This window comes from Papaver somniferum, chromosome 1 (genome assembly GCF_003573695.1).
Source record: "Papaver somniferum cultivar HN1 chromosome 1, ASM357369v1, whole genome shotgun sequence".
NCBI classification, from domain to species: Eukaryota; Viridiplantae; Streptophyta; class Magnoliopsida; order Ranunculales; family Papaveraceae; genus Papaver; species Papaver somniferum.
Window position 1 is genome coordinate 43,605,045 of NC_039358.1, and position 70,853 is coordinate 43,675,897.

At 36.9% G+C, this 70,853-nt stretch overlaps 8 protein-coding genes, 1 long non-coding RNA gene and 4 other non-coding genes across 14 annotated transcripts; 7 read left to right on the top strand and 6 right to left on the bottom strand.

The window, feature by feature from the left end:
• The first annotated feature begins 5,843 nt into the window (after positions 1-5,843).
• On the top strand, positions 5,844-5,916 carry TRNAK-CUU. Its single transcript has one exon. It is a non-coding gene; the product is annotated as a tRNA-Lys (tRNA).
• Positions 5,917-6,188: 272 nt separating this feature from the next.
• Positions 6,189-7,815, top strand: LOC113296050 (1-aminocyclopropane-1-carboxylate oxidase homolog 11-like). Its single transcript, XM_026544409.1, has 4 exons — positions 6,189-6,490; positions 6,610-6,732; positions 6,839-7,157; positions 7,274-7,815. Exons 1-4 carry the CDS (start codon positions 6,189-6,191, stop codon positions 7,532-7,534), a joined length of 1,005 nt encoding a protein of 334 aa, XP_026400194.1. The 3' UTR covers positions 7,535-7,815.
• A 690-nt stretch (positions 7,816-8,505) lies between these two features.
• LOC113296114 (pentatricopeptide repeat-containing protein At3g62890-like) lies at positions 8,506-8,829 on the bottom strand. The gene has a single exon (XM_026544475.1). The coding sequence runs from the start codon at positions 8,827-8,829 to the stop codon at positions 8,506-8,508; it is 324 nt and encodes a 107-aa protein (XP_026400260.1).
• Positions 8,830-10,515: 1,686 nt separating this feature from the next.
• TRNAP-AGG lies at positions 10,516-10,587 on the top strand. The gene has a single exon. It is a non-coding gene; the product is annotated as a tRNA-Pro (tRNA).
• Positions 10,588-12,530: 1,943 nt separating this feature from the next.
• On the top strand, positions 12,531-13,055 carry LOC113296184 (NDR1/HIN1-like protein 10). The gene has a single exon (XM_026544531.1). The coding sequence runs from the start codon at positions 12,531-12,533 to the stop codon at positions 13,053-13,055; it is 525 nt and encodes a 174-aa protein (XP_026400316.1).
• A 5,172-nt stretch (positions 13,056-18,227) lies between these two features.
• LOC113284484 (psbP domain-containing protein 4, chloroplastic-like) lies at positions 18,228-20,338 on the top strand. The gene is made up of 5 exons (XM_026533969.1): positions 18,228-18,618; positions 18,801-18,904; positions 19,395-19,506; positions 19,678-19,905; positions 19,997-20,338. Exons 1-5 carry the CDS (start codon positions 18,321-18,323, stop codon positions 20,059-20,061), a joined length of 807 nt encoding a protein of 268 aa, XP_026389754.1. The 5' UTR covers positions 18,228-18,320; the 3' UTR covers positions 20,062-20,338.
• A 918-nt stretch (positions 20,339-21,256) lies between these two features.
• On the bottom strand, positions 21,257-23,773 carry LOC113284478 (translation initiation factor eIF-2B subunit epsilon-like). The gene has a single exon (XM_026533956.1). The coding sequence runs from the start codon at positions 23,639-23,641 to the stop codon at positions 21,617-21,619; it is 2,025 nt and encodes a 674-aa protein (XP_026389741.1). The 5' UTR covers positions 23,642-23,773; the 3' UTR covers positions 21,257-21,616.
• A 106-nt stretch (positions 23,774-23,879) lies between these two features.
• TRNAT-UGU lies at positions 23,880-23,951 on the bottom strand. The gene has a single exon. It is a non-coding gene; the product is annotated as a tRNA-Thr (tRNA).
• A 137-nt stretch (positions 23,952-24,088) lies between these two features.
• Positions 24,089-28,350, top strand: LOC113284492 (pentatricopeptide repeat-containing protein At3g29230-like). 2 transcript variants are annotated; one of them, XM_026533982.1, is made up of 3 exons: positions 24,089-26,359; positions 26,485-26,707; positions 28,226-28,350. In XM_026533982.1, the coding sequence occupies exon 1, from the start codon at positions 24,089-24,091 to the stop codon at positions 25,994-25,996; it is 1,908 nt and encodes a 635-aa protein (XP_026389767.1). In that variant the 3' UTR covers positions 25,997-26,359; positions 26,485-26,707; positions 28,226-28,350. The 2 variants fall into 2 exon arrangements, with proteins under 2 accessions (XP_026389767.1, XP_026389773.1); XM_026533988.1 differs by having other exon boundaries at positions 28,196-28,311.
• Positions 26,875-28,545, bottom strand: LOC113284499 (1-aminocyclopropane-1-carboxylate oxidase homolog 1-like). Its single transcript, XM_026533991.1, has 3 exons — positions 27,853-28,545; positions 27,375-27,693; positions 26,875-27,261 (listed from the first exon to the last, which is right to left on the bottom strand). Exons 1-3 carry the CDS (start codon positions 28,395-28,397, stop codon positions 27,001-27,003), a joined length of 1,125 nt encoding a protein of 374 aa, XP_026389776.1. The 5' UTR covers positions 28,398-28,545; the 3' UTR covers positions 26,875-27,000.
• On the top strand, positions 28,391-31,337 carry LOC113284516. Its single transcript, XR_003328202.1, has 4 exons — positions 28,391-28,522; positions 29,241-29,450; positions 29,576-29,766; positions 31,202-31,337. It is a non-coding gene; the product is annotated as an uncharacterized LOC113284516 (long non-coding RNA).
• LOC113284506 (1-aminocyclopropane-1-carboxylate oxidase homolog 1-like) lies at positions 30,006-31,892 on the bottom strand. Its single transcript, XM_026533997.1, has 3 exons — positions 30,985-31,892; positions 30,507-30,825; positions 30,006-30,390 (listed from the first exon to the last, which is right to left on the bottom strand). The coding sequence occupies exons 1-3, from the start codon at positions 31,401-31,403 to the stop codon at positions 30,130-30,132; spliced, it is 999 nt and encodes a 332-aa protein (XP_026389782.1). The 5' UTR covers positions 31,404-31,892; the 3' UTR covers positions 30,006-30,129.
• Positions 31,893-32,002: 110 nt separating this feature from the next.
• TRNAK-CUU lies at positions 32,003-32,075 on the bottom strand. Its single transcript has one exon. It is a non-coding gene; the product is annotated as a tRNA-Lys (tRNA).
• Positions 32,076-70,853: the final 38,778 nt, after the last annotated feature.

Genomic DNA, 70,853 nt, shown 5'->3' on the forward strand with positions numbered 1-70,853 from the left:
ATACAAAGGAAATCTATTCAGCTTGTCAATCCGCATACTTCTGAAGTTTGCACAGAAATTTCAGCGTTCGCCGCAAAAACTTCTATTATCTCAAATTCTGATTCAGAATGCGAGTCTTACACTGAGATTTTTGAATTCTTGGATAAAAATGAAGAAATTCACCAAGAAAATCATCAACTAAAAATGAAGTTGAAGAGGCTTGAATCATCACTTCAGGTGAAAAATCTTGAGATTGACTGTTTTAATGATGAATTCACCAGAACCATATCTTTAAAATAAAAAGATATTAACACTCTTAAGTGTAACCTGCAAAGGTTATCTGGAAGCTCTGAAAATATTTCAGAAATGTCATTCGGTCAAAAATCTTTTGGAAACACAAATGGGTTAGGTTCAAAAGCAAGACTGTGAGCACAAATAATTCCTTTGTTCTGTCCGGTTTTGGAACTATGGATATTAAAAGTTGTGATAAACATGAGTCAAATCTGCAAAACGAAAATTCATATATGAAGTGTATGTTTTGTGGATTTGTAAATCTTGTTCAAACTAAGTATTGGAAATTCAATAGGAAAAACAAACGAATTGAAAAACTTCATAATGACATGAAAAAGATGAATCTGGCCTTGGGCAATCAATAGGGAACTCCTGGAGACAAGAAGAAGTCTAAGAGAACCAGAGTCAGACGAGGTAAGAAATCTGTTTATGCAACAAACCTTGATAAGTCACCAGGTGACACAAGATGTGAGCATTTTTCTCACTCCATCACTATTTAATTATAGTGATGTTTGCATCCTCATTATTAACTTGAGAATATGAGGATTGCATCAAGGTTGCTCAAGTCTTGTGTAGTTGTTAGTTTCTTATCCTTGGCAGTTTAAGATTATTTAAGTTAAGATTTGCAATTGAATATTTTCTTATCAAAAATAGATAATGGATCGTGAACCGTGAAGTCTTTTTCAAAGTTTTTGTTAGGGTTTACTTATCAGGTACTCTATTTATATTCATTTGTGATCAAAAGGCTCTTCAATCATTTATCTTTGAAAGATACAGTTTCATGGCTCCTGTAACTAGAGGTACCACAAAAAGAGATGCAATAGAAGCAGTTAATGCGTATCTTTGTGAAGGAATCCAATTCTCAATGAAGGAAAATGAGAAATCAACAAATGATGAAAAAAGTTCTTCCTCTAACTGTCTTTTGTCTATTTGTCTAGATGATAATAACTTTAGGGCTATGGTGAAGGATTTCATCAACAAAAGAAATGATTTAAAATCTCAAATCATGATCTCTTTGGAAAGGATAAATCACTATGAATAAATGTTATCTCTGACTAATAACACCTTGTGTGAACTGAAAAGAGAACTTAGTGAGTTAACTGATATTTCTGAAGATCTGGAAGAATTAAATGATCCCATAATCAATGAGTTCTTCAATAATGAGAAGGAATTCTCAGTAGATGCCCTGAGAAATCTCTACAATGTCTAGGAAACTTCTTATAAGAATTTATTCTTGTGTTTTAAGGAGGATAACTAGGGTTTGGAACAACAAATATTGTGATTACACATTGCTATTGCCAACGATTTTCATCTTGCAGTTTTTTATATTTAATTATTTAAATTCTAAAGTTTATTTGGAAGATGATTTTGCAGTATTAATCTTTATTGGTTTCATATATTGCAAATAATGTTATGGGATATGTGTGTTTACGTCCGTGAACTATGATTGCCCCGTACGTCTCAAAATTTTAAGTTTATTGTGTCGTTATGCAAATATTGATGGAAAGTAGAATGCATTTTTGATGTGCAAAGATTAAGTCTATGATATCGTTATGCAAATATTGATGAAAAATAGAATGAATCTTTGATTATTCCGCAGTATTGATCTTTCCATGATCCACTTCTTTGTGAAAGTACTTACGACTCCGTAAGTTATCTTATAATGAGCATTTCCGATTAGATTAATCATTAAGGTTCCCTTGTGATTAATTTAATTGAGTTTTATGGATACAAATTCATGTTTTCATGTAATTTGTTAATGTCCAAATAAATCCTTCTTTTCGTGCAAAAGTAATGCCACTCTTGTTGTTCTTTCGGTAATGACATTTTATGGGGGAGAGTTCTTAATTGAATTTGTGCTCAATTGACAAATCTTTGTGGGGAGTGCTGCTGTGGAATATTGTAGGAGTTTTCTTGTATCTTTATAAACTCCTTGATGAATACACTAAGTTTCGAATATGTGAAATCATCGAAATAAAGTTGATATGTTTTCTTTTAGTCATGAAGTATCTCTATGAGAATTTCATTATGATCCCATAAGTTTTCGTACCTTTCCCAATTTATATTGACAAAGAGGGGGAAAATTATTGTGTAGTTCACACTACAAATACATATGGTTTACGGATCATTATGTAAGGGGGAGTGGTTTTCATTGTGAGATGAAGTATTGACTAAGGGGCAGCGATACATATCACCGTAGTATTATTATCAAAGTTGTGATACAATTGAACTTTGATGCTGTGTAATAATACTATTACAGTGTATAACATTAATTGAGAACAATGGTTTTCTTATTGTTATGGTTATGGATCTTCAACAACTATGATGCTGAGTTGAACACGTTCAGAATCACTTGAGTACTTGGAAGTGACGAAGATTTCGAGTAATGTTGAAGAACCAACGAAATCAAGTATTTGGATGAGAATCTACAAAGTTTATTTATTTTGTAATCCATATGTAAAATTGACAAAAGGGGAGATTGTTAGAGCACTGCTCGGTCGAACTCGCAAACGTTACTATCTGCAGCTTGTTTGTCAAGTTTAGTTGCCAAAACTATAAGTCTTGATTTCTAGTCTACTTATAGCTATGTCTCAGATTAGGATAGAATGTGTAGTTGAGCTTTAGACTTCACGATGTTCATCGATTGAGACGAAGAACTACTAAAGGGAGCTTGTGGAACTTCATCAACAAAAGGTATGCGGAGACTTGAACTCATCTATCACTCAAAAGTCTATTTCTATTCTATCTCTTATTGAGACAAAAGTCGTATAGCTATATAGACTTTATTTTATACACATTTGATATTTCGAGCCGAGTTTAACTCGCTTACATATTTCTCGGAATATGTGTTGGTAAGCTTTCGCTTTAACCAAGTTGATCTTTTATTCTTGACGAAAGTCTAAAGATGATCATGTGAAAATCGCCTGGTAATATCTTACATGATTTGTGTGAGACAGTCATTTGATGTAGACTCGGAATGTTTCGTATTGATCTATTGATCACTTGAAAATTGCTTTGAAGCTATAGTTTGTGTGAGACAGCTATTCTCGTCTTGTAAGAATGTTTCAGTGATTAAAATGGAGTTTACAACAATTAACCATTGATTTAATATAACACAGTATGCGTACTTGTATGCTAACTGTTACATGTTACTCCAAGTCCAGGAACCATAGTATGCATACCCATATGCATACTGGTTTAACAGTTGAAGTTTGGGGACTTAGTATGCATACCAGTATGCGTACTGGCTTAACAGCTCAAGTCCGAGAATTTAGTATGCGTACCTTTTTGCATACTGGCGGACAGACCAAGTCCGGAACTCTAAGTATGCGTACCCGTTTGCATACTTGAGTGGGTTATGTTCTAAAATCGGTTCATTCGTGAACAAATAAATTTATATAATAAGGAATGCAATCTTTTTTCAAATTGTGGCTATAGTGTTCATGAATTGGTTCGAGTGAATCAAAATCGATTTTGCTTCAAATGTGTCTTGTATACTTCTATGAGAGTATAAAAAATTGAAAAACTCTATAACTAGTTTCATTCGAGTCATTTGAACTAGTTGTGATAAAGATGAACAAGGTTGATATGAAAGTGTTCTTATGGCTAACTTCGATTAACTATTGTTGAGCCAACCAAGTTTACACGTTTAGATACGGCTACCCATATCTAAATGAAGGCACATTTCGTTTGTGTATAACAAGATAAGTTCAACTCAACAGTTGAAAGATATTAGCTTGAATCTAATCAAGTTTTCATCTAATGGTGGTTGAATCTCATGCTTCAGATCTTCATCGTCAAAGTTAGTCCAGTCCTTATGGCGACGGGTTTCCTGAATTACCATGTTATGGAGAATTATGCAAGTGAGTATAATCTTGTGCATTTCACGAGGACTCAAACCACGATATGGACCACAAATGATAGCGGAATTCTTCTACAAAGTTATAAAAGTGCGTTCCATATCCTTCCTCAATGCCCTTTGGTGTTCGTTAAAATACCGTTATGAATGACCAAATGCATCAGAAGGGGGATGACGGTAATATTAAACCAAGGTTGACCATTTTGGATAGATACCATCCAAGTGCGTTCCATATCCTTCCTCAATGCCCTTTGGTGTTCGTTAAAATACCGCTATGAATGACCAAATGTATCAGAAGGGGGCTGACGGTAATATTGAATCAAGGTTGACCATTTTGGATAGATACCACCCGCAAGATAATACCCATGAGTGTAATGATAACCATTGATTGTAAAACGGACTTGGGGAGAAATTCCATACTTTATATCTTCAAACAGATGCGACTTGTGCAAAACATTGATATCATTTTGTGAACCCGGAAGACCAAAAAAAGCGTGACATATCCAAAAATTATAAGAAGCAGCAGTTTCAATGATAACATTTGGTTTCAGATAATGACCCTTATATTGACCGGCTCAATAAACATGGATCCCTGCCATACCCAATGCATACAATCAAGACTATATAGCATTCCTGGGAATCCCCTATCTCCATTCTCCCTCAAAATTTGTCTAACATCTTCCTCGGTTGGTTTTCGTAAATGAGTTGGACCAAAATGATTAATTATTACTTTGCAAAACGATGAAAGGTATATGAATGAAGTTGTTTTATCCATACAAAGGTACTTATCGTTCGCATCTGCTGATTTACCATAACCTAGAATCCTTAGAGCCGAAGTAGCTTTTTGTTCAGGACTATGACCTCTAATATTCAGTGCATCAAACTGATAGTTAAATTGAGGTTCTACTCGACGCAACTCATCAATAATCTTTTTCACCATGTGCCAAGGAATGCAAAATCGATATTGGAAATCTTGATCAAAGTACACACAATTGGGAAGAAAATAATCATGCATCAGCTTCTGGTGGTAAATTCCCTCCGTCGACACGTATATCTTCCTGAGAATATGTGGCTCTGGAACTAGGTATTTGTCCCGAATTTACAAGCATCATAGTGTCGATTAATTGTTTATCTTCAGCTTCCTCATCATAAAGTTGTTGCAACCCCCGTTGATGCATTTCTTGTTGTAATCTAAACCGATTCATAATAACATTCCTCTTTTCATTGGATCTCGCCATTGATGATTATAAAGTTTAAAATTGAGAATACAAATAGAGAAAATGGTGAAGTATACGTAAGAGTAGGTGCGAATAATTTGAAGAAGTACAAAAGCGTATATATAGGAACCATCGGTGGGGAAATAACCGTTACAAAAAAGCTGTTGATCGATATTCATTATATCGCCAACAATATTAATTAGGTCGCGCAATGGGGTCTGTGACGCCAACGATATTCATAATATCGCCAACGCTGTTGATAATAACTGTCAATAGTAACTCTATCACTCAGTGGTTTTCTCATAATAGCGCAGCTCATTTGCCATGCCACCTGGTATGTCAAACATTTTTTTTTACCCTTTTTCATAGGAAAAGAGCTTCTTACCATTTTTCATAGGAATAAGCCTTTTTACCCTTGTGCATAGGAATAGGCCTTCTAGTTAAAGTGTCTAACAATATCTTGGGAGAGTTCGTTGATATCAATCATAAGAAAACAAGCCCGTCTAGCTCAGTTGGTAGAGCGCAAGGCTCTTAACCTTGTGGTCGTGGGTTCGAGCCCCACGGTGGGCGTTTTTTTTTGTTTTTAAATTTTTAATTTTTTTAATTCTTTGACAGATCAGTCAAAGACTAACCAATAAGAAATTCATTTTTCAAGTAATTCTTTGAGGCAGATCAGTCAAGCCGGTGGTGACTGGTGAGTTCAGTTTGCATCTTATATGTACCTGTGTGCAAATCAGATACTAATAAAGCCAGAAGTCTCTCCCTTATCAACCACTCCGAGAACTAAATTTTTTTGTTGATACGGTGAGATAAGGAGGTAAAGATCAGTTAATTATCAAATTATGGAGATTACTGGAGCTGGAGAACAGCATCCTACCTATGACCGTCTCAAAGAACTGAAGGCCTTTGAAGAATCAAAAGCTGGTGTGAAAGGAGTAGTTGACTCTGGAATTGTAAAGATCCCTCGAATGTTCGTTCGACCACTGGATGAGCTCACTGAAGAGTTGGATCATATTGAAATTGAAAACAGCAATTTTGAGATTCCTGTGATTGATATGGAAAGCCTGGATCAAGATGGCCATCGCCGACGCAAGGAAATTGTCGATGAAGTTCGACGTGCATCGGGGACTTGGGGTTTCTTCCGGTTGGTGAATCATGGAATTCCGTTAACTGTAATGAATGATATTATTAAAGGTATGAAAAGATTTCATGAGCAAGATACAGAGATTAAGAAACAATATCATTCGGATGATCCCGAAACAGGGTGCATGTTTTATACTTATTCGATCTCTATGTATCAAAATATGCTAACTGGAGAGACACTCTAAGATGTAACCTATTATCTCCAGATCCTCTTGATCCTCAAGAACTGCCAGACACTAGCAGGTAATAATTAGTATACACTCTACTTTTAGTTCTAATTAGTCTACACTCTACTTTTAGTTCTACTTTTGTTCTTCGCAAGCTGATCTATCATCCATCTTAAAATCAGAGATATAATAGTTGAGTATTGGAAGCATATTACGAAGTTGGCAGATACAGTTTCCGGGTTGTTATCAGAGGCTCTAGGATTAGAAAAAGACCACCTTAAAAGGATTTTTACTGATTTCTTGATACTTAGTGGTCATTACTATCCAGCATGCCCTGAACCTGAACTAACCTTAGGGGCAAGTAAGCATTCAGACGCGAGTTTTTTTACACTTCTTCTCCAAGATCATATTGGTGGACTACAAATTCTTCATCAGAATCAGTGGGTCACTGTAAAACCCATCCCTGCAACTCTAATAGTAAACATCGGAGATCTTCTTCAGGTAAATACATGTTTCTCACTCAGAAGTTAGAACTAATACGAGTTAATTTATGTTCTGCAACCCTCATTATCAGCTGCATAATTGCTTAAGTAGACTTAACTTTCCATTTCAAACAGCTTATTAGCACTGACAAGTTCAAAAGCGCTGAACACAGGGTACTAGCCAATTGCAATGGACCTAGAGTATCAGTGGCATGTTTTCTGAATACAAAATTCAGTGATAACACAAAGATTATTGGTCCTTTGAAAGAGATACTATCAGAGGAGAATCCCCCTATTTACAAATATATTACGATGAAAGAATACACTGAGCATTACGCTAAGAAAGGACTTGACGGTGTTTCCGCCCTTGATCACTTTCAGCTGTCAAGTTATTAGTTGATACAGCCTATGGGTGTCTATGGTTTTCTTTCTTGGGGTTTGTTTGTAAGTGTTTATGCAATTATGCTATGAAAACAAAACAGCAATACCACCGACACAGTAATCTACAACTTTAGAGATTTTACAATTGCAGCTAACCTTCAAATCAAACAAGCATATAAATAAGGATAGATAAAATTGGATGACCAGTAAACAGTTGGGACACAAATCATAGTACGCAGACATTAGGGAAACGAAGAACTGTAAACGGAAAATGAAATCATATCCTAGCAGCGAGTCTCATTTAGTTCACATACCTTCAAAGTGTCATGTAGCAATTGATTTTGATAATTACTCCTTTGCTTCGGATCACATCCTCGAACAAACAGTTCACAGTTGACACATTTTAAAGGCAGGATTTCAGAATTTCACTCCTTAGCAGAGCATCTCCTAGAAGACGTTAAAGAAGATAGGTCAACATTTGAAATGGACCTAGACGAAATCAGATATCACAAGTCAGAAACTGAATAGCTATCAATAAGTTTTAGAGCCTCAACTGGACTCTATGGAACCACACATATTACAAATTTCTGTTTACTTACCATCCTAGAATCATCAAACATTGACATTTTTGACGTAAAGAAGTCCCTGCTGGTTATGATTGAAATAAATTGCTGAAGGCCTTCGTTAGAATTATATAGTGTACAGGCCAACATGTCAACAACCTCGGCCAGCTGTGTGGCAGTCTTTTTGTTCTTTTAGGTATACCTTGAAGTTTCCACGTCTTTATTAAACTTGTATACTACACCATGGAGCACTCTTGGTTACCATTCGTGAATTATGTTTCTGGGGAAATCTCAACGGAAATTTCTTTAACCACTTATAGCCCTGTATGCTGTTTCAAGATCACACAGAAAGACTTCTTTCCAGTTGAACAGTAACTTTTGGCACCATCTATCCGCTCAAGTAATCCTCATATGAACCCTGAATTAAGCCATACCAAGAAGCACCATTTCTCTCTTTTCCATAATTCCAACTGTTTTCAACTGATCATAGAGAGAATCTAAAGTTATAAAGATCTCCATCCTATTTTGATGTTTGGTGTCCTTAGCCAGAAACTCATGAACTTTATTTTCCACTTGAATCGAGCTGCTACCGGGAACTTTCTCGACACCTTCCTTCTTCATTGCTGCTCTAACACTTAAAACATCCTCCCACCGGCCGATCGATGCATTCAAATTTGAAATCATCATTAAATAAGCAGGATTTGATGGATCCAGTTCGAGGATCTTCTTTGTCACAACCTCTAACATATTTCTTTATCCATACAACTTGCAAAAACCAAGTAAAGTATCCCAAAGAACGGCATTTGGCTTCATTGACATACTCGTAATTGACGTGTATGCTTCCTAAAATGTCCCTGCTCGACTAAGAAGATCGAGCATGCATCCATAATGCTCAATTCGAGGAACAATGTTGAGCTGCTTCACCATTTGACTAACAACCAGTCTTCCTTCTTCAACCAGTCCCCCATGAGTGCAAGCGGAGAGAACAACAATGGAGATGACATCATCTGGTTGTATTCTTTCCACACCCATCTCATCGAAGAGGCCCATAGCTTCTCTACATTTCCCATTAAAGGCTAAGCCTGCAACCATTGACGTGCAGGTGATAATGCACCTCTTTTTCATCTGATTGAAGATTAATATTGCAAACATGTCTATCAAGGCATTACCTAATGAAGTAGAAATTTCAATATCCTGCTTTTGAATAAAAGACTTGATCCATTTTCCTTGTTCGTGAGCACCTAGGTGAGTACAGGCAGAGAGAACACTCAAAAGAGTAGTCTCATCAGGCTTACACTCACCATACATCAACATTATATGAAAAACTTCGAATGCTTGATCAAATTTATGACTCGGACAGAACCCACAATCATGTCTTTCCAAGTAATGACATTCTTAACTGGATTGAACAGAAAAGGTTGTTCATTTCTCCAGCATCACCAACTTCAGGATATCCTGAAATCATAGGGGTACAAGTAACTACAGATTTCACCCGCATTTGATTAAAAATCAGCCTTGCATTCTTCACCATCGCTGTTCCTCATATAACCAGAAATCATAGCATTCCAGGATACTTCATTACCAAGAACCAACCTTGCATTCTTCATCGCAGCATTCCAATTTATCATCTCTTCAAACAACAACCTCGCTGACTCCGTTTCTCCTCTATTCCAAATTCCATGAAACAGCATTTCTCTCTTCCATAGACTTAAACAATTCAATTGCCATCTTCATCTCACCATGACTCATATAAGCATAAACCACAGAATTCCAAGAAACAACATCTCTTTCAGCCGTTTCTTCAAACACCTTTAATGCAGAACCCACATTCTCACTACCCTTAGAGTAGAAATCCAAAACATTGTTCTGAACAAAAACATGACCCCAAAATCCAAATTTCACAACATGGGTATATAAATCTCTCCCAGTATCAAAATCATCATAAGACTGACATGACTTGAAAAGAAATGTAAATGTGAAATAATTAGGTGTAGCTCTCATGAAATTGTAAACAAAAAATGCATATTTTGTTATGGTTTTTCTGTAAGAAGCATTCGACCATTGTATCATAAACAAATACATTTGGAAAATGAGAGTTCTTAAATACTTACAGAAGCATTCAACCATTGTATCATAAACAAATACATTTGGAGAATGAGAGCTTGAACTGAACAATCTAATGAATTGAATTTAGTAGAGAAATTTATAAGTTTTGGTAGAATGAAATTACTTTGTTGAAACCCGTGAATCAAAACTTGGAGATGGGTTTGTTTTAATTCACTCATATTTCTACATTTTTGTAGAATTTGGAGTAGTTTCTGTTCCATTCCTTCTCTTCTGTTGCCAATTCAGAGTACAGGTGTTATTTGGACACATCCTCCAGCTTTCCAGACATTAATAAAATAGATGTTTTCTACTTTCAGCCCAACAACAGGGCATTTGGTCTAGTGGTATGATTCTCGCTTAGGGTGCGAGAGGTCCCGAGTTCAATTCTCGGAATGCCCCTTATAGTTTTTTTCTTTTCTTTTTGTAGTCTAGATTATAGCACGTTCCATAAATGCAGGATTTTTTTAGGGCAACCACCAGACTAAATATAGGATCTTTTTTTGTCTTCTCTCTATTGATCATTAGTTGATTGATCTTTCGCGGAAATGAGTAAATCCAGCAATGTTGTTGCAGCTATTTCGCATGCCTTTGTTAGTTCAGGAGAAGGTAACAACAACAAGAGGGATGCTGAGGAAAAAGAAATCGCGCAAAAGTTGGACCTAAAGAAGATGAAGAAGTTTTATGAGCCTGAAAGCCGAGATTGTTCCCTAAAAGCGTTTCATGATATCTCTTGCGATGAGTTTATAACACAGACCAATATTAAGCAGCACCGGAGCATCAAAAACACTTATTGCCTGCAACCTATCAGTTTCCATTGATAAATCTCATGTGATTGACTTCTTTAAACAGATTGGGGATGATATTGTTGATGTGCATCTCCATTATATTAACGGTAAGGACGGAGAGCGCAGAGCGCACTTGGCCGATATTGAGTTTGCAACTGAAGAAGCTGCAAACAAGGCAACAAAGTTTCATCGCCTAGACTTGTTCAGATACACCATTCACCGTCAACTGGAAGGCACTACTGGAGCAGCATCGAAAACTCGACTTGTCATGAAGGACATGCCATATTACACTGAAAAACCTGATGTGATCAAGTTCTTCAAACAGGCCGGGGAAGTTGTTGATGTGCGCTTCTCTTATAACGAGGATGGAGAGTTCCGCGGATCTGGTTACATTGAGTTAGCAACTGAAGAAGGTGCAAAGAAGGCAGTAAAGCTAAATGGGGTAGAGTTATTGGGAAGTCCTATTGATCTTCGGCGTGAAGCCAAAGGCACGGGAGCATCAAGAACAGTTTGTCTCAAGAACGTACAGCTTTCCATTGATAAATCTCATGTGATTGACTTCTTTGAAAATGTTGGGGATATTGCTGACGTGCGTTTCTCTTATGACGAGCATGGAACTTTCAGGCGAATTGTCCATGTTGAGTTTGCAACCGAAGAAGCTGCAGAGCAGGCAGTAAAGTGGAATGGCAGAGACTTGAAGGGCTGTCCTGTTGAACTTGGCATTGCTCGCGAAATCCTTTGTGTCCAAGGTTTTGATACTTCTTCTGGAATTGACCAGATATGGAGCTTTCTAAAAAAGCATTTCCGAACTATCAGATGCATCGTTCACATGGACATTCCAACGGATCGCACCCCTGGCGTCCCCTTGGGGACTGCTTTAATTGAGTTCTCCAAGCTTTCCACAGAGCTCTTGATATGGATGGACAAGAAGTTGATGGTACCTCCTTGACAATTAAAGATCATGTGCCAAGTAAAAGCTTTAGACGAACGTTTGCAGGAAAGAAAATTAAACTTGACGATGTTTAGGCTGAATGGGGAGGAGAGCAAGTTATGGATTGCTATCCGCGGTTGGGTATGTGCTGGAGGCTGAGCTGTTGATGACCCTAACACTTAGTTGTGAATTATCATCACAGGAGTATTATTTTGCTGCGAAACAACAACGATCTAACTAGTTGGTAATAATTTGACCATAATCTGTTATTCCATCGTGCGAAGCACAATGGGGCATACATGTTTGGAATGGTTGAAACCACCAAGTCAAATTTTGTGACTTCGAACGCGTTTTAGCTTTCTTCAAATTACGTATACATCATAATTTTTGATTCTTAACATCTCAAAGTTCTGTGTCTAACAATTTTCCAAAGACAGCAGCTAGCATCTCTTTTAAGTATTTTTTTGGCATGAAATTAAATCTATCTCGTTATATACGTGCATATGGGGTTTTGGTGTTTTGATCGTTATTGTTTGATAATATGTCTTTCAATTTCCTGCGTTCTCATCTTTACGGGAGGAATTACATGTCTAATCGCATTTTTAGATCTGGTCCCATATGATAACATGAAGTTTCACGTCGTTGATGCTTCATTAACAAAGTTCTACTTAACCAACGATGATATACTTCATTACAATCTTGCAGTAAAGATTTCAGTCAGGAACGGTAACAAGTTGGAGGGTATCTCTTATCCTCGTATTCGCTCTAACCCTTCCTGTTACGGTAAGGATTTGCCTTGGGTTCCTTTGCCGTCTTTTCGGCAAGGCACTAAGAATACAACAATGCTTTATTCTGTATTTCAGGGAAAAACCTCGTTCAAGCTGCGGGGTTCTAATCTTAAAGATATCAATAATGATCAGAGGGATGGAAGTTATAGCATTTCTCTATATCTCTACATTACGACCCAGTTGAAGTTTGCTGGTGGTGGAAAGAGTGTCCTACGCGATTTCGTAGTTAACTGTGGATTATTCAGACTTCATTTGTTGGGTTCCTCTTCTTCAAATAATCAAACAGGAAGTGGTGGCTTATTTAAAACTAAGAGATGCGAAAACCATCCCAGAGACCAGACCTATGATGACACTTTCTATTGAGATCTCTATCTTCCAGGATTTGTCTAAAAAACAAGTCATCTACAGGCATCAAACTCAAGCGGTATCAAAAGCAAGTTTTTGTTTTCCTTGGTACTTTTGGTTGTTGGTTCCTTAAATGGTGAATGCTGTTGCTTGGAATGTTGGTGGTGCTGCTGGTTGCTCCCGTCAGGCTGCACAGTTTCAATTTAATTATCCTCTGTGGGCGAATAATAGATTATTTCTACTCAACGACACTCTCAGTTTTTTCTATGATCCCAACACAAGTAATGTCTTAGAAGTAAGTTTCGAGTTTATGTAATTCCAAGTCCCCACTCGCTATTTACACCGCAGGGAATGACTCAACCTGACAGAACCTGGTTACCGGCATTTCATTAGTGGTAATTCTGTTGATTGCCACAATGGTCTCAAGGTTGATATTCAGGTTTCCAATATATCAAGGGATGATTTCAATGAGTGGGCATATGAATCAAGAATACCAATCCGCATTTCGTATTTGATTCCATCCTCTACGATGTACCCACTTCCCATCTACAACGCGACGAACGACTCACGGAATGAAGTAATGGTAGTCAATGTCTTAGCGGTGGCTATAGTCGTCAACATGTTTTTCTTTAGTTTTTTAGTGTTCGAACTAGAACTTAATCTTTGTAAGAAATTCTTAATGAGGATTATATTTTCTTTTTTAGATCGTTTATTTTTTCACCAACGATATTTCATTAGTGGTAATTCTGTTGATTTCCACAATGGTCTCGAGGTTGATATTCGGGTTATAAGTATAACAAGGGAGTATCTAGACCAAAAAGACCAATCCCCATTTAGAGTCTCCAATCTGTGCATATTTAGAGGTCTAGTTGAGAATTGTAAAGTTTGACCCATGTCAAGGAAAACACCCTATTTTGCAAAGAAAACAGCAGAGAAATTTATTTCTCTGTATACATGGTTAAAATGAATGGATGTTACCTTGTTGCATATAAGTTTCCATCTGCTGAAGAAAAACCATGGGAGATTGTGTTTCATGAAAGCATTTATAGCAGAAGTAGAATCAGAGTTAATAGTCAGTTTGTCTTTGGGATTTATTACTTCCCATTCCAAAGCACTGATAGTCCCCATGATCTCTGCCACAAAGTTTGTAGTAATGCCCAGGCGTCTAGATTCAGCTGTAAGAAAATTTTCAGTACTGTCTCTAGCTACAAAGCCATATCCAGCACATCCAGGATTTCCTCTTGAAGCTCAATCAAAACAAATGGAAACTTCACATTGTTCTGGCAGATTTCACCTTCAGGAAGAGAGAAAGTGCATTCAATTGTTATGGGAGATTTCACATGTCTACATTTTCTATCAAAAGTCTTGAGAATCTATAGATCATATGCAGAGTTAAACATAAAGCCCCTGAGTCTAGCTTCACATTCATGGATCATATTGGATATCTTTTTCTTAGTTATATCCATGTCAGGTTTCAGATTCTCAAAAAACACCTTGTTCCTAGCAAACCAGATATTTACCATGATGTTAGAAGCAACAATGTACCAAAATTCCCATGTGGGTACAAAATACCGCACACTCGTTTAGTATGCGAAGTAACTCGTTTAATTTCCTGATTTTGCTTTAATATTTCTCTAACATCTGCGTCAGTTGGTTTTCGTAAGTAAGTTGGACCAAAATGATTAATCATTGTTTCACAAAACAACGAAAGATACTTGTATGCGGTTGTTTTGCCAATGCGAAGGTACTCATCATTAGAATTTGGAGGTTTGCCATATCCTAGAATCTTTAAGGCCGAAGTAACCTTTTTTTCAGGGCTATGACCCCTAATATTCAATGCATCATACTGATAATTAAATTGAGGTTCTACCTGAAAAGGTTTACCAATAATCTTTAGCACCAAATGTCGGGGCATGCGGAATCAACCTTGGAAATTTTCATCAGAGAACATACAGTCGGGAAGAAAATAATCGTGCATCAGCTTCTCGTGCCATTCATCCCGACCCCGGTACGTATATCTTCTCGTGAACACTTCTTTTGGCTCTGGATCTCTAGGTATTTGCCCAGATGAATTAATCATTGTTTCACAAAACAACGAAAGATACTTGTATGTGGTTGTTTTGCCAATGCGAAGGTACTCATCATTAGAATTTGGAGGTCTGCCATATCCTAGAATCTTTAAGGCCGAAGTAACCTTTTTTTCATGGCTATGACCCCTAATATTCAGTGCATCATACTGATAATTAAATTGAGGTTCTACCTGAACCAATAATCTTTAGCACCAAATGTCGGGGCATGCGGAATCGACCTTGGAAATTTTCATCAGAGAACATACAGTCGGGAAGAAAATAATCGTGCATCAGCTTCTCGTGCCATTCATCCCGACCCCGGTACGTATATCTTCTTGTGAACACTTCTTTTGGCTCTGGATATCTAGGTATTTCCCAGATGAATTAATCATTGTTTCACAAAACAACGAAAGATACTTGTATGCGGTTGTTTTGCCAATGCGAAGGTACTCATCATTAGAATTTGGAGGTCTGCCATATCCTAGAATCTTTAAGGCCGAAGTAACCTTTTTTTCAGGGCTATGACCCCTAATATTCAGTGCATCATACTGATAATTAAATTGAGGTTCTACCTGAAAAAGTTTACCAATAATCTTTAGCACCAAATGTCGGGGCATGCAGAATCGACCTTGGAAATTTTCATCAGAGAACATACAGTCGGGAAGAAAATAATCGTGCATCAGCTTCTCGTGCCATTCATCCCGACCCTGGTACGTATATCTTCTTGTGAACACTTCTTTTGGCTCTGGATCTCTAGGTATTTGCCCAGATGAATTAATCATTGTTTCACAAAACAACGAAAGATACTTGTATGCGGTTGTTTTGCCAATGCGAAGGTACTCATAATTAGAATTTGGAGGTCTGCCATATCCTAGAATCTTTAAGGCCGAAGTAACATTTTTTTCAGGGCTATGACCCCTAATATTCAGTGCATCATACTGATAATTAAATTGAGGTTCTACCTGAAAAAGTTTACCAATAATCTTTAGCACCAAATGTCGGGGCATGCGGAATCGACCTTGGAAATTTTCATCAGAGAACATACAGTCGGGAAGAAAATAATCGTGCATCAGCTTCTCGTGCCATTCATCCCGACCCCGGTACGTATATCTTCTTGTGAACACTTCTTTTGGATCTGGATCTCTAGGTATTTGCCCAGATGAATTAATCATTGTTTCACAAAACAACGAAAGATACTTGTATGCGGTTGTTTTGCCAATGAGAAGGTACTCATCATTAGAATTTGGAGGTCTGCCATATCCTAGAATCTTTAAGGCCGAAGTAACATTTTTTTCAGAGCTATGACCCCTAATATTCAGTGCATCATACTGATAATTAAATTGAGGTTCTACCTGAAAAAGTTTACCAATAATCTTTAGCACCAAATGTCGGGGCATGCAGAATCGACCTTGGAAATTTTCATCAGAGAACATACAGTCGGGAAGAAAATAATCGTGCATCAGCTTCTCGTGCCATTCATCCCGACCCTGGTACGTATATCTTCTTGTGAACACTTCTTTTGGCTCTGGATCTTTAGGTATTTGCCCAGATGAATTAATCTTTGTTTCACAAAACAACGAAAGATACTTGTATGCGGTTGTTTTGCCAATGCGAAGGTACTCATCATTAGAATTTGGAGGTCTTCCATAACCTAGAATCTTTAAGGCCGAAGTAACCTTTTTTTCAGGGCTATGACCCCTAATATTCAGTGCATCATACTGATAATTAAATTGAGGTTCTACCTGAAAAAGTTTACCAATAATCTTTAGCACCAAATGTCGGGGCATGCGGAATCGACCTTGGAAATTTTCATCAGAGAACATACAGCCGGGAAGAAAATAATCGTGCATCAGCTTCTCGTGCCATTCATCCCGACCCCGGTAAGTATATCTTCTTGTGAATACTTCTTTTGGCTCTGGATCTGTAAGTATTTGCCCCGATGAATATAGCTGCAACAAGTTTTTGGTTAGATCTTTATCTTCATCTGACTCATCATCAATTTGTTTCAACGCCTGAACGAATATTCGTTGTTGTTCTTCAAATCGATCCATATGAATAAGCACTTCTTCGTCGGAAGAATCCATTGAGTTGAAAATAAAAATTAAACAGATGATTAAAGGTACAAAAGAGTAAGATGATAGAGTTAATGAGAAAATGAGGTGTGATTAAATTGAATTGAATGGGGTGAATTTATAGGGAAGCGCGTGGGGATAGCCGTTACTTCACTATTTAATAAGCGACGACTATTAGACCGATCGGTTTTATGAAGACCGCTAGGTCAGTCTAGTCTCAACTTTTCGGAGGAGACTCGATCGCTTAAAGCCATAGTGGCGCGGCCAGTTTGCCAGGCCAGCTGGCATGGCAAATGGAGGGTTTAGCCAACCCTCATAGGAACCAGCCTAATCTTCTTATTTTTATTAGATTGAGTATTAGATTGAGACATATTAATGAAGTTATACAACACGAGTGAATGAAAAAGTTGGATGATGAAATTTGTATTAGATTAACAAATACGAAGAGTGGAGAAGAGAAGGTGTGAGTTAAAATGGAAGAGGAATTTTGTATTTATAGGGGAAGATTTATGGCCGTTGGATCAGATTCTAGGTAGCGGTGTAGACTAGACCGTCTGGTCTTATAAAAGCCGCTAACGATGTAGTCTTGACCGAGCGGTCGAGTCTCGACCGCTCGGTGAAACTTTGCCACCTAACCAGACCAGTTTGTCAGCTCCATTATGGTACAAAAATGGCAAACTTGAACGTCTGCCATGCCCATAAGAACCGGCGTAATCTGTATAATGGATTATGGGATGATAAACCATTAACATAATGGTTACCAAACATCCCCTATGTGTTTTATAAGATTTTTTTAATGAGAATTATATTTTCTTTTGTTTATTATACCAGGTATTTAGAATATTTCATCTAAGCTCTGTTGCAGATTTCGCAATGAGCCATGATGGCTCACCATCCAAAAGCAAACACTTGTCTAGATTAAGCATCATTGGCTCTTTTGTTGCGTAGCTAATAAACACACATACATTATCTCTCACAATGCAGACCACAATCCCCCACGTCCACAGAATTCTCTTCCAAAAGAGATGTGACACTCTATAGGATTCATAATACCATTCAAGAAGTCACATTAAAAAACTGAACAATTTTTTTCATCATCAGATTTCTATCTAAAAGATAAAAGACATTGAAGCTCACTGAAAATGAACACTGCTATAACCCTTTTAACTAGCTCTTCAGTACTAAAAAATGGGTATTGCTGTTGTTCTTCTTCATTATCAAGAACAAAAGCTAGTTTAGACTCTAATGAAGATAGATATTGTGTTAATGTTAATGAGAAGAATAATGGGTTTTTAAAGAGAAGAGAAGCTTTGGTTTCTGGGATTTCTTTGGTTTCTTCATCAGTTCTTATGGGGAGTTTTCCAGGAGATGGATTAGCTGTTATAAAACAAGGACTTTTAGCTGGAAGAGTTCCTGGTTTATCCGATCCTGACGAACAAGGTTGGTTTTCAATAAGCTTAATTGGTTCTGTCACTTTTTTTATATTAGAGGGATTGTTCTGTAATGCACATAAACATTAGCCGGAGGAATTGCAACATGGAACACTAAAATTAGTTAAAGAGTCACATTTTTGTGAATGTTATGTAGCTTCCACTTAATATAGAAAGAAATTGCTCAGACAGGTTGGAGGACATATAGAAGGCCAGATGCGAAATCAGGAGGGCATGGTGTGGGGTGGAGTCCAATCATCCCATACACATTTTCAGTTCCTCAAGGTTGGGAGGAGGTAAGAAACTCAGTAACATTCAGTTTCAATTGTAATTTTTACTCTATGATTTCAGTATGTGTAGTCAAGTGCATAGGTTCTTGTTCGATCGTTACTAGTTACCGCTCCAACATTTGTCCTCGTTTCTCGAACAAGTTGAACCCGCCACCGGACAATTGGATATTTAAATCCAGTTCGTTTCCAAGTAATATGGATTCATTAACTTATAAACACAATTTGGGTTAGTATTCTACCAAATGAAGTTTCCAGCCCTCAGCTAGTACATTTACAGACATTCATAATGGTTTTGTTTTGGTTCACACCCGAACTACTACTATGAAGTTTTGTTCGATTAACTGGCTGCCTAGCTATGATGCATTCTTGGGCAATTGTGACGCTGCAGTAGCATAGTTTGGAGAAAATGATATTAAAAGTTGTAAGCATCAAGGAAATTTGTACTCAATAGTGCAAAATTTATTTGGGTCTCATATTGGGAGATTTGGAAATGTAGGTTCCAGTGTCAATTGCAGATCTTGGGGGGACAGAAATTGATTTGAGATTTGCAAGTTCTCAGGCAGGGCGCTTATTTGTCATTGTTGCACCTGTTCTTAGATTCTCAAGTAGTAAGTCTCCGAGAGCAAATTCCCTTTTTGATTTTCTGGTTTTTATCAATGAAATTGGAGTTGTCTAGAGTATTGCTGTCATAAGTTGTGATTCTTACAGCATTCGGCTTTAGAAACTTTTTAAAGCTTAATGTAACATGGTAATCAAATTTTCTTATTATGCGTACGTAGGTCTTGGAGATGACGTTAACATTGAAATGGTCGGGACGCCTGATAAAGTGATTAGTGCATTTGGACCAGAAGTCACTGGGGAGAATGTAGAAGGGAAAGTCTTAACTACAGAAGTAGCAGAACACTCGGGAAGAAAGTACTATCAGTACGAGCTGGAGACTCCCCATGTCCTAATGTCCACAACTGCTGCAGGAAATCGGCTCTACATATTCGCTGTAACAGCAAACGGTAAAAGCTTATATGGTTTCTCTCTCTCTCTCTTGTTTGCATATTTTCCTCATACGTTCTTAATTTCTTTGTGATCTGTATCACTTTGCAGGTCTCCAGTGGAGAAAACATTATCAAGACTTGAAAAGGATATCCACTTCTTTCCGTGTTGTCTGACAACTTCATAGTTCAAATCTTGCATAGCTCTTTGTTACTCCAATTTTGAGAAGGCCCTCCGTGCATGGAAAAATACAGGTGAGCTCATCTGAGAGATTACACAAATCTTGTGTTAATGTAGCATGTTTATATACACACAAATGGACTGGCCGTGCTCCAGATTAATACATACTATCAACTCTGAATGCATGTTGCATATGGATATGCATCAATTGCTGTATAAAGAAATGAATGTTTGTCTATCATTGTTGTATAAAAGCACCAACGTTTTTCTGACATAAATCCTCGAAGTTCCCGGTCTAATATTCTGGATGGTATCCTCATGAAGTGCTCAGTCCAGTTTGAAATTCATTGCATATATCTACTGCAACAGTTGTAACAATAAATGTTTAACTTAATGAATTAGACCTTTTTGCAAACAAATGAATAAAGACGGAGTTCATAGATCACAATCCGAGAAACAGGAATTCAAGAAACAAGACCATGAAAACACACAGGAACACCACTCCCATTACGTTACACTTGTTATTACAGTACATAAATATGGTGATTATTGATTGACCACACCTGATCTAGAGTAGTACTGTTACTAGCTACTTAGTTGTGTCAGAAGAGTTTCAATATCAAGGAACTTAACTGGTTTTTCTATAAACTTAAGTGCCCCGGCCTTTAAGCATTCATCTGAAAATTTCTTCTCAGAAGACATTACCACGACAGGAATGTTTCTCAGTGATGGCGTTTCTTTGATTGTTTTCAGTAACTCGTACCCCGTCATTGACGGCATTTCAAAATCCGTAATAACGAGTTGTTTTCAGAGCCTTGTCTCCAGACTCAACAGTAACAAATCTGAAAACTAATGTGGACGAGGATGACGATGTTGAAGATGATGATGACATTTTGGAAACATATTTCTCCAAAATGTTTCTGTTAGTGGAATCGTCATCAACTACTAACACATTGAAGTAACCGGATTTCTTATCATCACCCATATCTCAGTTTCGTCACTCTCTTTTGTCACTCTCTACAATGGAATGCTGATAGCAGTCAGGAGTTCTGCCAATTTATACGCAAATGGCTAAGCTGAAAAACACTTCACATGGCAAATAAATTTGGTTTAAAGATCTGGAATTAATATTTTTTGCAGCATACCATGAGACTGGAATTAATGTCTTTGTAGGGAAGTTTGGTAAGAAATCTCAACTTTATTCTGTTTCAACTTTTTTAACATCAAATAAAACCTTGTGCCCGATAAAATCGTTGCACTGAACAGGCTAAAAACTATTTTTTGATGCACCCTGGAAATCATTCATGCAAGATAATGTCATGCCCCGTAAAATCATAGGCACAGCATGCTACAACCAGCATCAGAACAGGATATGTAACAGGGACAAACTGCAGCATAGGATATAATTACTAGCACAAAATCAATGACTATTTGCTTAAAATATTGTGGATGTAATTACTAGCACAGAGTTAACAAGTTATCTGATTTTGAAACAGAAAATAAAAGGAGAATTAGAACACAAAGTTACAAACTTTCATCTTGTTCAGCATATCACTGTTCTTCGTCTTCTACTTCTGCCTCTTTCAACCACTTTATAAAGTTTTGCGCCTTATTAACAAATACTTTGTCAGATGCATCCGCGCCGTCTTTTTCAGATGCCCATGAGAGAATAGTCTCTTCGTCCAGAACGTCCTTGTCGTACAGTTCAAGCAAAATGGGCTCAAACAATGGAGCAAAATCTCTGGCAGAATCTGAGCACATCTCTTCGAACTTCATTATGCTTTCAAACTGCTCATCTATAGAGTATATGTAATGTTTCAAAAGATCCCGCCATGTTGTGATGATGATGACAACACTTTTAAGCAGTTCACCTTTGGTACCATATGGAGTCTGTAATGCCAATTTCATCACTGCTGAAAAAACTGCCCCAGCACAATTCAATGGTGTCATATTGTACGATAACCTTAGTGCAGTCACTTCTGTTTTTAAATCATCCAGGGCCTCACTTTCAAGAGCTGCCCTTAGGATAGTTTCTGCCACCTCTAAATCAAAATAATGATCTTTATCGGAATCAAAGCTTTCATCATCACTTATTATTTCAGCAGCTGGGAGCATTTCTGGTTCTGGACTGGGGGTATCTGACCAAAAATAATAACCATCTCCAGAAACACCAACCTCAGCAATGTCAGAAAATCTTGATGTCAACTGCTCAAGCTCCTCATCACTGTCTTGGTTTGTTGGCTGGGGATGTAAAGATACCTTTGAGTAAGCGGGTATTATCGGAGATTTTGCTCCAACAACGACCTTGAATGATAAAACCACACCAGGTTCTAAAGCCACTCCTGATTTTATCACCACCCCATCACAAACAAAAGCATTGTTAAGCTGACAACCATTTTGAACCGTGACATTGTCCCAAATATAGGAATTTTCAATTTTGACGTTAGATCCGATACAACAACCTTTTCCAATTACTGAATTAGAGACCTTAGAAAAATCCCCAATGCTTGTCCCATTTCCAACGTAGGTGTCAGGACCAACATGTGCAGAACTCGATATCTGTACATCCGATCCTTTAAAAATCCCGTCACTTCCTTGTTCGACTGCACATTTTATAGAAAACTGAATATCTGGCACAAACGGGTATGTCCACCGCTGAATTACGTCCTTGCTAATGGTGTCATAGCTCTTGAAATCATCCACTCTAGCAGCATATCTACTTGGGTGAATTTCATAAGTGAAAAGCTTGTAGCCCATGACATCATCATCCAGCAATCCTTTGACAAGATGGCGCCTCAAATGTTGGTAGTGAAAATTGTCAGCAAAAAGACTAAGCACCACAGGAGAGCAAATATCAATATGGCAATCCTCTTGCTCACTGTGCACTTCAAAGTTAGGATTGTCAAGGAGCAATTCCTTATCAGGAATATACGTCTCCGTAAAAATATTCACACCGTAATGCAGAAGCTTTTTCGTTTTACAATCAATTCCCATAACCAACCCATCCATACTGGTTTCGCTATTACGATCAGCACCCAGAACCAACTTATCCTTGCTAGTTTGCTCAGTCCTCAACGGTTTCGGTTTCTTAATGACCATAGTCATTATAGCATTACTGTCCTTCTTCTTCCTATCTCTATGAACTTTTATTGCGTTTGTCAGATTCATATTAGTCACAATATCACCACTAACAAGCACGAAATCGCCATGAATAACTTCAGCTTGGTAAACAAATCTAAGAGCATCACCAACACTAGCACAACCACGGTTTTCCAGAATTGTAACAGTGAATCCAGGTACAGACAACCATTCAGATTTTTTTAAATACTCAATTACTTGTTTGGAATGTGAACAGCAAACTACATATACTTCTCTAACACCTTCTTCTCTAAGCCAAGCTAGCGTGTAATCAATCATTGGGTTATGTACTAATGGGAAAAGTACCTTTGGTCGTTCCAGAGAAATTGGTTGGAATTTCTCTGCTGCGAAATCATCTGCTAGCAGAACAGCTTGTAATCGAGGGTGATATTCAGCTTCATCTGCATCAATTTTAGTAACTTGTTTCTTCTTTCCCATGTTGAGATCCAGTAAAAGCTATCTATCGGTTCAGTTGGAGAAGAACGTTAGTAAAAAACTGTGATTTTTTTCTTCTTGTGTCTTAAATAATGGTGGTGTTCTTCTATTTATAAGGAACAACAAGCTAGAGATAATTTGGAAATCGCATAGGATTCCTATTTCTAGGGCAAACGAAAAAAAATATATAAACGGAAACAGGATTCAGAATACTCTTCGGAAAAAAAAACCTACAAAGTAATGCCCTCACGCAGGATTGAACTGCGGACCTCCAGTTTACAAGACTGGCGCTCTACCACTGAGCTATAAGGGCAACTTTGTTTTATGGGGAGATCTAAAAATCCTCAATGTTAGAAGCAGCAGCTTTTATTCATACTCTGGAAAACCGAGGGAGTGGGGTGTCTAAATAACACCTGTAATCTGTATTGGCAACACAACACAAGAGAAAGAATGGAACAGAAATTACTACAAATTCTACAGAAATGTAGAAATATGAGTGAATTAAAACAGATCCATCTCCAAATTTTGATTCATGGGTGTCAACAAAGTAATTTCATTATACCAAAACTTATAAGTTTCTCTACTAAATTCAATTCATTGGGCTATTCAGTACCAGTATTTAAGAACTCTCATTTTCCAAATGTATTTGTTTATAATACAATGATTGAGTGTTTCTTACAGAAAAACTATAAGAAAGATGCTTTTTTTGTTTATAATTCTATGAGGGTTTCGCCCAATAATTTCACATTTACATTTCTTTTTAAGTCATGTCAGTCTTGTGATGATTTTGATACTGGGAGAGAATTACATACCCATGTTGTGAAATTTGGGTTTGGGGCTAATGTTTTTGTACAGAATACTGTTTTGGATTTCTACTCCAAGTGTAGTGAGAATGTGGGTAGTGCATTCAAGGTGTTTGAAGAAATGGATGAGAGAGATGTTGTTTCGTGGAATTCTATGGTTTGTGCTTATATTAATCATGGTGAGATGAGGTTGTCAATTGAGTTGTTTAAGTCTATGGAAGAGAGAAATGCTGTTTCATGGAATTTGGTTATTAGCGGTTTGGCCAAGAGAGGAGAAATGGAGTCGGCAAGGTTGTTGTTTGATGAGATGATAACTTGGAATGCTGTGATGAAGAATGCAAGGTTGGGTCTTGATAATGAAGTAGCTTGGAATGCTATGATTTCTGGTTATACGAGGAATGGTGATGTGGAGAATGCGAGATTGATTTTTAATCAAATGCCAGTGAAATCTGTAGTTTCTACGACTGCTATGATTTCAGGATACGCTAAAGTTGGTGATGTTGTAGAGATGAACAACCTTTTCAATTCAATGCCAGTTAAGAATGTCATTACTTGGAATGCCATGATTGCAGGTTTTGTTCAGAATCATAAATTTGATCAAGCATTGGAAGTTTTCCATAGAATGTTGATGTGTGGTGAATGTAAGCCGGACGAGACTACTCTTTTGAGTGTTCTCTCTGCCTGTACTCACCTAGGTGCTCATGAGCAAGGAAAATGGATCCAGTCTTATATTCAAAAGCGGGATATTGAAATTTCTACTCCATTAGGGAATGCCTTGATAGATATGTTTGCAAAATGTGGTGATCTTGAAAGCGCAATGTCAATATTCAATCAGATGAGCAAGAAGTGCATTATCACATGCACATCAATGGTTGCAGGCTTAGCCTTTAATGGGCAGTGTAAAGAAGCTTTAGCTCTCTTCGATGAGATGTGTATGGAAAGAATACAACCAGATGATGTCATCTTCATTGCTGCTCTCTCCGCTTGTACTCATGGGGGACTGGTTGAAGAAGGAAAACGGGTTTTTAGTCAAATGGTGAAACAATTCAATATTGTTCCTCGAATTGAGCATTATGGATGCATGATCGATCTTCTTAGTCGAGCAGGGAAATTAGAGGAAGCATTCACGTTAATTACGAGTATGTCAATGAAGCCAAATGCCGTTATTTGGGCTACTTTACTTGGTTCTTGTAAGCTGTATGGACAAAGAGAGATGTTAGAGGTTTTGACAAAAAAGATCCTCAAACTGGAGCCTTCCAATCCTGCTTATTTAATGCTGATTTCAAATTTGAATGCATCGATCGGCCAGTGGGAGGATGTTTTAAGTGTTAGAGCAGCAATGAAGAAGGAAGGGATCGAGAAAGTTCCCGGTAGTAGCTCAATTCAAGTGGAAAATAAAGTTCATGAGTTTCTGGTTAGGGACACCAAACATGAAAACAGGATGGAGATCTTTGAAACTTTAGATTCTCTCTATGATCAGTTAAAAACAATTGGAATTATGGAAAAGAGAGACTATGTGCATCTTGGTATGCCAAAATTTGCAGGGTTCATATGAGGATTTCTGGAGCATATAGATGGTATTAAAAGTTGTTGTTCAGCTGGAAAGAAATCTTTTGTTTGATCTCGAAACAGCTACTTCATACTGCAGAGGCAAAGAAATTTGTCACGAAAAAAACAGCATATGGGGTAAAATTGGAAATTCTTTTATGAAATTTTCCTCAGAAACATCAATCACGAATGCTAATCAAGAGTTTAGAAGACAAGTTTACTGAAGACGTGGGAACTTCAAGGTAGACCCTAAAAGAATTTAAAAACTGCCAGTCTCACTACATACTTCTAATGAAGGCCTTCAGCTCTTTCTTTCGTCGTAACCAGCGGGCACTTTTCTACGTCAAACAATGTCCTTGATTCTTGAATGGTACGTAATAAGTTACAAATAAACAGCAGAACTTGTAATATATATGGTTCCATAGAATCCAGTTGAGGCTCTAAAACTGTTTGAGAGATGCAGTTTCTAACTTGTAAATATGTGATTTCATCTAGGTCCATGACAGATGTTTGCTTATCATCTTCGACGTTTTCAACAAGATGCTCTGCCAAGGAGTGAAACTTTGTAACACCAATCGGGCCTTTAAACTGTGTCAAAATGAGACCCAACTGTGTTTGGCTTATTTGAGGATGTGATCCAAAGCACCGGGAGTAATAGTCAGAATCAATTGCTACATGGGCACAGTTTGAAGCTATGTCAACTAAATGAGACTCACCGGTAAGACATGGTTTAATTTTGCATTCAGTTCTTCATTTCCTCAAAATGTCTACGCATCATGATTTGTATGCATGTCTGAAGGTTAGCTGCAATGTCTAAATTTCTAATGTTTTAGAATACTGAGTTCGTGGTTTTGCTGTTTTATCTTCATAGTATAGCACATTGGATTCTGGAAAAGGAAAGTTCTACTTTATAATTGCATAATATGAGACTAAACTGTTTACTTGAACAAACATAGACACTTACAGCAAACCCCAGAAAAGAAAACCATAGACACCTATAGGCTGTAGCAACTAGTTACTTGACAATTTAAATTGATTAAGGGCAAAAACACCGTCAAGTCCTTTCCTAAAGTAATAGTCAGTGTATTCTTTCATCGTAATATTTTTGTAAATAGGGGGATTCACCTCTGATAGTATCTCTTTCATAGGACCATAAATCTTTGTGTCGTCACTAAATTTTGTATTCAGGAAACATGCTACTGATACTCTTGGTCCATCTCGATTGGCTAGTACCCTGTGTTCAGCGCTTTTGAACTTGCCATTGCTGATAAGCTGTTTGAAATGGAAGGCAAGTCTGTTTAGGTAATTATGCAGGGGATAATAAGGTTCCAGAACATAAATCAACTCCCATTAGTTCTAACTTTTGAGAGAGAACATTTATTTACCTGAAGAAGATCTCCAATGTTTACTATTAGAGTTCCAGAGATTGGTTTTACAGTAACCCACTGATTTTGATGAAGAAATTGTAGTCCGCCAATATGATCTTGTAGAAGAAGGGTAAAGAAACTCGGGTCTGAATGCTTACTTGTCCCTAAGGTTAGTTCAGGTTCAGGGCATGCTGGATAATAATGACCACTAAGTACCAAGAAATCAGTAAAAATCCTTTTAAGGTGGTCTTGTTCTAATCCTAGAGCCTCCGATAACAACCCAGTAACTGTATCTGCTAACTTCGTAATATGCTTCCAATACTCAACTATTATATCTCTGAAATTAAGATGGGTGATAGATCAGCTTGCGAAGAACAAAAACAGGAGTAGAGAAAAATATCGGATTCGATTACAGAGGATAAGATTCTAATCCCATATGTGAGTCAACATATAGTACTAAAAGTAAACTGTTAGTAGAGTGTAGACTAATAATTACCTGCAAGTGTCTGGCAATTCTTGAGGATCAAGAGGATCAGGAGATAATAGGTTACATCTTAGACTGTCTCTCCAGTTAGCATATTTTGATACATAGAGATCGAAATTAGTATAAAACATGCAACCTGTTTTGGGATCATTCGAATGATATTGTTTCTTAATCGCTGTATCTTGCTCATGAAATCTTTTCATACCTTTAATAATCTCATTCATTACGGTTAAAGGAATTCCATGGTTCACCAATCGAAAGAAACCCCATGTTCCCGCTGCACGTCGAATGTCATCAATAACTTCATTGTGTCGCTGATGTTCATTTTGATCCACGCTTTTCATATCAATCACAGGAATCTCAAAATTGCTGTTTTCCTGTTCAGTATGATTTAACTCTTCAGCGAGCTCATCCAGTGGTCGTACGAACATGCGAGGGATCTTTACAATTCCAGCATCAACTATTCCTTTCACACCAGCTTTTGATTCTTCAAAGGCCTTCAGTTCTTTGAGACGATCATAGGAAGGCTGCTGTTCTCCAGCTCCGGTAATCTCCATAGTTAGATGGCCGATTCTTGTCCTCCGTATCGAGCTAGCCGTATCAACCAACAAGATCAGTTCTCTGGGAGTTGATTGATAAGAAAGAGGAAAGGCTTCTGACTTAAATATCTGATTGCACACAGGTACATATAAGATGCACACTGAACTCTCTCCGTCTGGACTGATCTACCTCAAAGTCTTTATGTTGCTAGTTATTTAAGATTATTTGCTTGAAAAATGAATTTTCTTGTAAAATATTTTTACTTTGATGGACCTAGCTACACAAATAGGTGATGCAAGTCTTCCCACGTTTTTTTCCCTTTACCTACTACTTTCAATAGACTAGACAAGTTACTCCACATCACCCACTTATTAAGTGTCTGAAAGCAGAGATGTATTGGACAATGGAAAGAAGAAGCACATGTCTAGCAAGTACAATAAGCTAGAACATAACTAGACTCTATAGGGATAAAATTTAAAAAAGCGTCCTCCATGGGGCTCGAACCACGACCACAAGGTTAAGATCCTTGCGCCATCTGAGATAAACGGCTTCACTCATAGCTCACTCAATAAGAACTTGATTTCTAGTGCCCAAGCTGCAATAGCAAGGCCTATAAATGGATATCTGTTTTTTTTTTGGTTTTGACTAAGATATTTTTATTATCTGTTTAATAGCTTTATTAGGAAACTTGCAATATCACTCTAAGTCTAATTAACACCTGTAGTCTGAGACTCTGAATTGCAACTTAAAAGAATGAATAGAACAGAAATTACTACAAATTTTGATTCATGGGTGTCAACAAAGTAAATCATTTTATCAAAACAGCTACTTCATTGAAATTTTCATTGAAATTTACCCAGAAACATAATTCATAAATGCTAATCAAGAGTGCTCCATGGTTCACTGAAGACGTGGAAACTTCAAAGTGACACACAGAAGAAAAAGTCTGCCACACAGCTGAGCTGACCGGGTTGTTGACATGCTGGCCCGTACACTACATACTTCTAACGAAGGCCTTCAGCTCTTTCTTTCGGTCATAACTAGCAGGGACTTCTTTACATCAAACTATGGTAAGTAAGAAGTTACAGATAAACAGAATCTTGTAATATGTACGGTTCCTTAAGAGTCCAGTTCAGGTTCTAAAACTGATTGAGAGTGATTCAGTTTCTGACTTGTAATATCTGATGTCATCTAGGTACATCTCAAATGTTGACTCATCATCTTCAACGTCTTCAGGGAGATGCTCTGCTAAGCAGGGAAATTTGGTAATCCCACCTTTTAAATGTGTCAAAATGACACTCAAGTATGAATGGTTTGTTTGAAGATGTGATCCGAAGCATAAGGAGTGATTATCAAAATAAATTGCTACACGGACGCACTTTGAAGGTATGTGAACTTGATGAGACTCGCTGCTAGAATATGGTTTCATTTTGCATTTACTGTTGTTCATTTCCATATTGCTATGTATCATGATTTGTATCCCAACTGTTTACTGGTCATCCAATTGAATCTATCCTGATTTATATGCTTGTTTGAAGGTTTGCTGCAATTATTAAAATTTTAAGGTTAATAGACTACTGTGTCAGTGGTTTTGCTATTCTGTTTTCATAGTATAGCACATTAGATTCTGGAAAAAGAAAAATGCTACTTTATAATTGCATAACACGAAACTAAACGTTCACTTGAACAAACGTGGACACTTACAACAAACCCCAAGAAAGAAAACCAGACACCCATAAGCTGCATCAACTAATTACTAGACAACTTAAAGTGATCCAGGGCGGAAACACCGCCAAGTCCTTTCTTAACGTAATGCTCAATGTATTCTTTCATCGTAATATTTTTGTAAATAGGGGGATTCTCCTCTGATAGTATCTCTTTCAAAGGACCATAAATCTTTGTGTTGTCACTGGATTTTGTATTCAGAAAACATGCCACTGATACTCTTGGTCCATTGCGATTGGCTAGTACCCTGTGTTCAGCGCTTTTGAACTTGTTATTGCTGATAAGCTGTTTGAAATGGAAAGGTAAGTCTACTTAGGAAATCATGCAGCAGATAATGAGGGATGCAGAACATAAATTAATTCGTATCAGTTCTAGCTTCTGAGTGAGAAAGGTTTATGTACCTGAAGAAGATCTCCAATGTTTACTATTAGAGTTCCCGGGATGGGTTTTACAGTAACCCACTGATTCTGATGCAGAATTTGTAGTCCGCCGATATGATCTTGTAGAAGAAGGGTAAAGAAACTCGGGTCTGAATGCTTACTTGTCCCTAAGGTTAGTTCAGGTTCAGGGCATGCTGGATAGTAATGACCACTAAGTACCAAGAAATCAGTAAAAATCCTTTTAAGGTGGTCTTGTTCTAATCCTAGAGCTTCCGATAACAACCCAGTAACTGTATTTGCCAACTTCATAATATGCTTCCAATACTCGACTATTATATCTCTGAAATTTAAATGGGTGATAGATCAGCTTGGGAATAACAAAAATAGGAGTAAAGAACAAAATTGGATTTGATGACAGTGGATAAGATTCGAATCCCATATATGGGTCAACGAATAGTACTAGAAGTAAACTGTTAATAAAGTGTAGATTATTTATTACCTGCAAGTGTCTGGCAATTTTTGATGATCAAGAGGATCTGGAGATAATAGGTTACATCTTAGACTGTCTCTCCAGTTAGCATATTTTGATACATAGAGATCGAAATTCGTATGAAACGTGCATCCTGTTTTGGGATCATTTGAGTAAATTTTTTTCTTAATCTCTGTATCTTGCTCATGAAATCTTTTGATACCTTTAATTATCTCATCTGTTACAGTTAAAGGAATTCCATGATTCACCAATCGAAAGAAACCCCAAGTCCCCGATGCACGTCGAACTTGATCAGTAATTTCCTTGCGTTGGTGATGGTCATCTGAATCCACGTTTTTCATATCAATCACAGGAATCTCAAAATTGCTGTGTTCATCTTCAATATGATCCAACTCTTCAGTGAGCTCATCCAGTGGTCGAACGAACATTGAGGGATCTTTACAATTCCAGCATCCACTATTCCTTTCACACCAGCTTTTGATTCTTCAAAAGCCTTCAGTTCTTTCGGCCGATTATAGGAAGGATGCTGTTCTTCAGGTCCAGTAATTTCCATAACCTGATGGCCGGTTCTTGTCCTTTGTATCAACCAACAAGATCAGTTCTGTCTGAGTGATTGATAAGGGAGAGGCTTCTGACTGTATTATCTGATTGCACACAGGTACATATAAGATCCAAACTGAACTCACCACCGGCTTGACTGATCAAAGTCTTTATGTTGCTAGTTATTTTGATGGACTATTGAAAATTGATTTATTTTTTTTTTTGTAATTTTTTCTTCTTCTTTTGATGGACTTTAGCGGTGATGTTAGTCTTCCCACGTTTTCTTTCCCCTTTCTTTACCTACTACTTTCAGTAGACTACAAATTAGACCAGATCACCCACTTAAGTTTCTGAAAGTAGAGGTAAAGTTAGAAAAAGAAGATGCAAAAAATAAAAAAAGGATGGGATTTTTGTTGGAAAATGCAAAAAGAAGAAGCATATATCAAATGGAAGGAACGGATAATAAAATGATAAAAAACTTAAAGGCCGCCCACCGTGGGGATCGAACCCACGACCACAAGGTTAAGAGCCTTGCGCTCTACCAACTGAGCTAGACGGGCTTCTTGTGATGAAACGTTTCCCTGACTACCTTAACATCACAAAGTCAACATCATCATTGAATAAGATCTTGATTCCTCGTGCCCCAAGCTATGGTAGACACATCAATCCTATAAATGGATATCTGTTTCTTATTCAAAAAAATTATTTAATAGCTATATATTGTAGAGAAATAACTAATTCCATTTATAATTACGATTTCAATACTGATAATAGAATAAGTTTATTACAAAAAGAGATTTTTAGAGGTAAGGGTAACGGTTGGAAGTCGAGCAACAATTTGGGTTCCAACCCCCTCTGAATAGCAACTCCTAACATGAAACAAAAATTACCTTGGAAATAGAATCATGCCTAGCAAAAAATTCTTAAGCTGTTTCAAGAAAACAATAGTTTCCTCCCCAAGCTCTCCCAAAGTCGTGAGCCAAAATACCGAAGCTATATCCATGAGAGGAACAAATATCAAGATATTTATTACGCTTACGTTCCATAACACGAGAAATAGCCTCACCAGACACAAATTTTTGCACCCCATTGCCAGTGAAAGGTGAAATACCGGTTACATCAAAACATGTATCATACCGGTTACATCAAAGCTATATTGGTTGTGATTTTTTTTTTTGAATTCTGAAAATTTCAAGATAAGAATCGATATACCAAATCCAATCGAGGGTTTGGTAAACAAATCCAATCATGGGTTTAGTAAACTTGCAATATCGGGTTTAGGAAACTTGCGGTATCATTCTAAGTCTAAGTATATAGCTCTAAGGTTTAGTGAACTTGCAATATCACTCTAAGTCTAAGTAGCTAGCTCTAAGGTTTAGTGAACTTGCAATATTATTTTAAGTCCAAGTAGTTGAAGTTAATAACTCCCGAAGTCGAGCAACGATATGGGTTTAATATACTAAAAACAATTGTTGCTCTGCAAGTAACTTGTATTAACTTCAGCGTAAAAGTGGCGTGATAACTAATTGGCAGCAGTCTAATGCATCCAACAGAACATTCAACTTGCGGCTCATTCTCCAACACGTTAATTTCACTTAATGTTGTAAACAAAAACATAATTGAGAAACATGGCAACCATCTATTATGTATAACTAGAATGTCTTTTTACTCACAAAAACAGGGAATAACCTGCAAGAGAGCGTTAATACCATGAGAAAAATAATAATAACATGATACTGGTTACAAGAGAGGGATTGGTACATACCTGACAATACAAGACTTTAGTAAATGCCAGATGACTAGACATTGACTTACAATAATACTCAAACTGTGAAGATGCTTCAAGTGTTAAATGAGGTTACTGAGAAAGTTGCTTGCCCTGTTGAAGCTTAAACTCAAGTGGGGAATAAAGTTCACGAGTTTCTGGTTAAGGAAAGTTGGATGGAGATTTTTGATAATTCAGATTTTCTCCATGATCAATTGGAAATATGTAAGAGATAGAAAATGCGCTTCTTGGTATAAGGTGTAATATTTGTTTTCCTCCCCACGCAAGATTAAAATCGATTGAAAAAGGCTCACAGTGTTACAAGCAATAAGCAAAGTGAGCCACCAAAATTAAACATGACACACCCAAGTAGTCCAAACTCCAAAAGGAGCCAATTGATGATGTTAATAATTTTTTTTCAAATTGATATGTTTGATCTCAAAAAGACATTTTTCGCGAAAAACACAGTAGAACTATGCAACACAATACGTGTTACCTTGATTTTGTTCACACAGTAAACAGATTGAAAATACTAGTTCATGTCATTGGTTTCAACTTCTATAATGGCTCATTGGCTTGACAAAGACAAATGAAATTTCCAAGAAACCAAGCATTCATTATTTAACCTTTTTTTTTCTTGTTTCCAGAATTCCAGGGTCCTTTTAGATTTAGGCGCCCATCTCAGCCACTGTTTGTCTTATGTTTATTGGAAGAAAAACCTGCGAGACTTACTTATAGGCTATATACCAATGCAACTTTGAAATATTTACTAGTTTGAAATATCAATTATGTTGCACTTATTTGAGTTAATGTGAATTTTTATTGCAATATTGTTCATAACAAGAGCGATTCATCCAACTACGTCTGTGTATATAAATTATAAGAGATCGACAAGATATATATATATAAATAGCACAAAGTATAAAACAAAAAATTCCAAAACTTACTTTGCCCATTACACCTATTCTTCTCCCATTAGCAAATATGTTTTGGAAGGCGACTAATACGATCGTAAAAGATATTTATAGCATAATAAAGATAATTGAAGCAATCAACATCTTACCCTTAACCAAAGTTTTGATCTTTAAAATTCTTTATGTCCATAACTATCTTCCAATCCGATACCACACTAGCCAAGTGACATACATTATGCATGTAAACGAATCCGATCACATATATTAGAATGGTTATAACACGAACAAACGCGGCATTTGATAATCCAACTGACTAGCAAAATACTATTAGAACTGAAACAAAGTTGTATACAAACATGATTCCAAAGGTCCATAAGAAAGTGATAATTTCACTAAGAGTGATTTCGTTGGTGTTTAGCTACACCTCTTCACCTGGATGCACACATAGTGGGAAGGTTGGCTTATCGATAATCCAAGAGCTTATATAGTAGAACTTATCTATAAGAATATCCTAGGGATTGCAAGAATTCTACCTTGAAACGATGTATCTAGGAGAAAACATAATTATGCACAACAAACATCACAATGAACCTAGTCAATACAAATATTAGTTAAATTTTGTTTAGTTTCACATGTATATATGATACGTAAGTTAAATATAGGAAGTTTTCAATGCAATACAATGTACCTAGGAAAACATAAATTTTGTTTAGTTTCACATGTGAAATTTGTTTAGTTTCATATGTATTAGTTAAATATACGAAGTTTGTTGTGTAACACAATCAACGCAAAATTCAACAATGATACGGAAAATTAACAAATGAAATCATATGATCAAAGATATTTAAATGAGTCGTACAAAAAAAAAAGATCACACCCGTTAAAAAGTGAAAAGATTTTTCAAATTTATTAAAAGAATCTGTACGTCTTAAACTTTGATGTACGATACGATCTATATACAATTATGAATTGTTCTTATACTTTCCTTAAGACGGGACCGGAAAAAATTACGATTCGTGGCCACAAGTGACCACAAGAGTTGATACATTCCGTATCTTATAACATACCCACTGATAGAATCACTGAAGGTGCGTAAGTATGAGGTATGTGTCTTTCAGACGTGAAAAGTTTGAAGACTAAACAAAGTTGAAGACACCTCCTCACAGGGATATTTGCGAATAGCTGAATACACACTCCTTTCTTTTTCTTTTACGTCTGTCTATGGGAATACCAATTCTTTGGTCACCTTGATTTTCTTTTATACAAACTCGATTTATGTATTCTCATGTGGCATGTTTTAATCAACTACCTATTCCTATGGAAGAAATTTTGCTCTAGCAGCATCAATGCCTAGCAACGATCAAAGTCATCATCAAGTGTCAGTTTGCATGATCCAGACCGCGGGTCAATTTTATCTAGCCCACTTCACTGGTCCAATTCTTCCAACCCGACTCACCCAAATCGGTTCGTTTTATTTATACTTAAAGTCAATATTTAATGCATGCTGCAAGCCAGCCTAGTGTCTAGTTGTAAGGACCGTTAACACTATTTAACCGGTTAAGAGACGAGTTGGTGATGGAATTAAACTAGAAGTGGTGATACAATGAATAAAGTGATAGTAGTCAGATTGGTCAGAGAAATGAAGTTGCAAATAAGTACCTAGCGCAACATAAGTTGCCACGCGCAATGGCTCAACTGACTCAGATATGTGACTGGATAAACTCGGAGTGACACAAATGACTCAGTCAACCTAGTCAACTAACTGATTCATTTGACTGAGTCGACTCAGTTAAACCAAACTTAGACTCACCAATTCTCGTGACTTGACCATACTTTAACCCGGTTTTACCTTATCCCATTAACCAGACATTGGCCGTTAGTTGGACCATTACTTAGTGACTGTTAGTTGATCATCATTAAGTTCGTTGACATTTACGACCACTTAAGATAGTCCCTGGTCACCTTTCCGAACCTTTTCGGGCATTATTCATGGTTTACGATGACCAATTTTGACATGAAACCTTCAACTAAAAATTTAGTAAAGAAAGAGGTATTGGAATGTTAGAAAGAAGATTGAGAAGATTCTAATGAGATTTTTGTGGGTTTTCCCCAGATGGTGGTGGTAATCAATTTTATGGACTTGTAGATTGAAGGATCTTGAAGTATGAGTCATTTGCTATCTATACAGGTGGAAACTCTTTTAACCTTCTGGTAATCATTAAGTTTTATAATCTGCAAGCATGTTCAATTGTTCGTATATCTTTGAGTATGATGTATATGTTGTATCCGTATGTACGATGTCTGATAAGTCCTTAATTCTTACATATTTACTACTCAAATTTATATTTACTAGTTCTCCATTTTGTACATATTTGATAATTTTGGATGTTTTTGCAGTTTTTAGGAAATAAATGTCGAACGGATAAAATGCAAAATTCTACTGGTAAAATGGAAGAAATCAAATGATTTAATGGGCTAGGCCCGAAAGTAAAAATATGGATAATTATTTCATTTGACCAAATATTTGGGAATGGGTGGAGACCTTTTGAAAGATATACTAATTATGATAAAGGATATTTGAAGATATTTTCCTTAATGAAGAAAATAATCAAAATAAAGATGGTGGAAAAATATGATTCTTTATGATTGGAATTAATAAAGAATGGGTATTCCTTTATATACCCCCATAAAACACTAATGATACCCCCAATTGGTAGGTAAAGCAGTTAGGATTCTGTTGATAGAAAAATCAACGTAACACTAAGATTTTCTTATACATCTACCCCTAAACCTAATTCAATACAATCAAGTTAATCATTGTGCTTAAAATAAAATCAAGTTAATCACTAAATCAGATTAAAAGTAACTGTTCGTTTACCAATAAAATTAAAAAAAAAAAGAATTGTTTATCAAACTATTGATTAATTACCTTACAATATACCTCGATCAATTTCCTAAAGATTCATAATCGTTAGAATCAAACAAAGCCCTACTGCAGCTAGTCAACACAAATAGTGATAAGGGAAATCCATCGCAAAATTAATCAATATAACACCATTAAACAATGCACCTAATGACCCAATCAGAGAGCAATGGATTTGAATGTAAGTGCGAAGGACATCAAATGATCGAAGAACAAGGATTGATGGAACAACAGAGCATCATTATGCCCCTCTATTGTATTATTATAATATGTTGGAAACAAAAGAAATTCCCATTGAATGGGTGGGAAAGAACAATAAGTAAATCTTGAATAATCCCAGTTCAATGGATGATGAGTTTTATTTTTAAAAAATATTGATCCATTGAACAACATTATTTGTCTTACTAAATAATTGAATTTAATGTCTTTTTATCTTTTCGTTATCCTTGATTTTAATGTTTTCATTTGTGTGGAGTAATGCATTTAAGGTGTTGGTATCTTGGTAGAACGTACGATGATCATGACCCATTACTGGGTAATATGAAGATGATGGTGGATATTTGGGGGTATGAGAAATTTCTAGATCAGATGGGGTAGGAAGATATATTTTGTGGGTACATAGATAAAGGGGTACCATTAGTGATTTATGGGGGTATATAAAGGAATGCCCTAAAGAATAGGGTCATTTAACGTTTGGTATCCCGCAAGTATCCAAGACCTAATTTTGGTACCCAATATTTGAAATATTAAGGGTTGGTACCTTGATTAGCCGCTAACTGTTAAAGTCCAAGTTTGACTTTTTTATTTTTCTATTTTTTTAAATTCATATCAAAAAATAATCTGAACTTGCATATTTTACCCCAAACATTATCTTCTTCTTCTTCCATGTTCTTCCATCTCATCCCGTGTAGAAACCTGCCTTAAACCTAATTTGTCTTAATGATAAGCACGTAAACGCTACATTTTATACCCATATTTATATCAGCTGTGACTCGATATTTTGGCTAATAACACTATTTTAGTGCTTTTGTAGAAAGTACAAGCAAATCCATTCATCCGAAAATAAATGACTAAATGTGAAGCTAAAATATCGTTTGCGGCAAAAATCATCAGATGGCTCATAATATCAATATGAGACGGAGCTTAATTAAACGCAATTGTCATGTTATTTCTCCGTGTCAGCACCACTTAGGTCAACTAATGGAGAAAAGAGTATGATGGTAACAACAAAAGTGTTAGATTTACCGAAGTTTTACACGTCGATTTATCTCAGGCTCTAATAGCAGTGGCACACCCCTTCGGGAGAAAACGAAATACAAACTTCGGTCAATCTAGAGCTGCTCTGGTAACAAACATAGTTATCTGTTTAAGAACGTCAACTCCACCTGTGGTTAAAGAAGAAGTGGGAAAAGTCATATGTCCTTCTAATCTATCATATAGATCGGAAGCTAGAATAACCTCCTAAGTCCTACGACAGTTCTAATCTAGCATATAGATGCGCTAAATGGAACAGCGGAAAGTAGACGCGTTGAATGGGAACAACGAAAAGTAGATATAGGTTGCGTTGAATGGAACAACGAAACCATCTCAACCGTCGGATAAAACAAAATCTGCGCTGAACCAAACAGCGAAAAGTTGATTTTCTCTATCCTGAACCATTCAGCAAAACTGTCTCGCTACTAGTTGGAATGCAAGATATATCTGGAAAGAGAAGTAGTATTAAAGAACATGAAAAACTTTTTGTATAATCTGCAACGCTTTTTGTCTAATCTAGAAGCCAAATCTAGCCCGTAGGACTTAGTCTTAGACACAAGAAAATAAGCATAAACAATATACCATCAAACCCTAAATAAAAACAGAAAAATTATATAAGTATTATCATCATCAATAAAACATCTCTCCCTACGAGGATTCGTTCGTGGATGTAGGTACAACTCACTGAACCACGTTAAATTTGTGTCTCTTTTATTTATGCTTGTTTCGTGTTATTAATCTTATTTTACATCATCATTATCAAATCAATCGTGTTCCCTGCCTGAAAATAATTTTTGGTACAAATAATAAGAGTTAATCAATTCCTAATTTTCTATAACAAAGCCATCAAAAATATAATGCTTGGTTCAGTACTCAACAGTCTACACACATAAAACTTCTATTAGAGTCAAAGATTTTTTGTTGACCTCGGTGAGAGAATGTGAGACCCTTACTTACTGTTCAACGGTTGTATCATTGGTGTTTACGGTTGGTTATTGCCACATAATTCTATTGGTTCCTTAAGCCTGGAGAATTTTGCATTAGTCACCTATTATTCACCGTACAGGGTATCGGTCCTCACAGATATTGATACAATACGGAAGAATCGATGATACTGATCGATACCGATAATTTATGTCTAATTAAGGTATAGTCGTCCTGTAACATATAGATTCACATTCGTTAGATGTCCAAAAAATAAATAAATAAGTTAAATGAATGTGATTGAACCATTGAATCCAAAAAATATTGTAATTCAAATGCTTGAGCATATTTGATTGTCTCCATTGGTCAATACAATTTATATAAAAGATGATAAATTTCGAGTTAACTTATTCAAAATTTGAATAACTAATTGATGGTTGACTTTGCTCTTCCAGATGATATTGTATCTCATTTGTAGAGCATATGTGTAAAAATTAGATGAAATCTCCAAAGAATCCTACTCGTTTATCATGATACTCATGAGTTGGACATTGAGATTATCTGATCTATTCATAGATTTTCCAGATGAAAAAGGATTGAGCATGCCTCAACGTTTATTTGTCTTTGATATGTCATTTTCCAGTTCATTCATGTTTACAACAATAATAATCAATATTTTTATTTTCAAATTGGTATGAAAGTTTGAGCATGCCTTGACGTTTATATATCTTTTATATTTAGTTTCCGTCACACGGGTATCAACAGATACATATAGAACTCCTGGGGATACAGATAATTGAGGATCATTGGCCAGTCATAATAGGTATATATATATATATATGACACGAACCTGTATCGATGAATGTGGAAACCCATGATTCCACTTTAACCTTTAAACCCGACCATCATAAAAATGTGTAGACATCGATATGAGACTTGGGAGAGATGAAACTAATATAACTCTTTTTTAAAGAAATTTTGACATATTCAACATGGATTAAGCGCCCCCAACCCGAATGAATAACACAAAAAAGAAACATAAAACAATCTAGAGAAGACTACGTTGAACCATAACTACAGACTCAAATACACCTTCTGACTACTAATAGCTATGAGGAAACTAGTAAACTCATCCTCTAACCTTACTCAACCAAGACCTGACTTCAACTTCCTTGATAGGGTCAACCATCTCCCTTATGTACCAACAATCTAAATTAAGCATCATGAATAATTAGAGGTTTTGACTTCTTACCTCTAACAGACTTCTTCAAATCTGCATCTCTTTGGTGAATGCTTTTAATCGTAACATGATTCTTCTTAGTAAAATGTGCCCTTATACTACTCCCGCTAATCATGGAGACATAATGTTGATCTTGATCCTCCCAATTAGGATTCAAATTCTCAGTTGAGGAAATATTAACCTTAGACTTATCACCCTCATTTACCACTTTATCGATAGCTTTAGTGACTTGCATGAGAACATCTAAGGCATTCTTGGTAGGTACCTCATAAATACTACCAGGTTCTATATTTAACTTACTAGCAACAGAAACATTCCCTCTCTCATCAAAAAGTATAAAGTCTATTGAACCATCCCCTTTAGAGGAGCTTTATCCAAAACAATATCAACAGTATCACTCTCCTCCTCAGTGTGTTCATCCATAACATCCTCAACAAGAACTTGATAATTTTCTAGAGAAATACCAACCCCTTTATCCTTCTTATTATTTTTTTCAACTCATTGGCTCCTCTGTGATTTTGTGCCACACTGCACCTTCTTGCTACCATCCTTAATGTGATGAAATTGACACTTAGCATCTGAATGTCCAAAGGTGTTGAATCCCACAAACTTAGGAGGTTTCTAATAGAACTCAACAACAACATTGAGATCCTCTTTCCCATCAATAACAATTGGAATCTCACTAGGGAAATCACAAGTAGTATCTTAAAATATTTTTATCAGTCATTAAAGGAATTTCTAGATAAATGGCAATAATTCTAATACCCCTCTGATTCCACATGAACATGGGGATTTTTCTAAGAGTAAACCAAACAAGAAGAGTTTTAAGTCCTCAACCATTTTGTCCACCAGAGGAAACCAATACCATGTATGTCTCAGCGTTACTGAACTCAAATACAAAAGTAGAATCACTATGTAAATTCATACAAACTTCCTCTTTCAATCTTCAGATACGCAACAAATAATTATTCACAAATGAAAAGGTAAACGACGACCAAAAAAATCACCCACCACTAGTTCCTCAATTTAATTTCTTAATGTCCTCCTCAAAATCAGAAAGAGAAGCAACATAAGCTTTCTTGCCATTAATAATCTGAGGAGCATGATTGAACCTTCAGTTTGGAATAATCTTTGGAGATGTAGTGTTCCCCATACAATAAAGCTCTTCGCATGAAAATGCATCAGAGAACTAAACACTACCAGATGCAAGCTTTCTTTCTACAATAGTAATATTGATACTCAATGTAGCATATGTGGAAGCAGTGAAAAAATCATAAGGCATTTAATATTCGAACGTAAATACGCAAGAGAAGTTTGAAGAGGTATTAGTATTGACATCAACTCATTTAAAAACAATTGGAGTAATGTCTCTGAATGGCCAGGTCACTAGGTGGTTATCCTCAATAAATACCAGTTATGATGAAAGATGGTTAAACACTCTATGAAAGGTGCTTGGGTATTATGGAGGGACATACTGTGTTACATGGATTATATCTCTTAAGATTCATTATCAGCTAACATCCCACTTGCATGACACATAAATCATATCCACAAGCACTAGTCCAACATAATACATGTGGTTTTGTCAACCCCTTTATCATTCTTATCCAACATGGAATCTGCTCCATCTGGAAGCATAATTTTACCGGAGTCAATTTTCTTCTTTTTTATCTTTTATTTACTTCCACAAAAATTTTCGTTTTTGTCCCTTTTTACTTTGGTTCTTACAAAATTGACAATCTATTTTTTTAGATATTGAATTAATAAGTGAAACCATTTTTTTGTTTTGAAAGTATGTAAGGTAGATATATTAGAACATAAAACGGAGTCCATTAATCTTTTGATTCAGTCTCGTTTGAGACAGACTCCAGATGAGTTGTCCTTAAAATGGTTGAATCTGTCGGATTAGCTTCTTCATATATTATAATAACATTGTTATTTAAACTACAAGCATCATATGATTTGACAGATTTATAAGTAATTCCAAGAATTAGAAAAAATGGTTTTGATTCTTCCCAAGATAGATATATATGTAGTTGAACTTCTTCATTTTTTTCGTCAATACATCAGCTACCCCATTTGCTTTTCTGTCTGCAAATGGAAACCCTAAAAAGTATACTAATTGATCCGCTAATTTCCTTGCTTCACTTAAAATTGATGTGGGATGCCACTGGATCGAGTTACTCTTCCCTTGAATATACAAAATTATTGATAATTTATCCCCTCCAATGACCAAATTAATTTGTTAGTTTTCTTGTTAGCAGAGCTACACTGATGTTGTTATGAAACTCCAAATTTCTGCTCCTTTAAACTTTTTTGTACAGTTGCGCATAATAATACCAAAACCAGCAATAGTATCTACATAAATCCATGAAGCCTCACAGTTAACTTTATAAGTGTTTATATCTGGTGTCTTCCGAATAGTATCCCTTTAAATAGTTCTTTTTACAAATTATTCTTTTGAAAAGATAGTTTCAGGATGCCAGTATGCTGAATGTCTAGCTACAAACATAACTAATTGAGAAAGAGAATTTTGTTTATCCTCAATTTTTTTAAAGAATCTTTCTTTCCATATAAACCAACATCCGGTAAGATCCGGAGACATTAAATATAACCCTCTTTTCCTTTCCCCCATTTATTGTAGTGATCTAAGAAAGAATTATTAATAGTAGAAGTTAGGTTAGAAATTACTCCCTAAGAGTCCGTCAGGGAAGACTCCAACCTTCTTTGCAAAACCATAATCAGATGATGGAAAGAGGAGACCTAGGATGTAAAAGATCATAACATGAGTGATTCGGCATATTCAGATTCCTATATATCCACTCATATGGTACTTCATAATACTATTCAAATAAGATCCATTTGGCTAGATATTGTTATGTACATCCATAAATCCATATGCTTTGGAAAAAAGATGTTATGTTGTTTCGACAACATGCTGACAAAAAACACACTTGGTTTAACACCAAGTACATATCTTAGCTTCTGTCTTGTTGGTAATGCATCCTGAATGCACTTCCAAATAAACATTTTTATCCTTTGTGAGGTGCCCATATTAAATAGAGATTTTCTGAACCTTCAGTTTCCGCAGGTACAAAGTTATAAGGATTCTGGAGTTTTGCGTACAAAGATTTTTACTAAGAATTCACCGTTTTTAGTCAGTGTTCATCATAGCTTATCCTTTTTTAGAGGACCATCCTTTGTTGTGCGTAGTTTTATTTTTGAAATTTCTGTAACTATTGTATTGCTAATGGTTTCCTGTAACACAACTTGATTTCACTTTTTTGTGTTAGGGTTTATCAACTCTAATACAATTGTTATATTGTAGTTGGTTCGAGAAAGAGTTACGTTTCAAACAAAATTTATCTCTTCCTTGAAATCACTTATCATCCCAAATGTTTATGGACTGTCCATCCCCTACTTCCCGTATACTGTATTTCTTGTATGCTCTATATCTTGAAGGATACACTTCCAAATCCAAGAGGATTTAGCTTTTTCTTAGAATGAAGAGCATCGAACTTATTAAAGTACTTTCTTTTAAGAATTTTGGCTCATATGTCGTTAGGGTTATTCAGTAGCTAGATTCCAAGCAATTATACTAATCATAGCTTGGTTAACCTTGTTTTCTTCTTTAAAACCTAATCCTCCCTGATCTATAAGTTTACACATATAGTCGAAAGATTTTATTTGGAGTTAGAGTATTTGGAATTCAATCACTTAACTCTCTTACCATAGTAATGTAACTGGTTGGTCTTGCCATCTGGTATGGCAAATTTTTTTTTTTGACATAATGCATATAAATATGCCTTATCGACAGAATTATGTCAAAGATTCCGACAAAAACGATTGCATGAACCTAATTTTACACATTCTTAAGAGATAGCACTATGGTTAAGTCATCAGGAAAGTGACCTCCCGCGACATTTCTTCTTCTTCCTTCTTCTTCTCTATTTTTCTCCTCTCCACAACCCCTTTCGATTTGAAGACCCTTTGGTGCGATTCAGAAGCTAAAATTCAGTGGGTTTGTTTCTTAGTAGCCAGTGAAACATTTGCTTTTAATTCTTATATATTTTAGTTATGAAAAAATATAAACTCATGTCGGTGTTTACTGTATACAGGAAATGTGGTGTCAGGCATATCAGGATTCACAACAATAACTCATGGCTGAACAACAATTCTATTTCGACCACAGAAAGGAACTGCAACACCAAATCAAATACGGTGCAAAATCCCATCAGAGATTTGTTAGAGAGTATGAACCACCATATACATGTGAGTCATTTACCCCAGGCCAATCTCGTGATTCGGGACCGTCGACGGGTTCTTTTGTTCCAAACAGTCAAGAAGAGTCTTACCATCCTTATAATTTATCTGAACAACTCAATCAAAGTACAACCACGTACCAATATCAGGGTAATGAAAATAATCCATGGTTCTAAATGTAAACGGCAAGTTTTTTAACTTTTTAAGGGATATCTTTATAACTCTATGTACTGCTCATTTTCACTGTATAACGACTACTTTTTTGGTTTTATTTCTACTGGTAGTATTTACCGTATAACGGCATTTTTATTTTAATTTTATATCCTCTCATTATATCTCTATATATAGCAAATCACTTTCCAAAGTGAAGCTATCCATACATTCAATCATATTTGTGTTTTATAAAAATGAGATTCAGCAAAGAAGAAGATGTTGCTCTTACGCAAGCATGGATTGAAGCAAAAAACAATATTCTGAACGTAGTTCATAACACTAGCAACCAATTCTGGAAGAGTGTATTTGAATTTTTTGATAACATATCCGGAAATCCAAATGCGAGAGTCCAAGGAGGTCTTAGAGAAAGGTGGAACAAGATCCACAAGTACATATCCTACGGTAATCACAGTTGTCATGTGTTGTGGAGCGTAACCATGAATCTTTCTTTGTACTTGCGAACCTTTATTTGAATTTGAAAAATCCGTTATTGAAGTTGTCGTCTGGTTCGGTTATTAAGATTTCCAAACGCTTGTACAAAGCCGTCAAACACCAACGTCCATTTTTCATGGCCGGAGAGTTCTTCAACATATTCAATAGGCAGAGTAGCAACATTTATAAACGCTGTGGTGAGTGCAACATCTTCTTCTACGGTATACCCAACCATTACCATGTTATATATTGAAACCAAAAACATATGAGACACTGAGGATATTAATGCCGACTATTTTGGATTGTTTGTGTTGATGAACTTTTTGACCATTTATAATAGGTATTGGAAGTGGTCGTTGGAAACTATCCGTTACTAAAGATCCGTTGGTATAACAAAATATAATTCAAATTATCGTAATTAGAAATATATAAATTAATGTTACTGAGAAAAAAGAAACTACATTACCGGAACTAAAACACGGCTTTACTTAAAAAATATAAACACTTAAACTAAGCTATTAAAAATAGAAATTATTTTGTTGTTGCCTCTCCAACTGCCTGGCCAATATGGCATTCTGTTTTAATTCAAAGTACTTTTTTGCATTTGGAGCCAGCTTTTCGAGATCGATTTGCATTATTTCCCTTTCTTCTTTCTCTCGAGCAGCTTCAATTTGTTGTTGTGTTGTCTCTAGCAACTTTTCCATAATTTGGTTTTGTTGTTGCTGATGAGGTGCGACTGTCGTTCGGGATCCCTTTAGATAATCAAAAAGTTTACTGCCCGCGTCGCTCATCTGGGAATCTTGTGAGGATGGTGTGGCGGGTTTTCTTGTCCCAGCGACCTTTTTATTAATTTGGGCTTTTTTCGCTGCTCTGGACTTGCGTTTATCTTCTGTAAATCCACCTGACGACGTTCCAGGTATTGAACTTGGGTTCGTACTAGGGGTATATCCTAATGGAAAAGGGATGCCGCTAGCGTTTGGAATTTGATTTGCAAATGGAGTCTCGACGAATTGTCTTGTAAGTGGATTTTGAGAAGATGGGGTTGGAGTACTAAACATATTAGAGAAATTTCCATGAATTTGAGATGACGGAGGATTAGAATCTCGGTCCATATCTTCAGATAAATTACCTACATGTACATTTGGTACATTTGGAACATCTTTAAGCAGTTCATACTCAACATCTCGAGTAAAGTGTTTTTTTGTGTATTTCAACATGAATGCTTCTCGCAATTAACACCTACATCAATGTAAAACACACCATAAATAAGATACGCATAAATTAAACTATTTACAAACAACATATACAACAACTATAATTGTTAGAGCATTGCTCGGTCAAACTCGCATGCGTTGCTATCTCAAGTATGTTTGTCAATGTTAGTGATCAAAACTATAAGTCTTGATTTCTAGCCTATTTGTAGATGTCTCGGACTAGGACATATATAGTGTAGTTGAGCTTAAATTTCTCGACATTCATCTCTTGAAGATGAAAAACTACTAAGGGGAGCTTGTGGAACTTCTTCGACAAAAAGTATGTGGAGACTTGAACTTATCTATCACTTGGAAAGTCTATTTCTACTATCTCCTATATTGAGACATAAGTCGTGTTACGACATAGTTTTCTCTATACACATTTGAGATTTCGAGTTGAGTATATCTCGCTTACATATTTCTCGAAATATGTGTTGGTAAGCTTTCGCTTCGACCAAGTTCATCTTATATCATGAAAATATTTCCGAGTAACATCTTACATGGTTTGTGTGATACAATCATTTGGTGTAAGACTTGGAAGGTTTCAATAATGATTATTTCAATATCTTGAAAATTGCTTTGATGCTAGTAGTGTGTGAAAACGGCTATTGACATTATAGAAGAATGTTTCAATGATTGAAATAAAGAGTTGATGATGTAACCATATTTGGATATAAGCATATATAGTGTGGTTGCAGATTAGTGTATAAGTCCATAAACCGGAAGCCAAGAGTATGCTTATGTGTGTATACGGAATTGGTGAAGGAGACATGTTAAGTATGCGTACCCGTACGCATACTGGCGGAAGTTCTCAAACCGAGAATTTCTGCTGAGTTTGGTTTTGGAAAAACTCTTAACTAGTCACCTTAAGTATGCGTACCCGTACGCATACCGGCGGAAGTTTTTGAACCGAAAATTTCTGCTAAGTTTCGAAACTTTACAAACTCAAAACCGGTTGCTTAAGTACGCATACCCGTACACATACTTAAGATGGTTACTTTGTCAAATCGGTCAAGTCCATGAACATAAAAATTTAATTCATAAGGAATGCAATCTTCGCAAACCGTGGCTATAATGTTCATGATTGATTCAAGTGAATCAAACCAATTTGATTTCAATTGTGTTTTCTAAACAATTGAACAACTCTTTAACTAGTTTCATTTGAGTCATTTGAACTAGTTATGGTTAAGATGAACAAGGTTGATATGAGAGTAATCATATGGCTAACCTCGGTTAACTATTTGTGAACCAACCTGGTGTACACGTTTAGGTACGGCTACATAAACCTAAATGAGGGTCCATTTCATTTGTGTGTAACAAGCTAAGTTCGATCTAACGGTTGAAAGATATTAGCTTGGTTGAATAAGGTTTTTCATCTAACGGTGAATATTGAATGCTTTGTTACCAAGGTAATTTGGATTGCAAACCCTGATTTGAAAAATATATAAAGGATAACTCTAGCAACTGGGAAACCTAATACCCATACCTCATGTGTGTTACTAGTTGAATAACTAGAGTCGATTCTCCTTTAACCTTAGGTTTCTTCTCGAGACCCCGTTAACGACTTGAAGACTTCATTGGGATTGTGAAAGTAGACCCAAATATTATCTTTGTAGTTGCATGGTCTGATCTTGCTGTTTCTGTCATGTTGAGTGCAATTGAAATAATTGTCTCGAGATTTTATATCCCCAATAGGAAAGATAGAAAATTAATCACAAACAAACTTCGTCTCATCATTTGTGATTCCACAATAACTTGTTTTGCTAGTCGATTAAGTTTATTGTGAGGTGATTGATAATACTATGCTGTTCTTTGGGAATATAAGTCTGGTTTACCAATTGGTTCATGTTCACCTTGATTTATCAAAAGACGAAACAAAAACTCTTGGGTATTTATGTGGGAGACAGATTTATTCAAGCCTATAGACTTTTCTATGTGAGACAGATTTGTCTATCAAGTCTTCGACTTTGGGTCGTAGCAACTCTTAGTTGTGGGTGAGATCAGCTAAGGGAATCAAGTGCGTAGTATCTTGATGGGATCAGAGACGTAAGTAGCGCAACTGTACCTTGAATCAGTGTGAGATTGATTAGGGTTCAACTACAGTCCAGTCCGAAGTTAATTGGTAGTAGGCTAGTGTCTGTAGCGGCTTAATACAGTGTGGTGTTCAATCTGGACTAGGTCTCAGGGGTTTTCTGCATTTGCGGTTTCCTTGTTAACAAAATTCTGGTGTCTGTGTTATTTCTTCCGCATTATATTTTGTTATATAATTGAAATATCACAGGTTGTGCGTTAAGATCAATCAATTAGAATATCCAACCTTTGGTTGTTTTTACATTGATTGACACTTGAACATTGGTCTTTGGAACCGTTCAAGTAACTCCTCTTATATTCAATCAGGCTCGCAGATTTCTATTTGCTGATTGCTGATTGAATTAAGAGTATGAGATATTAAACTCTTAGATATACTTTAATCTTGATTGAGGCTGACTGTCTAGTTGATTCTCTAGAAAGTGTATTGGAGTAAGTCCTCTCAGATTGCCAAACGAATTGTTGGGTGTGGTTGTTAGACCCCCCGCATTTTCAATTGGTATCAGAGTAGGAAAACACATTAAAGACCTCATAAGTCTGTGTTTGTAACGATCTGATGATGGAATATATTTTCTTTAAAAACGCTTCACCAAAAATGGATAAATTCAACATCGAGTGTGTTCTAGAAGCCGTCGAAAAGGTTGAGAATCCTGATTTTAAAAAACTTATCAAGTTCATGTGTCTCGAAAAATTTCGATGGATAAAAGAAATTGATAATCCTCATTGCGAAGGTTATATCAAAAAACCTATTGCTCAAGATTGCTCTGAAGAGGTTGTTGAGCTTCAGAAAAAGTTAGATAAACAAATCCCGATCAATTCTGATCTTGCTGCAGAAATTGCAAAGCTTAAGGATTTGAAGTCCGCAAAAACTTTTTCAAAGGATTGAATACCAACTATAATTCTTCCTTGAAGAATTGTCGTTTGTCAGGTGATAAACAAGGTCTAGGCTTTGTGAAATCTGGTAGCACTCAGAACTCTTCGAACAAGGTTAATGATGTTGGTACATGTTTGTTTTGTGGTTCTCACAATCACTTTCAACATGTGTTCTTGTCCTTCAAGAGAAGACTAAAGGTTGCTAGTGATTTTTATAAAAAAACTACTCAACTTGTGTCATCTCTTAAAAGACCTTTAATACTAACAAGAAATCCCAAAATGGCTAGTAGTGCTAGTATGGGAGCTTTTGCTCTGAAGTCAACATCACCCTTTCAATGGTTCCTTGATAGTGGATGTAGCAGGCACATGACTGGTGATCTCTCATGGTTCATCAATTCAAGCGATTTTGATGGTGGACCGGTAACTTTTGGAGATGGAAGTTGTTGCCACATAAGCAAGAGGCGTTCCTGAAATTCATGATGTCGTATACGTTAAAGGTATGACTGCTAATCTTCTTTCGATAAGTCAAATCTGCGACAAGGGCTATAAGGTTGTCTTCAATGATAAAGGATGTGACATTCTCGACAAATATGGAAAAGTGATTTTTCAAGGATCACGTGGAAAAAATAACTGTTATCTTCTTGATACTCAGTAAAGTAACTGTTGTAATTTGACTAAGGTTGAATCTACACACCTTTGGCATGAACGTTTTGGTCACATCAATTATCGTCTTCTAACTAAGATCATTAATAAAGAACTTGTTAGAGGCGTTCCCAAAATCAGTGCCAAGGTTGAAGGTGTATGTGGTGCCTGTCAAAAGGGGAAACAAACGAAAGTTCCACACAAATCATCCCGGAATATTCTCACCAAAGATCCACTTGATTTAATTCATATTGATCTTTTTGGCCCAATTCAACAATCTACAGTGGCTGAGAAAAAGTATGCTTTGGTTATGGTAGATGATTACACTAGATTCACCTGGGTGGCATTCTTGGCCCACAAGAATGAAACTCTCAGTGAGTTCAAGATTATTGTTAATAGAATCCTGAATGAGAAAGGTCGAAAACTAAAGAAAATTAGAAGCGATCGTGGCACAAAATTCAAAGACACCAAGGTATTTGAATACTGTGACTCTCTCGGAATTATTCAACAATACTCACAACCAATTACTCCACAAGAAAATGGAGTTGCAGAAAGGAAGAATAGAAATATTCAGGAAATGTCCAGGGTAATGCTCCATAACAAAAACCTACCATTAAGGTTTTGGGGTGAGGCTGTTTTTACAGCTTGCTATTTAATTTGATCAATCGTGTTTACTTACGGTCAAAGACCTTAAACACTCTCTATGAGTTGTGGTACGGTAGAAAACCCAACTTACACTATCTCAGAGTTTTCGGCAGTAAGTGCTACATTTTAAAGGATCGAGAACAAAAAGGGAAGTTTGATTCGAAAAGCGATGAGGGAATTTTTCTTGGCTATGCATCTGACAGTCGTGGTTTCCGAGTCTTTAATCTCAGAATCCAAGTCATGATGGAATCAACTAATGTTATCATTGATGATATAAGTAACTTTCATCATGATGACTCTCCTATTGAATTGCCTCCAACTGAGATAATTGATAATGTCAAAGAAACGTCAGAATCAGAAGAAGTTGTTCCAACGGTTGCTGATCCTGATATCTCTAGTGATGAGGATAAAAATTCTAGTTAGGCTGTTCCTCTTGAACAAGAGCGTGTCTCCGCACGACACCTATGGGTTCAAAGGAATCATGATACTAATAATATTATTGGTGGCAAGGACTCTACTGCTAAGACGAGAGGTCAACTTCAAAATATTTGCAATTTTGGTTGTTATCTATCGCAAGTGGAACCTAGAAACATTGATGAAGCTCTTAGTGATCCCTTTTGGGTGAACGCAATGCATGAAGAGTTAAATCAATTTGAAAGACAATACGTATGGAAACTCGTACCTTGTCCCCCCAATATAAATATTGTTGGTACTAAATGGATATTCAAGAACAAGTCTGATGAATTTGACACCATTTTCAGAAACAAATCTAGACTTGTCGCTCAGGGTTATTCACAGATTGAAGGAATTAATTTTGACGAAACCTTTGCTCTTGTGGCACATCTTGAGTCTATTCGTTTGTTGTTAGCTCATGCTTGTTTTCTTAAGGTTAAGCTGTTTCAGATGGACACTAAATCCGCCTTCCTAAATGGAAACTTAAAGGAAGAAGTCTATGTCGCTCAACCTAAAGGGTTTGAAAACCCGGATTTCCCTGATCATGTCCTTAAACTCAATAAGGAATTATACGGGTTAAAACAAGCACCTCGTGCCTGGTTTGAAAAACTAACCACTTCTCTTCTCAGGAAAGGTTTTTCAAGAGGTGGAGCTGACAAAACTTTGTTTTCCAAATGGATTGGAAAAGATGTTGTTATTTCTCAAGTGTATGTAGATGATATCATCTATGGATCAACATCAGAGAAACTTACAAAAGAATTTCGAGTCTCTCTTAGTAAGGAGTTTGAGATGAGCAATGTTGGTGAATTAAAATTATTTTTGCGTTTACAAATTAAACAACACAAGGATGGAATTTACTTATCTCAAGAAAAATATGCAAAAAATCTTGTCTCAAGATTTGGTCTTGATAAGTCAACTCTAAGACTCACTCTTATGCCTACCATGGGTAAACTACATAGAGATGAGAAAGGTGTAAATGTGGATCAAAAACTTTATCGATCTATTATTGGAAGTCTTTTGTATCTCACTGCTACGAGACCTGATATTGCTTTTAGTGTTGGTTGTTGTGCTCGATTTCAGGAAAATCCAAAGGAATCTCATCTTGTTGCCACAAAGAGGATCATACGTTACATCAGTCACACTGCCGGGTATGGTCTTTCTTACACTTTTGATACTCACACTGATCTTACTGCCTATTCAGATGCCGATTGGGAAGGATGTGTGAAAGACAGAAAGAGTACATCAGGAGGATTCTACTATGTATGAATGAATATTTTAGCTTGGCATAGTAAGAAACAAAATTCACAATCTCTTTCAACATGTGAAGTAGAATATATTGCTGCTGGGTCATGTTATACTCAACTTCTATGGATGAAACAAATGCTTGCTGATTATGGAATTGATTCTGGAATAATGAAGATTTTTTTGTGATATCTCAAGTGAGATTCGCATCACTGAGAATCCTGTTGAGCACTCAAGAACTAAGCACATAGACATCAGGTACCATTTTATTCGAGATCTTTATGAAGATGGTATTATCTCTATGGAATTTGTGCCTTCTGAACAACAATTGGCTGACATTCTCACTAAACCATTAGACACTGCCATGTTTCAGCTTTTGCGGCAGTCTATTGGTGTTGTGCTAGTTCATTAGCTCCTCATAACTCTTGCCCCTGCTATTATCTCGATCTTTTGGACAATTGAGTTTGGAACTCCATAATAGTGTTAAGTTCTGTTTGCATTTGTTTCTAGTTGATATGTTTCTGTCCCGTATCCTAGTGTTTGTAAGAATTCCTTCTTTTCTTGTGAAAGTAAGGTCGCCTTTGTTGTTCCCTCGGGGATGATATTTTATGGGGGAGAGTTCTTTTGAACTTGTGCTTAGTTGCCATATCTTTGTGGGGAGTGCGGATGTGGAATTTTTAGGGGTTAACTTGTATCTTCATAACTCCTTGATGAATGCATTTAGCTTCGGATTTATGATTGCATCTAAATTTGTTGGTATGTTAATACACCTTTTGGTCATGATGTATCTCCGTGGAAATTTCATTAGGATCCCACTAATTTTCGTACCTTTGCCAATTTTTATAGAAAAAAGGGGGAGAATTAATGTGTAGTTCACACTACAAATACATATGGTTTACAGATCATTATGTAAGGGGGATCGTGATTTTCATGTTGAGATATGTATTGACTAAGAGGGATTGATGCATATCACCATAGTGTTATTGTAAGAGTTGTGATACAATTGAACTTTCATGCTGTGTAATAATACTATGACACTGTATAACAATGATTGAGAGCATTCTGTTTTCTCATTGTTATAGATACGGATCTTCAACCACTGTGATGCTGAACTTACAACCTTTAGGATCACGGAGTACTTGGAAGTGACGAAGATTTCGAGTCGCGTTGAAGATTCAAAGGAGATCAAGCATGTGGATAAGAAGCTTATTTTTTTTATCTTTTTTTGTAATCCATATGTATTGATAGTTTTGTCACTAAAATTGACAAAGGGGGAGATTGTTAGAGCATTGCTCGGTCAAACTCGCATGCGTTGCTATCTCAAGCATGTTTGTCAATGTTAGTGATCAAAACTATAAGTCTTGATTTCTAGCCTATTTGTAGATGTTTCAGACTAGGACATAGATAGTGTAGTTGAGCTTAAATCTCTCGACGTTCATCTCTTGAAGACGAAGAACTACTAAGGGGAGCTTGTGGAACTTCTTCGACAAAAGGTATGTGGAGACTTGGACTTATCTATCACTTGGAAAGTCTATTTATACTATATCCTATGTTGAGACATAAATCGTGTTACGATATAGTGTTCTCTATACACATTTGAGATTTCGAGCTGAGTATATCTCGCTTACATATTTCTCGAAATATGTGTTGGTAAGATTTCGCTTCGACCAAGTTCATCTTATATCATGAGAAAATTTCCGAGTAACATCTTACATGGTTTGTGTGATACAATCATTTGGTGTAAGACTTGGAAGGTTCCAATAATGATTATTTCAATATCTTGAAAATTGCTTTGATGCTAGTAATGTGTGAAAATGGCTATTGACATTATAGAAGAATGTTTCAATGATTGAAATAAAGAGTTGATGATGTAACCATCTTTGGATATAAGCATATATAGTGTGGTCGCACATTAGTGTATAAGTCCATAAACCGGAAGCCAAGAGTATGCATATGTGTGTATACGAAATTGGTAAAGGAGACAGGTTAAGTATGCGTACCCGTACGCATACTGGCGTAAGTTCTCAAACCGAAAATTTCTGCTGAGTTTGGTTTTGGAAAAACTCTTATCTAGTCACCTTAAGTATGCGTACCCGTATGCATACTGGCGGAAGTTTCTGAACCGAAAATTTCTACTGAGTTTGGAAACTTTACAAACTCAAAACCGGTTGCTTAAGTACGCATACCAGTACGCATACTTAAGCCGGTTACTTTGTCAAATCGGTCAAGTCCATGAACTTAAACATTTAATTCATAAGGAATGCAATCTTTGCAAACCGTGGCTATAATGTTCATGATTGATTCAAGTGAATCAAGTCGATTTGATTTCAATTGTGTTTTCTAAACAATTGAACAACTCTTTAACTAGTTTCATTTGAGTCATTTGAACTAGTTATGGTTAAAATGAATAAGGTTGATATGAGAGTAATCATATGTCTAACCTCGGTTAACTATTTGTGAACCAACTTGGTGTACACGTTTAGGTACGGCTACATAAACCTAAATGAGGGTACATTTCATTTGTGTGTAACAATATAAGTTCGATCTAACGGTTGAAAGATATTAGCTTGGTTGAATCAGGTTTTTCATCTAGCGGTGAATATTGAATACTTTGTTGCCAAGGTAACTTGGATAGCAAACCCTGATTTGAAAACTATATAAAGGAGAACTCTAGCAACTGGGAAACCTAATCCCCTCACCTCCTGTGTGTTACTAGTTGCATAACTAGAGTCGATTCTCCTTTAACCTTAGGTTTCTTCTCGAGACCCCGTAGGTTAACGACTTGAAGACTTCATTGGGATTGTGAAGCCAGGCCCAACTATTATGTTTGTAGTTGCATGATCTGATCTTGCCGTTTCTATCGTGTTGAGTGCAATTGAAACAATTGGCTCGAGATTTTATATCTCCGATAGGCAGGATAAAAAAGTAATCACAAACAAACTTCATCTCATCGTTTGTGATTCCACAATAACTTGTTTCGCTAGTCGATTAAGTTTATTGTGAGGTGATTGATAATACTAGGTTTTTCTTCGGGAATATAAGTCCAATTTATCAATTGATTCATGTTCACCTTGATTTATCAAAAGATAGAACAAAAACTCTTGGGTATTTCTGTGGGAGAAAGATTTATTCAATCCTATAGACTTTTCTGTCTGAGACAGATTTGTCTATCAAGTCTTCGACTTTGGGTTGTTGCAACTCTTAGTTGTGGGTGAGATCAGCTAAGGGAATCGAGTGCATAGTATCCTGCTGGGATCAGAGACTTAAGGAGCGCAACTGTACCTTGAATCAGTGTGAGATTGATTAGGGTTCAACTACAGTACAGTCCGAAGTTAATTGGTAGTAGGCTAGTGTCTGTAACGGCTTAATACAGTATGGTGTTCAATCTGGACTAGGTCCCGGGGTTTTTCTGCATTTGCGGTTTCCTCGTTAACAAAATTCTGGTGTCTGTGTTATTTCTTTTCCGCATTATATTTTGTTATATAATTGAAATATCACAAGTTGTGCGTTAAGATCAATCAATTAGAATATCCAACTTTTGGTTGTTGATTTACATTGATTGACACTTGAACATTGGTCTTTGGTACCGTTCAGGTAACTCCTCTTGTATTCAATCAGGCTTGCAGATTTCTATTTGATGATTGTGGATTGAATTAAGAGTTAGAGATATTAAACTCTTTGATATACTTTAATTTATATTGAGTCTGACTGTCTAGTTGATTCTCTAGAAAGTGTATTGGAGTAAGTTCTCTCAGATTGCCAACCGAATTGTTGGGTGCGGTTGTTAGACCCCCGCATTTTCAATAATGAACATATTTAGATAACATACCCGGTTAATAGAGTCCAAGGCCGAATTATTGCAACGGCTCTTGAAACACAATCGGAAAAGTTATCCACTTCATTATTGATTATGCTAAACTGATTACGAACGCTTTTTGTAGTACGCTCTTGTTTATTCCCACCACAAGCTTCCACAAATTTTTGAAAAAGGATTTCCCAAAACTCTTCCTTATCTTCATCACTGCTATAACCAAGAGCAGAGTACTGAGTAACAATGTGAAAATTTTCCAAAGTACTAAATATCGCTATATGTTTCCTTTTTGGCTTTTGAGTCTCTGACATTGATGAGCAAATTAAAATTTAAATCTCTTACTTAAATAAGAAATAAATTTGAGAAATTTTAGTGAAGAAATCAATTGATGTAAGAAGAATAAACTGATTTAGTGTGATTTGAGTAGATAATTAGAGTGTTATTTATAGAGGATTTTAATGGTGGATGGTTAGGATAGGGTGTGAGAGAGGTGTAAACGAAAAAAAGTCAAACAAATATTTTTTTCCGAAACGACTTCTCAGTAGCCGTGTAAAAAGCTACGGCTACTCAGTAGTCGTATCAATGGTAATACGGCTACTCAGTATCCGTAAAGCGTAATTTCATACGGCTATTGAGTAGCCGTGTGATTTCCCTTCCCTACAAGAGGGATCAGATGTGATCCTCCAAGTAGGAAAAGGGAGGGATATGTATGGAAGACCATAGTACTTGGTTTTTTGAGTTTTTGAGGGATATTGAGGGATAGGGAAGGGGCACCATAGTGTTAGCTCTAAAGGAGATGCTACACCAATCGAGCTTTCTAGGGAACTTTACACATTCCTAAAGGAGATGCTACCCTAACCTAGTGATAGACACATTTTTGTGTCTAATTTGATCTCAATACTATATATTGTTGGCACTCGATTTTGTACTAATTTTGTTATTTTATGTATTTGTAGGTATTTTTTTGGAAATAAATATTTTTGGAAAATTCGGCTCGAAAAGTTGATTTTGTCACCCGGAGGACAAGTGTTATTCGGACTCTCGCTTTTGGATAAGGGGTAACCTAATTACTAAGGGGAACCCCCCAGGTCACCCCCAAGACAGCTGCTATTCACACCCCAGTTCTGGTTAGGGGAAGGACATCTTCTTCCCAAATTCAAAAACCAAAAATTGGCGGGAAAAAAATATATCAACTGACAGATGTTTGTTGGAATCTTTGAACGTGTTCTAGGGCGATTCAATGGCTGATTTTTGGTAGGAAGTTGTGTTATGTCCTATCAAACACGTTTTGGGCTTTTGGTTCGATCAAGTTTGGCCATAATTAGCTGGACAATTCACGGAAGCAAAACAGGGAAACACGGGTTGGACACGGGATTGGAGAAGATTTGAGCGTGTTCTGATCATGCATGAGGGCTCTAGAAACGTTGTGGGTCGTGTGTAAACACTTCTAGAGTGACCAGGATGTAAATCTATGCGTACCAGAGCAAGAATGGAAAGAAAATATTCCCAAGAATATTTTTCTTTACTGCCGAGTTAAAGAGAATTATATGGAGTGAATGAGCGAGATTCGATGGGTCTGTTGGCTGTAAATATGTTTCTATGGTTGCCTAGAAGGGTTGTCGAGAGTTGGGAGGAGAGAAGGAACGCTGCAGAATCGAGAACCATGATTTCTCTCTGCTGCTGCTGCTGCCATTGATGAAGATGAAGAACACGAAGAACGGACTCGCAGCAGCAGTCATTTATCAACAGTGTCTAAGACGCACACTCGTGGGTCGTAGTTCGTCGTACAACAACAGTTATCATTTATCGTTCTTCTTGTAACAGCTGAACAGCGCCTTTGCAACAGTTATTTCTGTTGCGATTTTTCTGTTCAATTGTTTTACACCTTTTCATCATTTGTAAACCACTTTTTGAGCAATAAATAATTATTTTGAGAGCATTTTTACTATGATGAGCTAAAACCCAACACTGGGACGACGGAGGAGGCCAAACTTCATACTTGGGGTAATTTCATTTAATTATTTTTTATGACTTTTGCATTAATTTAAAATTGAAATATGATTTTGGCGCCGCCGATGCGGACCTGTGCTTAGGTAGAATTTTTTTAGGTTTATTATTATTTTTTTTCCTTTTTACGTTTCTTTTTGTCTTTGATTTGCAGGTTCGAAGTGGAGTACTAAGGACCATGGAAGGAAAAGCTTAAAGCGAAAGGAGCGAAAGAGGAATTTTCTTTTTTTTTGTTTTATATATAGAAAAGAAAGGAAAAAAAAAGAGAGATTTTTATATATATTTTTTTTTAGGTTTTTTCTTTTTCTTTTGCACTTTACTTTATTTGGACTTTGGACTTTAAACAATTGGACTTTATTTTTTTTAACCCTACGGAAGGGTATTATTATTAAAAAAAAAATATATATAAACTGTGTGCAGGGAAGGACGACGATTACTATCGTCTCGGCCCATCGGGTTCGCACACGGCATAGGAGTCGTGTCCCGAGTCGACGACAACGGTTCATCGCCCGTCTGGTACGGGAGGTAAGTCCAATCGAAACACCCGCGAATCTCCTGCAAGCGGGTTACTGTCTGCCTTAAGGTGATAATTGTTTGAGGACGAACCAGACTGTCTTTATTTTCCTAGTAAAGGGCAAGGCCTGGCCTAAACAAGATAAGGGTTCGGATTTCATCACCGTTCCTTTCTTGCCCGCCTTAGGAACAAAACCTAACGCGAACCCAAGCTTAAAATTTGGAATAGAACGAGACCGATAGGATAACGAGCTTAATAGGAAACTCGTTCGAAAAATATTGGTTGCTCTTTAAGCACACTCCAAAGTTCATGATGGTTTCTGTGAGTTGAATGCGTGACTGCGCTGCCTTGTGATAGCGGTGAGGCCTTGGGTATCAAAGCTCCACTGAGCTTCCCTCGCCTCAATTCAACTTACTTTGACTCGGATTGATTCCAGAGGGGTTTGCTCAAATTGCAACGAATTCTCTTTCGAAAGATAGAAGCTGGTCTAGAAACAATCTAAGTGGAGCCATCATGCTTTTTGTTTGCTAGAAATCTTTAGGTTTGCTTTGGTGGAGTCGAGTCGGCCTTGTTTGTGATTGTATAGAATCCCTCTGTAGTTTATATTTCTTCGGTGATGAATCCTTTTGAGGAGACGCCACCTGCGATGACGTTGCGAGAATATATGTCTAGAAATTCTCGTTATCAAGAGACGTCTTCGGAAATGACTCTTGGTGAATATATGCGTGGGCAGCGATATATGGATACTCCAACTTTTATTGAGGAATCACCTCTAACGATCTATGAGAAATATTATAAACATAGACCATGTAGTTGGAACAAAGATTGAGAATTCTTGAATTTCAAAAATTGTATCATGATGATGAGGATAGTGATGATGAAGAATCTGAAATATGTGGGAATAGTGATCAGGAATTTGTTACCCCAGTTGAGCCTTATAATGATTATATTATTTCTGGTTCAGATCCTAATAATTTTAAAAATTTTTCACCTATTCAAAAGGACGAGGATTTGACTAGAGATACCCCCGTTTCAGACGATGTAGTATATCCTGTTTACGAAACCGATGATGGTTTAGAGGAACCAGTTTATCTTGAGATCGAGTCAAACGATTTAAAAACAATAGTCTTAGATGAACTCGTAGAGATTAGCGAGGATGAACCCAACTTAGAAGAATCTATTGACCATTTCCAGGAATCTGATGACCTAAAAATTAGGGAAATTGTGACTAGTCTTCCTAGAGACACAGAAAACTCTAAGTTTGGGGGTGTTATCATTCTGTGTGCTTTAACTCTTAGAAAGTACCCTCCTGTAGGACTTGACATTTGTGCCTCAACCATCTTACAAGATTATCTTCGTACACGTTTTCCTGAACCTAATGATGTCCAGAAAGAAGCTCAGTTGTTAGAAACCCATCCTATGGTTGATGTGGTTAACCCAGGCTATGATACCAAGATTGACTTTGTTTTCCCACCAAAACTTTTCAACCAATTGTGGGAACTTTTGATTTTAATATGTGTCGGTTATTAAGTTTTGAGACTAAACCTAATCACTTTAGGATATTAGGGTCGACACATTTTCTTAAGGAAGACCACTCTTTCATTGTGGTCAGCTGTGTGAGTCAAATCTGATTGACTTAGAGGATCCCCAGTTATTCAGTTTGTTGTTATGTGCTTATAAGTTCTTAGTTGAGTTTTTCCAGACTCTAAATACCTGAACCGGATCTTAGCTTTGAGGAAATCCAACCGATGAAAACCCGTTATCTAGACCCAGTTATAGAACCTGAACCTGAGCCACAACTAGATGTAGTTGTCTTAAACAAGGGTATGTTCGGCATCTTTTTGGTCCGTTGCAGTTTCCTCTTCTTGTGGGGTGATCCAGATGACCCACAGTTATTCCGACTACTTCTATATGATTCTATGAGGTGACTAATTCCTTCCGATGTCTGGCTGAAGACTTTAAACTTAGCACTTCTTGGGAGGTAACCCAATCTCATGCAACATGGTAATATCTTTCCTTAACTCTTTTTCTTCAAGTGGTAACAGTTTCTCCTTGTTCATGCTTTTAATTTTATCTTTAGAACATTGAGGACAATGTTAGATTTAAGTTTGGGGGTGGGGAAGAAACGTTTTGTTAGTTTTAAGTTGCAATAAATAAACTCCAGAGCCTAGAAATTTACGCCTATTAAGGATAGCACTAACCAATCTAAGTGGATGGAAACATTTTTGTTTTAGTAGTTGAGGAACCAATCTGACTAGATGGAAACATCTATAGAGTCTATTCATAAAAGCACAGAGCTCAGGTGTTAGAATTAACATGATAGTTTCGCCATATCTCGTCGAGTCCTTTTCACTTTCTATTTTTATTTTTCTTTTATTTCAAGTGATTTGGTGGGGCACACGATTCAAGTTGTTACCTTTGCTAGGGTGAAATAGATTGACTGAGTTACCTTTAAAAAAAAAAAAAAAAAAAAAACAGACCAGTAGACCAATCGGAATAAATACTAACACTTGGATAGCAATATGTGTGTTCTCCCTGTTTCCGTCGCCTAAGCAAGCGTGGAATGCAGGACCCGTGGGAACTATCGTGTAATCTTCTGACAAGAAGCATGCGCTTGGATCAAAAAGATCTATTGATGCCGTTAAGTTAAAAAAAATGGTTATTGTTATGTGTAGTCAACTGCTGGTTCCCTTGTATTTGCCAGTTTGTTGATCTAGATTTAAGTTATTGACCACTGGTTCCCTTGTATATGCCAGTTGTGTTGATATTAGTCAGACCGATATCTCAGTCTATTAGGATAGGTTCATCTTGGCAGAGGCCTTCAGACAGATATGGGAAACACCGTTCACTTTTCAACCATCTACATTTTTCTTTTTCCATCTTCTTAATCTTTTCATGTGATTAGTCTGACTCCGAGTATGATGTCCACTGTGAAACTATCTTAGTAGAGCTCTGTCACTTATATGAATTTTAGTATGCTTGAGTGCAAACTCGTGTACAACAATTGGAATTTCACATCAGGGTTCTTCCTCTTAGAGTCAATATTTGTATGCCAACCAAGGAGGTTCTTTAGTGCTTTCCAAGGTTCTGCGTAGATAGCTAGGGTATGGAGTATTGGTTTTTGTGGGTACACCTCTGATAAACCCACCCGAGATTAACTCGGTCACTTTTCAAGAATAAATTTTGCTCGAGGACTAGCAAATAATAAGTTTGGGGGTATTTGATAGACACATTTTTGTGTCAATTTGATCTCAATACTATATATTGTTGGCACTCGATTTTGTACTAATTGTTTTTATGTATTTGTAGGTATTTTTTTGGAAATAAATTTTTGGAAAATTCGGCTCGAAAAGTTGATTTTGTCACCCGGAGGACAAGTGTTATTCGGACTCTCGCTTTTGGATAAGGGGTAACCTAATTACTAAGGGGAACCCCCAAGGTCACCCCCAAGACAGCTGCTATTCACACCCCAGTTCTGGTTAGGGGAAGGACATCTTCTTCCCAAATTCAAAAACCAAAAATTGGCGGGAAAAAAATATATCAACTGGCAGATGTTTGTTGGAATCTTTGAACGTGTTCTAGGGCGATTCAATGGCTGATTTTTGGTAGGAAGTTGTGTTATGTCCTATCAAACACGTTTTGGGCTTTTGGTTCGATCAAGTTTGGCCATAATTAGCTGGACAATTCACGGAAGCAAAACAGGGAAACACGGGTTGGACACGGGATTGGAGAAGATTTGAGCGTGTTCTGATCATGCATGAGGGCTCTAGAAACGTTGCGGGTCGTGTAAACACTTCTAGAGTGACCAGGATGGAAATCTATGCGTACCAGAGCAAGAATGGAAAGAAAATATTCCCAAGAATATTTTTCTTTACTGCCGAGTTAAAGAGAATTATATGGAGTGAATGAGCGAGATTCGATGGGTCTGTTGGCTGTAAATATGTTTCTATGGTTGCCTAGAAGGGTTGTCGAGAGTTGGGAGGAGAGAAGGAACGCTGCAGAATCGAGAACCATGATTTCTCTCTGCTGCTGCTGCTGCTGCCATTGATGAAGATGAAGAACACGAAGAACGGACTCGCAGCAGCAGTCATTTATCAACAGTGTCTAAGACGCACACTCGTGGGTCGTAGTTCGTCGTACAACAACAGTTATCATTTATCGTTCTTCTTGTAACAGCTGAACAGCGCCTTTGCAACAGTTATTTCTGTTGCGATTTTCTGTTCAATTGTTTTACACCTTTTCATCATTTGTAAACCACTTTTTGAGCAATAAATAATTATTTGAGAGCATTTTTACTATGATGAGCTAAAACCCAACACTGGGACGACGGAGGAGGCCAAACTTCATACTTGGGGTAATTTCATTAATTCTTTTTAAGACTTTTGCATTAATTTAAAATTGAAATAGATTTTGGCGCCGCCGATGCGGACCTGTGCTTAGGTAGAATTTTTTTAGGTTTATTATTATTTTTTTTTCCTTTTTACGTTTCTTTTGTCTTTGATTTGCAGGTTCGAAGTGGAGTACTAAGGACCATGGAAGGAAAAGCTTAAAGCGAAAGGAGCGAAGAGGAATTTTCTTTTTTTTTTGTTTTATATAGAAAAGAAAGGAAAAAAAAAAGAGAGATTTTTATATATTTTTTTTTAGGTTATTTTCTTTTTCTTTTGCACTTTACTTTATTTGGACTTTGGACTTTAAACAATTGGACTTTATTTTTTTTAACCCTACAAGGGTATTATTATTAAAAAAAAATATTTATAAACTGTGTGCAGGGAAGGACGACGATTACTATATCGTCTCGGCCCATCGGGTTCGCACACGGCATAGGAGTCGTGGCCCGAGTCGACGACAACGGTTCATCGCCCGTCTGGTACGGGAGGTAAGTCCAATCGAAACACCCGCGAATCTCCTGCAAGCGGGTTACTGTCTGCCTTAAGGTGATAATTGTTTGAGGACGAACCAGACTGTCTTTATTTTCCTAGTAAAGGGCAAGGCCTGGCCTAAACAAGATAAGGGTTCGGATTTCATCACCGTTCCTTTCTTGCCCGCCTTAGGAAAACAAAACCTAACGCGAACCCAAGCTTAAAATTTGGAATAGAACGAGACCGATAGGATAACGAGCTTAATAGGAAACTCGTTCGAAAAATATTGGTTGCTCTTTAAGCACACTCCAAAGTTCATGATGGTTTCTGTGAGTTGAATGCGTGACTGCGCTGCCTTGTGATAGCGGTGAGGCCTTGGGTATCAAAGCTCCACTGAGCTTCCCTCGCCTCAATTCAACTTACTTTGACTCGGATTGATTCCAGAGGGGTTTGCTCAAATTGCAACGAATTCTCTTTCGAAAGATAGAAGCTGGTCTAGAAACAATCTAAGTGGAGCCATCATGCTTTTGTTTGCTAGAAATCTTTAGGTTTGCTTGGTGGAGTCGAGTCGTCCTTGTTTGTGATTGTATAGAATCCCTCTGTAGTTTATATTTCTTCGTGATGAATCCTTTTGAGGAGACGCCACCTGCGATGACGTTGCGAGAATATATGTCTAGAAATTCTCGTTATCAAGAGACGTCTTCGGAAATGACTCTTGGTGAATATATGCGTGGGCAGCGATATATGGATACTCCAACTTTTATTGAGGAATCACCTCTAACGATCTATGAGAAATATTATAAACATAGACCATGTAGTTTGGAACAAAGATTGAGAATTCTTGAATTTCAAAAATTGTATCATGATGATGAGGATAGTGATGATGAAGAATCTGAAATATGTGGGAATAGTGATCAGGAATTTGTTACCCCAGTTGAGCCTTATAATGATTATATTATTTCTGGTTCAGATCCTAATAATTTTAAAAATTATTCACCTATTCAAAAGGACGAGGATTTGACTAGAGATACCCCCGTTTCAGACGATGTAGTATATCCTGTTTACGAAACCGATGATGGTTTAGAGGAACCAGTTTATCTTGAGATCGAGTCAAACGATTTAAAAACAATAGTCTTAGATGAACTCGTAGAGATTAGCGAGGATGAACCCAACTTAGAAGAATCTATTGACCATTTCCAGGAATCTGATGACCTAAAAATTAGGGAAATTGTGACTAGTCTTCCTAGAGACACAGAAAACTCTAAGTTTGGGGGTGATTATCATTCTCCGTGTGCTTTAACTCTTAGAAAGTACCCTCCTGTAGGACTTGACATTTGTGCCTCAACCATCTTACAAGATATCTTCGTACACGTTTTCCTGAACCTAATGATGTCCAGAAAGAAGCTCAGTTGTTAGAAACCCATCCTATGGTTGATGTGGTTAACCCAGGCTATGATACCAAGATTGACTTTGTTTTCCCACCAAAAACTTTTCAACCAATTGTGGGAACTTTTGATTTTAATATGTGTCGGTTATTAAGTTTGAGACTAAACCTAATCACTTTAGGATATTAGGGTCGACACATTTTCTTAAGGAAGACCCCTCTTTCATTGTGGTCAGCTGTGTGAGTCAAATCTGATTGACTTAGAGGATCCCCAGTTATTCAGTTTGTTGTTATGTGCTTATAAGTTCTTAGTTGAGTTTTTCCAGACTCTAAATACCTGAACCGGATCTTAGCTTTGAGGAAATCCAACCGATGAAAACCCGTTATCTAGACCCAGTTATAGAACCTGAACCTGAGCCACAACTAGATGTAGTTGTCTTAAACAAGGGTATGTTCGGCATCTTTTTGGTCCGTTGCAGTTTCCTCTTCTTGTGGGGTGATCCAGATGACCCACAGTTATTCCGACTACTTCTATATGATTCTATGAGGTGACTAATTCCTTCCGATGTCTGGCTGAAGACTTTAAACTTAGCACTTCTTGGGAGGTAACCCAATCTCATGCAACATGGTAATATCTTTCCTTAACTCTTTTCTTCAAGTGGTAACAGTTTCTCCTTGTTCATGCTTTTAATTTTATCTTTAGAACATTGAGGACAATGTTAGATTTAAGTTTGGGGGTGGGGAAGAAACGTTTTGTTAGTTTTAAGTTGCAATAAATAAACTCCAGAGCCTAGAAATTTACGCCTATTAAGGATAGCACTAACCAATCTAGTGGATGGAAACATTTTGTTTTAGTAGTTGAGGAACCAATCTGACTAGATGGAAACATCTATAGAGTCTATTCATAAAAGCACAGAGCTCAGGTGTTAGAATTAACATGATAGTTTCGCCATATCTCGTCGAGTCCTTTTCACTTTCTATTTTTATTTTTCTTTTATTTCAAGTGATTTGGTGGGGCACACGATTCAAGTTGTTACCTTTGCTAGGGTGAAATAGATTGACTGAGTTACCTTTTAAAAAAAAAAAAAAAAAAAAAAGACCAGTAGACCAATCGGAATAAATACTAACACTTGGATAGCAATATGTGTGTTCTCCCTGTTTCCGTCGCCTAAGCAAGCGTGGAATGCAGGACCCGTGGGAACTATCGTGTAATCTTCTGACAAGAAGCATGCGCTTGGATCAAAAAGATCTATTGATGCCGTTAAGTTAAAAAAAATGGTTATTGTTATGTGTAGTCAACTGCTGGTTCCCTTGTATTTGCCAGTTTGTTGATCTAGATTTAAGTTATTGACCACTGGTTCCCTGTATATGCCAGTTGTGTTGATATTAGTCAGACCGATATCTCAGTCTATTAGGATAGGTTCATCTTGGCAGAGGCCTTCAGACAGATATGGGAAACACCGTTCACTTTTCAACCATCTACATTTTTCTTTTTCCATCTTCTTAATCTTTTCATGTGATTAGTCTGACTCCGAGTATGATGTCCACTGTGAAACTATCTTAGTAGAGCTCTGTCACTTATATGAATTTTAGTATGCTTGAGTGCAAACTCGTGTACAACAATTGGAATTTCACATCAGGGTTCTTCCTCTTAGAGTCAATATTTGTATGCCAACCAAGGAGGTTCTTTAGTGCTTTCCAAGGTTCTGCGTAGATAGCTAGGGTATGGAGTATTGGTTTTTGTGGGTACACCTCTGATAAACCCACCCGAGATTAACTCGGTCACTTTTCAAGAATAAATTTTGCTCGAGGACTAGCAAATAATAAGTTTGGGGGTATTTGATAGACACATTTTTGTGTCTAATTTGATCTCAATACTATATATTGTTGGCACTCGATTTTTACTAATTTTGTTATTTTATGTATTTGTAGGTATTTTTTGGAAATAAATATTTTTGGAAAATTCGGCTCGAAAAGTTGATTTTGTCACCCGGAGGACAAGTGTTATTCGGACTCTCGCTTTTGGATAAGGGGTAACCTAATTACTAAGGGGAACCCCCAAGGTCACCCCCAAGACAGCTGCTATTCACACCCCAGTTCTGGTTAGGGGAAGGACATCTTCTTCCCAAATTCAAAAACCAAAAATTGGCGGGAAAAAATATATCAACTGACAGATGTTTGTTGGAATCTTTGAACGTGTTCTAGGGCGATTCAATGGCTGATTTTTGGTAGGAAGTTGTGTTATGTCCTATCAAACACGTTTTGGGCTTTTGGTTCGATCAAGTTTGGCCATAATTAGCTGGACAATTCACGGAAGCAAAACAGGGAAACACGGGTTGGACACGGGATTGGAGAAGATTTGAGCGTGTTCTGATCATGCATGAGGGCTCTAGAAACGTTGGGTCGTGTGTAAACACTTCTAGAGTGACCAGGATGGAAATCTATGCGTACCAGAGCAAGAATGGAAAGAAAATATTCCCAAGAATATTTTTCTTTACTGCCGAGTTAAAGAGAATTATATGGAGTGAATGAGCGAGATTCGATGGGTCTGTTGGCTGTAAATATGTTTCTATGGTTGCCTAGAAGGGTTGTCGAGAGTTGGGAGGAGAGAAGGAACGCTGCAGAATCGAGAACCATGATTTCTCTCTGCTGCTGCTGCTGCTGCCATTGATGAAGATGAAGAACACGAAGAACGGACTCGCAGCAGCAGTCATTTATCAACAGTGTCTAAGACGCACACTCGTGGGTCGTAGTTCGTCGTACAACAACAGTTATCATTTATCGTTCTTCTTGTAACAGCTGAACAGCGCCTTTGCAACAGTTATTTGTTGCGATTTTTCTGTTCAATTGTTTTACACCTTTTCATCATTTGTAAACCACTTTTGAGCAATAAATAATTATTTTGAGAGCATTTTTACTATGATGAGCTAAAACCCAACACTGGGACGACGGAGGAGGCCAAACTTCATACTTGGGGTAATTTCATTAATTCTTTTTAAGACTTTTGCATTAATTTAAAATTGAAATATGATTTTGGCGCCGCCGATGCGGACCTGTGCTTAGGTAGAATTTTTTTAGGTTTATTATTATTTTTTTTTCCTTTTTACGTTTCTTTTTGTCTTTGATTTGCAGGTTCGAAGTGGAGTACTAAGGACCATGGAAGGAAAAGCTTAAAGCGAAAGGAGCGAAAGAGGAATTTTCTTTTTTTTGTTTTATATATAGAAAAAAGGAAAAAAAAAGAGAGATTTTTATATATTTTTTTTTAGGTTATTTTTCTTTTTCTTTTGCACTTTACTTTATTTGGACTTTGGACTTTAAACAATTGGACTTTATTTTTTTTAACCCTACGGAAGGGTATTATTATTAAAAAAAAATATTATATAAACTGTGTGCAGGGAAGGACGACGATTACTATATCGTCTCGGCCCATCGGGTTCGCACACGGCATAGGAGTCGTGTCCCGAGTCGACGACAACGGTTCATCGCCCGTCTGGTACGGGAGGTAAGTCCAATCGAAACACCCGCGAATCTCCTGCAAGCGGGTTACTGTCTGCCTTAAGGTGATAATTGTTTGAGGACGAACCAGACTGTCTTTATTTTCCTAGTAAAGGGCAAGGCCTGGCCTAAACAAGATAAGGGTTCGGATTTCATCACCGTTCCTTTCTTGCCCGCCTTAGGAAAACAAAACCTAACGCGAACCCAAGCTTAAAATTTGGAATAGAACGAGACCGATAGGATAACGAGCTTAATAGGAAACTCGTTCGAAAATATTGGTTGCTCTTTAAGCACACTCCAAAGTTCATGATGGTTTCTGTGAGTTGAATGCGTGACTGCGCTGCCTTGTGATAGCGGTGAGGCCTTGGGTATCAAAGCTCCACTGAGCTTCCCTCGCCTCAATTCAACTTACTTTGACTCGGATTGATTCCAGAGGGGTTTGCTCAAATTGCAACGAATTCTCTTTCGAAAGATAGAAGCTGGTCTAGAAACAATCTAAGTGGAGCCATCATGCTTTTTGTTTGCTAGAAATCTTTAGGTTTGCTTTGGTGGAGTCGAGTCGGCCTTGTTTGTGATTGTATAGAATCCCTCTGTAGTTTATATTTCTTCGGTGATGAATCCTTTTGAGGAGACGCCACCTGCGATGACGTTGCGAGAATATATGTCTAGAAATTCTCGTTATCAAGAGACGTCTTCGGAAATGACTCTTGGTGAATATATGCGTGGGCAGCGATATATGGATACTCCAACTTTTATTGAGGAATCACCTCTAACGATCTATGAGAAATATTATAAACATAGACCATGTAGTTTGGAACAAAGATTGAGAATTCTTGAATTTCAAAAATTGTATCATGATGATGAGGATAGTGATGATGAAGAATCTGAAATATGTGGGAATAGTGATCAGGAATTTGTTACCCCAGTTGAGCCTTATAATGATTATATTATTTCTGGTTCAGATCCTAATAATTTTAAAAATTATTCACCTATTCAAAAGGACGAGGATTTGACTAGAGATACCCCCGTTTCAGACGATGTAGTATATCCTGTTTACGAAACCGATGATGGTTTAGAGGAACCAGTTTATCTTGAGATCGAGTCAAACGATTTAAAAACAATAGTCTTAGATGAACTCGTAGAGATTAGCGAGGATGAACCCAACTTAGAAGAATCTATTGACCATTTCCAGGAATCTGATGACCTAAAAATTAGGGAAATTGTGACTAGTCTTCCTAGAGACACAGAAAACTCTAAGTTTGGGGGTGATTATCATTCTCCGTGTGCTTTAACTCTTAGAAAGTACCCTCCTGTAGGACTTGACATTTGTGCCTCAACCATCTTACAAGATTATCTTCGTACACGTTTTCCTGAACCTAATGATGTCCAGAAAGAAGCTCAGTTGTTAGAAACCCATCCTATGGTTGATGTGGTTAACCCAGGCTATGATACCAAGATTGACTTTGTTTTCCCACCAAAAACTTTTCAACCAATTGTGGGAACTTTTGATTTTAATATGTGTCGGTTATTAAGTTTGAGACTAAACCTAATCACTTTAGGATATTAGGGTCGACACATTTTCTTAAGGAAGACCACCTCTTTCATTGTGGTCAGCTGTGTGAGTCAAATCTGATTGACTTAGAGGATCCCCAGTTATTCAGTTTGTTGTTATGTGCTTATAAGTTCTTAGTTGAGTTTTTCCAGACTCTAAATACCTGAACCGGATCTTAGCTTTGAGGAAATCCAACCGATGAAACCCGTTATCTAGACCCATTAGAGAACCGAACCGGAGCCAACAACTAGATGTAGTTGTCTTAAACAAGGGTATGTTCGGCATATTTTTGGTCCGTTGCAGTTTCCTCTTCTTGTGGGGTGATCCAGATGACCCACAGTTATTCCGACTACTTCTATATGATTCTATGAGGTGACTAATTCCTTCCGATGTCTGGCTGAAGACTTTAAACTTAGCACTTCTTGGGAGGTAACCCAATCTCATGCAACATGGTAATATCTTTCCTTAACTCTTTTTTCAAGTGGTAACAGTTTCTCCTTGTTCATGCTTTTAATTTTATCTTTAGAACATTGAGGACAATGTTAGATTTAAGTTTGGGGGTGGGGAAGAAACGTTTTGTTAGTTTTAAGTT

Coding starts and splice junctions, on each gene's coding strand:
- LOC113284478 (XM_026533956.1), bottom strand. CDS start 23,641: ATGGGAAAGAAGAAACAAGTTACTAAAATTGATGCAGATGAAGCTGAA.
- LOC113296050 (XM_026544409.1), top strand. CDS start 6,189: ATGGAGATTACTGGAGCTGGAGAACAGCATCCTACCTATGACCGTCTC. Junction 6,491..6,609: donor GGGACTTGGGGTTTCTTCCG/GTTGGTGAATCA, acceptor ATCCCGAAACAG/GGTGCATGTTTTATACTTAT. Junction 6,733..6,838: donor GAACTGCCAGACACTAGCAG/GTAATAATTAGT, acceptor TCTTAAAATCAG/AGATATAATAGTTGAGTATT.
- LOC113284499 (XM_026533991.1), bottom strand. CDS start 28,397: ATGGAGATTACCGGAGCTGGAGAACAGCAGCCTTCCTATGATCGTCTC. Junction 27,694..27,852: donor GAATTGCCAGACACTTGCAG/GTAATTATTAGT, acceptor TCTTAATTTCAG/AGATATAATAGTTGAGTATT. Junction 27,262..27,374: donor ACATTGGAGATCTTCTTCAG/GTAAATAAATGT, acceptor CATTTCAAACAG/CTTATCAGCAATGGCAAGTT.
- LOC113296114 (XM_026544475.1), bottom strand. CDS start 8,829: ATGTTAGAGGTTGTGACAAAGAAGATCCTCGAACTGGATCCATCAAAT.
- LOC113284484 (XM_026533969.1), top strand. CDS start 18,321: ATGAACACTGCTATAACCCTTTTAACTAGCTCTTCAGTACTAAAAAAT. Junction 18,905..19,394: donor TTCCTCAAGGTTGGGAGGAG/GTAAGAAACTCA, acceptor TTGGAAATGTAG/GTTCCAGTGTCAATTGCAGA. Junction 19,507..19,677: donor TGTTCTTAGATTCTCAAGTA/GTAAGTCTCCGA, acceptor ATGCGTACGTAG/GTCTTGGAGATGACGTTAAC.
- LOC113284506 (XM_026533997.1), bottom strand. CDS start 31,403: ATGTTCGTTCGACCACTGGATGAGCTCACTGAAGAGTTGGATCATATT. Junction 30,826..30,984: donor AAATTGCCAGACACTTGCAG/GTAATAAATAAT, acceptor TTTAAATTTCAG/AGATATAATAGTCGAGTATT. Junction 30,391..30,506: donor ACATTGGAGATCTTCTTCAG/GTACATAAACCT, acceptor CATTTCAAACAG/CTTATCAGCAATAACAAGTT.
- LOC113284492 (XM_026533982.1), top strand. CDS start 24,089: ATGGAACAGAAATTACTACAAATTCTACAGAAATGTAGAAATATGAGT.
- LOC113296184 (XM_026544531.1), top strand. CDS start 12,531: ATGAAGTTTCACGTCGTTGATGCTTCATTAACAAAGTTCTACTTAACC.